Below are 72,089 nucleotides of genomic sequence, written 5' to 3'. Positions count from 1 at the left end.
GAGTGTTGGGAGGCGATGAGGGGAGGCCTGAGTGGTTCGGACCTTTAAGTATCAGATGATCTCAGCTTCAGGACCGTCTGATCAAGAAACCTCGACGGTCCTAATCTGTTTCCTGGGAAATGGCGTCGTTTCATTTATTGGGGGGAACCAGACCGGGTCAAGGCATGGGTTTGGGCCGGGTTTCGGGTAATTTTTGTTTAGGCTGGGGAAAATTGAATTGGTTTTAGCCCAAATTTGGATTTTCTTTCATTTCTTTCTTTTTCTTTTTCAATTCCAAAATTCTTTTCTTTTCAAAATTAAAATAAAACCTAAATTAATTAATAATTTTTTAAAGCTAAATCAACCTACCCAATTAGATTAATCACTCATCATGGTATTTACAATAATTAATTAAATCCTAAATTTAAAGAAAAACTATGCAATTCAAAATTAAAAAGTTAAAATGCAAAATGAATTATTTTTGTGATTTTCATTTTTTATAAAACAAACTAATTTACTAATTAATCTAAAAAAATATAAAATTAAATCCTAAATGCAGATGCAACATATTTTTTTTTTTATTTTTCATGAATTAAACAAAATTAACATGCGCAGACAAATGCAAACAATTAACAAAAAATGCTACAAAAATCTACGAAATTGGAAATAATGGGAAAATTTATTTTTTTGAATTTGTGGGAGTAATTCATATAGGGCAAAAATCACGTGCTCACAACTATTATCGCCGGTTTGTTCAGGGATTCTCATCTATCGCATCGCCCTTGACCAAGTTGACTCAGAAGGGTGCTTCATTTGTATGGTTGGACAAGTGTGAGGAGAGCTTTTAGAAGCTCAAGACAGTTTTGACCACAGCTCCAGTGTTGGTTTTGTCATCAGCTTCAGGTTCATATATTATGTATTGTGATGCTTCGAGAGTTGGGATTGGTTGTGTGTTGATGTAGGAGGGTAGAGTTATTGCTTATGCTTCTCGTCAGTTGAAACCCCATGAGAAGAACTACCCCGTTCATGATTTGGAGTTGGCTGCCATAGTTCACGCATTGAAAATTTGGAGGCATTACTTGTATGGTGTGTCTTGTGAGGTGTTTACTGATCATCGTAGCCTCCAGCACTTGTTCAAACAGAAGGACCTCAATTTGAGGCAGCGCAGATGGTTGGAGTTGCTTAAGAATTATGATATCACTACATTGTACCATCCGGGAAAGGCCAATGTGGTGGCCGATGCCTTGAGCCAAAAGGCGGTGAGTATGGGGAGTTTGGCATATATTCCAGTTGGGGAGAGACCTCTTGCTGTTGATGTCCAGGACTTGGCCAAACGGTTCGTGAGATTAGATATTTCGGAGCTCAATCGGGTATTGGCTTGTCTGGTTTCTCGGTCTTCCTTATATGATCGCATTAGAGAGCACCAGTATGATGATCCGCATTTGCTTGTCCTTAAGGATAGAGTTTAGCATGATGATGCCAGAGATATGACTATAGGTGATGATGGGGTATTGAGGATATAGGGCCGGATTTGTGTGCCCAATGTGGATGGGCTTCGGGAGTTGATTCTAGAGGAGGCTCATAGCTCGGGTATACCATTCATTCCGGTGTCAAAAAGATGTATCAGGATTTGAGGCAGCACTATTGGTGGAGAAGAATGAAGAAAAACATTGTGGGATTTGTAGCTCGGTGTCTCAACTGTCAGCAGGTGAAATACGAGCATCAGAGACCGGGTGGCTTGCTACAGCAGATAGATATTCCCGAGTGGAAGTGGGAGAGGATCACTATGGACTTTGTTGTTGGACTTCCATGGACTTTGAGGAAGCTCAATTCTATTTGGGTGATTGTGGATCGGTTGACCAAGTCTGTGAACTTCATTCATGTGTGTACTACTTATTCTTGAGAGCGGTTGGCAGAGATCTATATCTGTGAGATTGTTCGTTTGCATGGTATCCCAGTTTCTGTAATCTTAGAGAAGGGAACTCAGTTTACTTCATAGTTTTAGAGGTCTGTACAGCGAGAGTTGGGTACTCAGGATGAGTTGAGCACAGCTTTTCACCCTCAGACGGACGGACAGTCCGAGCGTACTATTCTGATATTGGAGGACATGTTGCGTGCTTGTGCCATTGATTTTGGAGGGTCATGGGATCAGTTTCTACCGCTTGCAGAGTTTGCTTATAACAACAGCTGCCAGTCGAGTATTCAGATGGCTCCGTATGAGGCTTTGTATGGAACGTAGTGTAGATCTCCAGTTGGTAGGTTCGAGCCTAGTGAGGCTAGGCTATTGGGGACAGACTTGGTGCAGGATGCCTTAGAAAAGGTAAAGGTGATTTAGAAGAGGCTTCATACAGCGCAGTCGAGGCAAAAGAGTTATGCTAACAGGAAGGTTCGAGATGTGTCCTACATGGTTGGTGAGAAGGTTCTGTTGAAGATTTCTCCCATGAAGGGTGTTATGAGATTCGGGAAGAAAGGGAAATTGAGTCTGCAGTTCATTGGACCTTTTGAGGTGCTTTGGAGGATTGGGGAGGTGGATTCTAAGCTTGCTTTGCCACCCAACTTGTCGAGTGTGCATCCGGTATTTCATGTTTCTATGCTCTGGAAGTATATTGGAGATCCGTCTCATGTTTTGGATTTCAGCATGGTTCAGTTGGATGATGATTTGACTTATGATGTGGAGCCAGTAGCTGTTTTGGGTCGTTAGGTTCGAAAGTTGAGGTCAAAAGATATAGCTTGAGTGAAAGTGCAGTGGAGAGGTCAGCCCGTGGAGGAGGCTAACTGGGCGACCGAGCGGGAGATGCGGAGCAGATATCCTTACTTGTTTGAGGCTTCAAGTATGTTTCTCGACTCGTTCGCGGACGAACATTTATTTAAGTTGGGGAGGATGTGACGACCCGACCAGTCGTTTCATGAGTTACCGCTCCATTTCCCCTATTTCTGCTTTTTTATGCTTTGTTTATCCGTGTTTTGTGGTATCGGGTTGGTCGGATCGAATCCGGAATGATTTTGGTAAGGTTTGAGATACTTAGTCTCTTTTAAGAAAGTTTAAGTTGGAAAAGTCAACCAGATGTTGACTTATGTGTTAGGGGGCTCGGATGTGATTTCTGATGGTTCGGTTAGTTCAAGTGGTGGTTTAGGACTTAGGAGCGCGATCGGAATGAGTTTTGGAGGTTCGGAGTAGATTTAGGCTTGAATTGGCGAAGTTGATATTTTGGCGATTTCTGGTTGGTAGGTGAGATTTTGATATAGGGTCGGAATGGAATTCTGAGAGTTGCAATAGCCCCGTTGTGTCATCTGGGATGTGTATGAAATATTTCAGGTCATTCGGACGTGGTTTGGTTGGGTTTTTAATCAAAAGCGGAATTCGGAAGATTTTTGAAAGTTAGGCTTGAATCCGATGTGTTTTGGTTGATTTGATGTTGTTTGAGGTGTTTTGAAGATTGGAATAAGTTTGGATAAGGTATTGGGATATGTTTGTGCCTTTGGTTGAGATCCCGGGGGCCTGGGGTGAGTTTCGAGTGGTCAATCAGACCATTTCGTGAAGTTTGGAGTTGCAGAAATTACAGGTTCAGTGTTGCAGACAATAGACCTTCGCGTTCCCGAGAGGGGAGCTGCGATCACGAAGGTTTAGCTGGTCAAGGCTAGATTTTGGCCTTCGCATTCGCGAAGGGCTGGGAAGTGATGCATCGCGTTCGCAAGAAGGGCAGCGCGTTCGCGTAGAGGAATTTGGGTCAGCTGGGTTTGTGGTCGAGTTGTTCATCGTGTTCGCGAGAGAGGGAGTGCGTTCGCGAAGAGTAAGTCTGAGGAACCATCGCGTTCGCGATGGCTTGGTCTCATTCGCGTAAGAGGATCTTGGTCAAAGTCATTTTTGTTCTTTGCGAACGCGAGGCGTTGACCGCGTTCGCGAAGAAGGAATTAATGCCTGGGCAGAAAGTTTTTAAGGTCGTCTTGTCCGCGAATGTGGGGTTTATTTCCTCCATAGTTGGTCATTTTTGGAGCTTTATGAAGGAGATTGAAGAGGTATTCAAGGGTAAACATTTGGAGGAAAGAATTTTGGACTTAAAACTCGATTGTATTATGAAATCTACCTAATCTATTGATGTAAAAATTATCGAATTCCGAGACGTGGGCTCGGGGTCGGGTTTTGGTAATTTCGGCATTTGTGCCATTTATTGATTGTTTTTGCTTGGGCTTCATTCCTTTAGCATATTTTGACGTCCTCGTTCTGATTTTGGATAGATTCGACGCGAGTGGAGGCCGATTCGAGGGGCAAAGGCATTGCGAGCTAGAGATTTAGCCGATTCGAGGTGAGTAATGATTGTAAATGATGTTCTGAGTGTATGATGGCACACGATTGATGCCGAGCATGGGGTCGTGCACTATTGGGGATTATGACTTGGTCCAAGTCACAATTGACTTTACCGCGTATCGTCGTGCACATCGATTCATGTTTTTACCGCGTATTGACTGAAATCTAATTGCTATCATCATTATTTGGGCTTAATGCCATATTTGGGCTTCGTGCCAACTATTTGAACCCTTCGGGGATTTTTATTGGTATTTCCTCACTGTTTTGACTTTATACTTGAACTCAGTCATGTTATATTTTTCGTACTCGGCCATGTTTACTCTGTTTTGAACACTTACATGATCTTTTAAATGATATTTTTGGGCTGAAAAACATGTTTTACTACTGCCCGAGTGGCTTGTGAGGATTTTTGACTGAGTAAGGCCGAGGGTCTATGTTGTGAGGAAACATTTGATACTGATTATGAGGCCGAGGGCCTGAGATATGTACGCCACGAGGTGGCTTGATTGATATGAGGCCGAGAGCCTAGTGATGATGCCACGAGATGGCTTGATATTGTGCTTGGGTCGTAAGGGGCCCCTCCAATAGTCTGCACACCCCCAGTTAGCGCGGGTACCCATTGTGATGTGAGATTGAGCCCGAGGGGCTGGTATTGTTCTATGTGATTGCCCGAGGGGCTGGTACTGTTCTGAGATGTTGCTCGAGGGGCAGATTTGTTGATATTGTGCCCGAGGGGCGAGCCTTTATGTGTTTACTTTTTATAATTGACTGTCAATTACCTGCTTAAACATTTAAAAAAGGCTTTTTATGAAACTACATTTGAGTTAAAGAGTTATACCTATCTTTCACTGATTTACTGTTTTAAAATGTCTTTACTACTTCATTATAGAATGTTTTGTGCCTTACGTATTTTCTTACTTTCAGTCGCTATTTACATTTGTTACTCACCGAGTTGGAGTACTCACTTTACTCTCGGCACCCCTGTGTGCAGATTCAGGCGTAGCTGGTCCGCTCCCCAGTGCTGATCACTCTAGGTTCAGGCAGATTTAAGGAGTCTTTAGGTAGCTGTTGGCGTTCGCAGCCCGGAGCTCCTCCCTATCTCTTTTCCTTTATGTCATTAGTTTAGTACTAAACGCTGTAGTTACTTTTGGGTATTCAGTGTTGTTAGATGCTCGTGACTTGTGAAACCCCGATTAGGGCTGTGTTGGGTTGTACTTCCGCATTTTATTGATATTACCTTCTGCTTACTATTATTAAATCATGTTTAGACTATTTTCTTACTGTTTAACTGTTTAACATCGAATTGGGAATAGTTGGCTGGCCTTGTCTTCACGAGAGGCTCCATCACGACTGGGTTCGAGTTTAGGGTCGTGATAGTATGCTGCTTCGGGAGAGAGAGGAGAGGGAGGCCAAGAGGTCTCGAGAGTTTGGCACTTATAGTGGTGCTCGTGCCCTAGCTGTAGTTCGTCATGGTAGGGGCTATGTGAGTTGCCATGTTCATTCAGCACTTCCAATCGCCAGTGGCTTTTCGGCCATTCCTAGGCCCCAAGAGCCTTATTATGCACCGCCAATGCCTAGTGCACCTCCTGCACAAGGGGTGCTTTCAGCGGTTAGTCCAACCGACCTGGCATGAGCCAACCACGCCCTCCAATAGCTTGTTTTAAGTGTGGCGACACTCCATATGGTGAGGGATTTTCCCAGACTTAGGAGGGGTGCACCACCACATACTATGCTGGCACTGTATGCTCTACCATGTCCCCAAGCTATGATTACAGCACTAGCTACCACTCCACCTACTTAGCTAGCTCGAGGTAGAGGTCGGGCAGGTAGAGGTTGCCCTAGAGGGGGAGGCCAGGCCAGATATGTTTCTCATTCTGCTCATATAGAGGCAGTTTCATCTGACTCTGTTATTACAGGTATTGTTCCAGTCTGTCATAGAGATGCGTCAGCCTTATTTTATCCAGGCTCCACTTATTTCTATGTGTGTACTTATTTTGCTCTGTATTTGGGCATATGCCGTGATTCTTTGAGTTCTCCTTTTTATGTGTCTACACCTGTAGGAGATTCTATTGTTATTGGTCGTGTGTATCGGTCGTGTTTGGTTGTTCTTAATGGTTTTGAGACCAGCGCCACTTTATTATTGCTCAGTATGCTAGACTTTGATATTATTTTAGGCATGGACTGGTTGTCGCCACATTATGTTATTCTTGATTGTCACGCCAAGACCATGATGTTGGCTATGCTAGGATTACCATGGTTAGAGTGGAGAGGTACCTTAGAGTATACTCCTAGCAGAGTTATTTCATTTCTTAAGGCTCAACGAATGGTTGAGAAGGGGTGTGACGTGCCTCTAGCTTAAATGAGAGATGTCAGTATTGATGCTCCTACCGTTGAGTCAGTTCTGGTAGTGAGCGAATATCTAAATGCATTTCCTGCAAATCTTCTAGGCATATCGCCTGACAGGGATATCGACTTTGGTATTGATTTGTTACTGGGCACTCAGCCCATATCTATTCCTCCATATGATATGGCTCCGACTGAGTTGAAGGATTTGAAGGAGCAGTTACAGAAGTTGCTTGATAAGGGCTTCATTCGGCCAAGTGTATCACTTTGGGGCGCTCCAGTCTTGTTTGTGAAGAAGAAGGATGGTTCTATGCGTATGTGCATTGATTATTGCCAGTTGAACAAAGTTACAGTGAAGAATAGGTATCCATTGCCTCATATTGATGACCTATTTGATCAGTTACAGGGTACCAAAGTATTTTCCAAGATTGACTTACGTTCAGGCTATTATCAGTTAAAGATTTGGGAGCCAGAATATCCCGTATACTACTTTCAAGACTAAGTATGGTCACTAGGAGTTCCTTGTGATGTCATTTGGGCTGACCAACACCCTAGCGGTATTCATGCATTTGATGCACAGTGTGTTCTGGCCCTAACTTGACTCATTCGTCATTGTTTTTATTGACGACATTCTGGTGTATTCCCGAAGTCAGGAGGATCATGAGAAGCACCTGAGGATTGTGCTCTAGACCTTGAGATAAAAGAAGTTATATGCAAAATTCTCAAAGTGTGAGTTTTGGCTAGACTCAGTGGCATTTTGGGTCATGTAGTGTCGAGTGATGGGATCAAGGTGGATCTGAAGAAGGTTGAAGTAGTGTAAAGTTGGCCCAGACCATCCTCAGCTATGGAGATTTGGAGTTTTCTAGGTTTGGCGGGCTATTACCATCGATTTGTAGAGGATTTCTCATCTATCGCAACACCTATGACCAGGCTAACCTAGAAGGGTGCTCTGTTCAGGTGGACAAAGGAGTGTGAGGAGATCTTTCAAAAGCTCAAGACACCTTTGACTACGGCCATAGTATTGGTATTTCCTATATTTTCGGGGTCTTATACTGTATATTATGATGTATCGTGGATTGGTCTCGGCGCGGTATTGATGCATGATAGTAGGGTGATTGCCTATGCGTCTAGACAGTTGAAGGTACATGAAAAGAATTATCTTGACCATGACCTTGAGTTAGCATCTATTGTTCATGCCTTAAAGATTTGGCGGCACTATTTGTACGGTGTCCCTTGTGAGATCTACACCGATCACCAAAGTCTGCAACATCTATTCTAACAGAAGGATCTTAACTTGCGTCTGCGTGGGAGGTTAGAGCTACTTAAGGACTATGATATCACTACTCAATACCATCCCGGGAAGGCCAATATGGTGGTCGATGCCTTAAGTCGCAGGGTGGAGAGTTTGGGGAGCATAGCATATCTACCAGCGGCTGAGAGGCCATTGGCATTGGATGTTCAGGCCTTGGCCAAATAGTTTGTTAGATTGGATACTACTGATCCGAGTCGAGTTTTGGCTTATATGGACTCTCAGTCTTCTCTTTATGATCGTATCAGGAAACGTCAGTATGATGACCCTCATATGTTTGTCCTTAAGGACATGGTTCAACACGGTGATGCTCAAGAGGTTACCATTGGAGATGATAGTTCATTGAGCATGCACGGCAGGCTATGTGTGCCCAATATAGATGGTTTGCATGAGTTGATTCTCTAGGAGGCTCACAGTTCGCGGTACTCGATTCATTAGGGTGTCGCGAAGCTGTATCAGGACTTGAGGCAGCATTATTGGTGGAGGAGAATGAAGAAGGACATAGTAGAGTATGTATCTCGGAGTCTAAATTTCTAGCAGATGAAGTATGAGCATCAGCGGCCAGGTGATTGCTTCAGAAACTAGAGATTCTGTAGTGGAAATAGGAGCGGATCACTATGGATCTCATTTTTAGGCTTCCACGGGCTCAACATAAGTATGATGCAGTTTGGGTGATTGTGGATAGGTTGACCAAGCCGGCTCATTCATTTTTGTGATGACTACTTATTCTTCTGAGCAGTTGGCTCGAGTCTATATCCATGAGATTGTAAGACTTCATGGCGTGTCGGTATCTATCATATCTTACCAGGGTATGTAATTTACATTGCGATTCTAAAGGTCCGTACAACATGAGTTTTTTTTTTCAATCCGCTAGGCAAGCGCCTAGGGCTAGCTTTTTTATTAATAACAGAAAAGAAAAATACAACAATTAGGAAATTGTCATTGTTTTCCTTCAATGAAAGGAAATAGACTTTGCACTCTAATGTAACGTACTATCAAAATTGAGCATAATACTCAAATTGATATCACATTATGCCTACTAAAACTTTGTAATTGTAAAAACAGCCCAAGTGAGTCCATGTCGACGTTGTATCTCCAGTCCAAAGTGTCCCAGTTCCAATGTGAAATTTGATTTGCGTAAATAGCCCCTTTTCAGCAACTTCACGTAGACTCCACCAATTTGGTAGCTCAGTACTGTAGCATACGATACTGTAGCATACGACACTGTAGCATATGGTTACTGTAGCATATGGTTACTGTAGCATATGGTTACTGTAACATACGGTTACTGTAGCCATCTGGTACTGTAGCACGTGATCATGTGATGTCCCCTTGAGATTCCCACACTATTGAGGGGTCCAAGGTCCTTGGCATTTGCACCCAAAGTAATGCACATGCCTACAATGATTCCTATGCATTGTCCCTTTCTTTAGTTATCCATGTTTCCAAAATATTTTGTTATGTGCATTCCAGGTGTGCCTTATTTTTTCTAGTTTGTCCGTTTAAGATTGTATATCCTCGTTCCATTTGTTGAAGCATGCTGTCAATTTGAAAAAGCATATGTCCAGCTTTTCATGCAAAGCTCCACATGCAATGTTTGAAAGCATTCGGTCAATAATATCCCAAAGATTCCATCTGGACCTTTTTTCTTGGCATGTAGCCAGGCGTGAATAGCCTATGCACTTGCCAGTAATAAAGAAATCCAAAAGTAACAGTTGCACTCTTCTGCCAATAAAAAATCGTTTGAATGTGGAATCCCAACGCCTTTTCTTTTTGATGTATGCAGCAAGAGTGGTCCAATTATTTGCGCCAGCTTTTGGTTTTGTCGAAGATTACACCCATTGGTGTTATCCCAATGCGCATGCCTTCATATTCTATCAAGCTGCTGGACGCGTGCTTACAGAAAAGCTCGAGTTTTGCTTCTAACGATGACTCCTCGATCCCATGCATTTGTATTAAATTAAAACTCCAGGCGTGCCTGCCTTTGTCGTTTCTTTTGTCTTGATGGAAAACAAGACATTCCCAAGTCATGGCCCATATATGCGTTTTAATTCTTGGCTTTTTGAAAGCATAGGATAATATACTCGTAGTGGCACCTACACGAGAGAAAAGATAGTTAGAAATACCAACCATTAAATCCTCTTCCCTTAGGATTTGAATATATTGGTCGATTAAGTTGACATGCCTCCTGCTCTTCCTTTTCTCTTTGTTTCTTATCTCCTGTCCACCTTCACCCTTAGACTTGGACATTGCAGCTTATCTTCATTAACTAACCTCGTTCCTTATGCATCTAGATGCCAGAATTGTTGGCATTCTATTTCCCCATGATCTAAAGCATAATTAGCCAAGTGATCTGCCAGCTTGTTGCCCTCCCCATGAATATGAGTAACTGTGTAATTGCCCCCATTCATTAGTTGCATCATTTCCTCTACCTGCTCAGATATGATCCATGGTGGTTTCCAGATCCCATCCATTATCTTTTTTAATAACATTGAGTCAGTTTGAAACCATACATGAGAGTATTGTTGAAATCTGCAGAACCTTAGTTCTTCTTCCATGGCCTTCGCTTCAGCTACTGTGTTTGTTGTCTCCTTAATCTCCTTCCCTACTGACTTGACTATGTCACCATTTTCATTTCTTATACAAAAACCTATTGAGCTCCTGCCTGGATTTCCCCTCGATGCACCATCCGTATTAACTTTTAGCCATCCTGCACTTGGAAATTCCCACGTGACTTTGGTAACTTTAAGTTTAGGAGTGAAATTTTCCATCATAGCTAATAGATCTTGCCATTTGTGAGGTACCATGTCCATCCCAGGCTTTCTCACTTTCACCAATGCCTGCAGATTTAATGAAACTTGATAAATCACCCTGCTAGTTGTCACAACATCACCATACTTCATACTATTTCTTCTTTTCCAGAGTTCCCAGACTACACATGATGGGAGTGCTTGCATTACTGGTTTGAGCCTTAAGCACACATTTGCAGTCCAACATTTTGTGATTGCTTGGTGCAATGTTAATCCCTCCACAACTATTCCTGCCCTCGATAGAAAATACTTCCAAGTTGTCTTTGCAGTTTCTGATCTAAAAACAAGTGCTGAAGAGATTCCTCGTCAGGTTGTACACAACACTAACATTTTGATGGCATGCAGTAGCCTACCCTTTTCATGAAATCATCTAAAGGTAACTTTGCTTTCCACACTTTTCACATGAAAAAAGCTATTTTAAAAGGCAGTCCCTTTACCCAAATCATCCTATAAGCTGTTCTTGGTTCGTCTCTTCTTCTCGTATAATCTCATGCTGACTTAACACTGAAATATCCTCTTGTTTCCAGCACCCAACAAGGCATGTCAAGAACCTGCTGAGGTGAAGGTGGTTTGATTTTCTCCAGAATATGTACTACTAAATCTTCAGGAAGCAGTTCAAATAGCCTGTCCACATCCCACTCACCATCTAAGGTAACATCATATACATTATGTACAGTTTCATCAATGCCAAATTCCTGAGGAACTAAAAAATATAGTGCCCCAAGACCTATCCAGTTTTCAAACCAAAATAGTGAGGATCACCTTTTTGTTTGCCAAAAGATTTGATGTTCAATCAGATCTCTGCATTCCAACATTTTTCTCCAAATGTGAGACCCCTTTATAGAATTCAATTTCATACAGTATTTCTGACATACGAAAGAGATCCATAGGCTTGGTTTTGTTCTGAAATTCCACCACAACTTGCTGAATAATGCCTTTGCTACATCATGTAGTGACCTGAAACCTATTCCTCCTTCCTCAACTGGCATGCATAGTGTATTCCATGAAGCCCAATGCCTACTAGTTTCTCCTACAGAGCTGCTCTAGAAAAACTGAGCAAACAATTTGTGCAACCTATTTATCACATAATTTGGAGGGTTTACAGCTGATAATAGATGCATAGGCATGCTTTGCAGTACATGGGATATGAAAACTGCCTTGCCCCCTACTGATAATAACTTACCCTGCCATGATTGTAGTTTGTCCATTACCTTAGTAATTAGGGGTTGATAGTATTCCAACTTTCTCCTTGCATAAAATATAGGACAACCTAGATATATGATAGGAAAATCATTCCTATAAATGCCTGTGATCCTTTCCACCTTGCTGACCACTTCCATGTCTGTTAAATGATGCATGTACACAGCTGATTTGGTCTTGTTAACAAGCTGCCCAGATGCAACTTCATATGCATTCAGCACTTGCATAATCAGCATCAGAGATGTTTCATCTGAGGATGAGAAAATAATCATGTCATCTGCATACACCAAATGATTGATCTTTGGACTCCACTTTGGCATCCCAAATCCACAAAAATACAGGTTAGTATGTAGTGCATTGAGACCCCTAGATAATGCTTCTACTGCCAAGATAAACAAAATTGGAGATACATGATCACCTTGTTTTACTCCCCTTGAGGACTTAAAGAACCCATGAGCTTGACCATTGATTAGAATAGAATACCAATTGTTTGAAACTAATCCAAAGACAATCCCTATCAACCTTTCTGTGAATCCTATCTTTCTCAGTACCTTGGTTAGGAATAGCCAAGATAATCTATCATAAACTTTGGTTATATCTAGCTTCAGGATGACATTAGGTCCAGCCTTAGTTCTAAGCCTAATGTCAGTCACTATCTCCTGAGTTAGAAGGATGTTTTCTACTATATTCCTGCCCTTAACAAAACCTGACTGTTCCTCCGATATCAGACTTGGGAGAAATTTCACTAGCCTTTCATGTACCACCCTTGATATAACCTTATTTGAAAAATTACTAAGGCTTATTGGTCTTAAATCAGAAAAAGTGATAACTTCTTTTTTCTTTGGTATCAGAACTAGGTTGGTGTGTGTTACACACTTGGGTAGCTCATGACCATTGAAAAAAGCCCTCACCATGTCGTACAGGTCATCCCCTATTATGTCCCAACAAGAATGATAGAATTTGCCTGTCATACCATCTGCCCCCCAGCACTATCACCATTAAGTCCAAGTACTTCCACTTTAACCTCCTCTTTTGTTGGCTGCTTAATCAATTCTGCATTCTGCTCAGTGTTAATCAGATTAGGAACATGCTCTATGATATCAAATGATGAAGGAGTAGCTGCTTCTGTGAACTGTTCCTCGTAGAATTTGATAGCCTCTTCTGCAATTTCTTGTTCTTCTTCAATCCAGGTTCCTCCACTATTTTGAATTCTGTTAAGCTGAAGTCTCTTCCTCCTACCTCTCACTTGTGCATGGAAGAACTTAGTGTTCCTATCCCCTTCCTTGAACCAAGTCATGCCTGCCTTTTGTTGCCAATATTTCTCCTCTAGTGCAAGACATTTGATCAATTCTGCCTGAACCTTTTGTAGCCTTTCCCTGTTCATCCCTGTAAGATTTGCTTCAAATTTTGCTTCATGAACCATCACTACCTCCTCCATGCTTGCTATCTTTTGGAAAATATCTCCAAATGTAGCCTTACTCCACCATGAAATGGCCTTCTTTAATTTTTTTAACTTGTGATTAAAAAGAATATAAGGATTTGCACTGAAATCAGCTGTCCAATTCTCTTTCACCACATCTTTAAAAGTCGCATGTTCCACCCAAAAATTCAAGAACTTAAAAGGCGTTTTTATTGGTGGAGTCTCAATATCACACTTCAGATACATTGGACTATGATCAGAACCAGTCTTTGACAAATGTTGCACCTCTATTCCTGGAAATGTTTGTTGGAACTCAACATTGGCCAAGCATCTGTCTAGCCTTTTGAATATACAGTCTTCCTCTGTTCTCCCATTCCACCATGTAAATATGCTGCCTTTAAATCCAAGGTCGAAGAGATTGCAAGTGTTGACGCAATGTCGAAAATCATCAATTTCATTCAATAACACAGGTAACCCACCAAACTTCTCTTCTTCGTCCCATATTACATTGAAATCACCTCCTACAAGCCATCGTGCATCCATATCCCTTGCCATTGCATATAATGAATCCCATAATTCTATCCTCTCAATTGTATCACATTTAGCATATATCAATGTTAGGACAAACTCCACATGCGATTTAGTATGAAACAATCGTAGTGTTAATTGTTGCACCATATTGTACATAACAGTTACCTCAAATACCTCATCTATTAAAGCCCAGATCTTGTTGGAAACATTTGAAATTGCCTGTGCAAGTCCTATCTTATTTCTGTACCTTTCCAGTTTTTTTGCTTGTTGCTTTGGCTCCATTAATCCTACAAATTCATAGTGATTTTGCCTGTGCATTTTTGTCAACCTTTCAAAGTCCTGTTATGTGTTGACTGACCTTATATTCCAAATGAGAGCATTCATCACTGATTGTTGGATTTAGTTAGTGTTCTCCTTGTGTGCACCCCAGCTTTTGGGGCTGCAAAATTATCTTTTTGTTGCTTCTTCTTACCTTTTGCTGCTGATTTTGCCTTTTCCACTTGCGTAGGTGATAAGTCACCTTGCCTTGCAGCATTCATAAGGTGTTGGGTAGTTGATTCTTGATCCATGTCGTATCCTGATCTACCAGGTTCTTCTCCTTCTTCATTGTCTTCCTTCCCTCCTGATGTAGCTCCAAATGCATTCTTTTTAGGGACCAAGGCCTTCTCTTCTCCTCTTTTTAACAGCTACAACAGTTGGGTACTAGGGTTGAGTTTTTTTTTTTTTAGCAATCCTCTAGGAAAGAGCCTAGGGCTAGTTTTTTATTAATTAAAAAAGGAAAATACAACAATTAGGAAAAGTAAAAATAAGGGGGACAATAGCACCGGTCTTGTTACCCATATAACACAAACCGGGCTAACCTTACCTTACTAATCCTATTGAGGCTTGCAAACCTCGCCTACTAACAAGCATGTAAAAAATATGAACTTGAAAGGACCAAGTATTCTATGATCATCACAGAGTTTATAACATACTCTGTGATGATATTACAAATGATAATACTAAGAAAGTGGTAGAGCATAGCATTTCACCCTCAGATGGACGGGCAGTCCGAATGTACTATTAAGATATTAGAGGATATGCTCCGTGCATGTGTGATGGAGTTTGGGGGTTCTTGGGATCAGTTCTTGCCACTTGCGAATTTTTCCTACAACAATAGTTATCAGTCGAGTATTCAGATAGCCCCCGTATGAGGCTTTGTATGGTAGACGGTGTTGGTGTCCAATGGGTTGGTTCGAGCCGGGCGAGGCTAGGCTATTGGGTACAAACTTGGTTTAGGATGCTTTGGAAAAGGTTAAGGTGATTCAGGATCGACTTCGTACAACGAGTCCAGATATAAGAGTTATGCAGATAGGAAGGTTTGCGATGCTGTATTCATAGTTGAGAAGTGGGTCCTGCTTTGGGTGTCACCCATGAAGGGTGTTATGAGGTTCAGAAAGAAAGGCAAGTTGAGCCCAAGTTTTATTGACCTGTTTGAGGTATTGCGGCAAGTTGGGGAGGTTGCTTATGATCTTGCCTTGCCTCCAAGCCTAGCAGGAGTTCATCCAGTGTTCCATGTTGCTATGCTCCGAAAGTACCACAACGATCCATCTCATGTGTTAGATTTCAGCTCAGTCTAGTTGGACAAAGACTTATCCTACGTTGAGGAGCCAGTGGCCATTTTGGACAGGCAGGTTTAGAAGTTGAGGTCAAAGAACATTGCTTCAGTAAAGGTTCAGTGGAGGGGTCAGTCGGTCGAAGAGGTGACTTGGGAGACCGAGCATGATATGTGCGGCTGTTATCCTCATGTTTTCACCACTTCAGGTATGTCTCTATGTTCGTTCGAGGATGAATGATTGTTTTAAGAGAGGGAGGATGTAACGACCCTGCTGGTTGTATTGAGAGTATTATCCCCTATCCCCTATTTACTGTTTCCTCTGTTTCATTTTATGCTTATGTGACCTGCCGAGAGGATTTGGTTTAGGCATTGGAGTGAAATGGGACACTTAGTCCCTAAAATGGAAGCTTAAGTTCTAGGATTTTGACCATAGTTGGAATTGTGTGAAGACGACTTCGGAATGGAGTGTTATCGGTTCCGTTAGCTCCGTTGGGTGATTTTGGAATTAAGAGTGCATCCTAGTTGTGAATTGGAGGTCCGTAGTTGAATTAGGCTTGAAATGGCAAAAGTTGGATTTTTGGGAAGTTTGAACGGGAGTAAACTTTTTGATATCGGGGTCGGATTTCGATTCCGAAAGTGGGAGTAGGTCCGTAATGTCAAATGTTACTTGTGTGCAAAATTTGGGGTCAATTGGACGTGATTTGATAAGTTTCATCATCGGTTGTAGAAGTTTAAGGTTTTAAAGTTCATTAAGCTTGAATTGGGATGCGATTCATGTTTTTAGCATTGTTTGATGTGATTTGAAGTCTCAGCTAAGTCCATATGATGTTTTAGGACTTGTTTGTATGTTTGGTTAAGGTTCTGGGGGGCTCGGGTGTGATTTGGATCATGTTCGGAACATTTCGGGACTTGTTGGAATTGCAGAAAATCATTGATGTTCTATTGTTGGTTCCCTTCATCGCGTTCACGAGATAGGTCTCGCATTCGCGAAGGGTATCTAGGAGGCCAGCAAAGTTTGTTCTTCGTGTTCGCGAAGTTGGCCATGCGTTCGCGAAGATGAAGGAAATTATTCTCCGCATTTGTGTATGAGGGGTCGCGTTCGGGAAGGGGAATCTGGTAGCTGAGAATTTTGGACTTCACAAACGTGAGGTACATTTTGTGTTTGCGAAAAAGAAAAGACCTGGGCAGTAGATTAAATTTCAAAATCGAGGGTTTTTATCCCATTTTTATTTTGGGACTTAGAGAGCTCGAATTAAGGTGAAATTTCAAAGGTTTTTTAGAGGAAACATTTGGGTAAGGATTCTACAATTATTTTTGATTAATATCCACTGATCCATCGTTAATTTCATCATTTAATTAAGGACTTGGGTTGAGAAATTTGGGGGGAAAGTTGGAAAGTTTTTCAACCGAAGGGGTTTTCATTGAGATATTGGTATCGAATTTGAGTAATTTTGGTATGGGTGGACTTGTGGTTGAATGGGTATTCATATTTGTGACTTTTACCCGATTCCGAGACATGGGCATGGGTCGACTTTTTGGGGTGAATTTCTAATTTCTTGCTAAATTCTTAATTTCATTAATTAGATTAGTTTCTTATAGTTATATTTATGGTATGTAATTGCTTTTGGCTAGATTTCGGCCATTCAGAGTCGGAAAGTCAAGGAAAAGGCATTCTTATTAACTGATTGAGCTTGGCTTGAGGTAAGTGGCTTGCCAAATCTTGTGTGGGGGAACTCCCCTTAGGATTTGGTACTGTTATGATGATTCTATGATATGTGAGTGTCGTGTACGCGAGGTGATGAGTGTGTACACGGGCTAATTATTGAAAATTAGGTTTTTACTGAACAGTAACTTGTTATATCTTAAATGATCCCAGCATGTGTAGTTATCTTATTTTGTCTAATATCATATATCTACGTGTCTTAAATACTTATTTGAAATTTGTGTGTCATACTTACTTGAATTTCCTACTTTTTTCTTGATTTGTATTTAGTCTTAAACTGTAGGATTTCTTGCTGTTAATTGTTGTTTTCCCATCGATTTCGAGCTGTGTGTTTACTTTTGGGACTACGAGGCGGTACCTCGGGAGATCCCCATTGCATATTTATTTATGGGACTACGAGGTTGTACCTGGGGAGATCTCCTGTTGCATATTTACTTTTGGGACTAGAAAGCAGTTCATCGGGAGATCCCCCGTTGCATATTTACTTTTGGGACTACGAGGCAATACCTCAGGAGATCCCCTGTTGAGTATTTACTTTTGGGACTACAAGGCGGTACCTCAGGAGTGCCCCTATTGTTTATCCCTATTTGTTGTGTAGTTTCCTCTTCTGTATTTCTCGTTGTTAAATTCTCAGTCTTTCGTTATATTACTATATCTTATGCCTTAATTATTATATCCCAGCACTCTACCGAGGTTAAGTTTTGCACTTATTAGGTATTGTTGTGGTGTACTCATGCTACTCTTCTGTACATATTTTGTGTGCAGACCCAGTACCTTCTACCAGCACCGCTATTAGTAGAGAGTCATATTGCTACTGTGGAGACTTCAAGGTATATCTGCCAGCGTCCATAGACCTCGGAGTCCCCCTCAATCCTTTTATGTTGTTTCTTCTTTATTTTTCCTAGATACTGATGTATAGAGACAGTTAGAACAGTTCCTTAGAGCTTGTGACTTACGACTATAGGTCTTTGGGATATGTTTATACTCAGAGTTTTTGGTTTTACTTGTATATGTCAAGCGGCAGTTTTCTAGCTTTATCCATATATATACCTATTGTTTTTACGGTTTAGCCGTTATTTCTGCTATTATTTCAGTTATTCCGCATCTCTTAGGCTTACCTAGTCTTAGAGACTAGGTTCCATCACAACATCTTATGGAGAGAGATTTGGGTCGTGACAGAATCAGGACGGTCCGTGCCAATCTCTTATCTGGTCGAATTGGTCCGAAATTGGGCGGATCTGGTCCCTTAGACACCCTTATAATTGGAACCATATTATTTTGAGTAAATTTTTTAAATTTGGCTGAAAATAGTACTCCATCCGTTTCCATATTATAGCCATACAAAATATATGTGTCTCATTTTTTACCACAAAATTCAAAAGTCTTCTCTTTTTACTTAAACTTTGTGCCCGGTCAAATGGGTTCACATAAATTGAAACGGAGGGAGTAATGTTTTAAACAAGTTTTTCACTATATAATTGGCCCGATAAAGATAAATAGACAATTAAAATAAAATATTATTGCAGTTAAAGAAGAAACTAAAAGATACACAGTTGAAACTCCACTATTTTGACTAAGAAAATTATTTGGTTGAAAATGATGGAGCTCCGTCAATATTTTTTACATATTGTGACAAAAATAATAAATACATAGTTAAAATTATCTAACGAATTACATATTTATGTTAAATATGTATGGTATATTAATAAATAGCAAGAAGAAACACACAATAGATAAATAGATTAAAATGTATGACTAGGCGGCTATTAATGATTGAAAAATATTTCACTTGATATTCATTATCTCGAAAATTTTGAGTTATAGTGTTACACCCCATACTTTCCATCACATATGAAGTTGAATATCAATGAGGTTTTGGCACAACCAATCGGTCGGCAACACGTCATACGGACAAAGAGTGATTACATATGCTCAATTTACGCCAATTGCCCCACTAGGCACAGAGTCGGTGCGGGCGGCCAGTTTGGCACTTAGGACGGTGGGATTTCTAGACTTGATCTAAAAAGGCGGTACAACTTTCTTCTCTTTCATTTTAAAATTCATCGCCAGCTTCAGCCCAACCAAAATGCCTCAAAGCCCTTTACGAACTTCTAAATGATTCAAGGTTAAGTCAAGGAGAAAATAGTAGGATTTAGCATAAAGAATCTTGTGATCATCACTGTATTGTCTTCTTGTTATACTGATTTTGGAGATACCCTGGAGGCGGAGATAATCGCCATAGACGTGTGAGAATTCAGGAAGCGTAACTAGTTCTTCAACAAGACATGTAAGGCACTTCTTCTCCTTGGCATGTCTTTATGTAAGCGCTTTTTTCTGAATCATCCATTTGTGATAACACTGAATTGCTTAAGGCCTCTCTTGACAAGGTTGTTCATGTTCTTGTATGTTTTTTGTCTGAGGCATTTTCTCTCCAATTTGAGATATTTCTGGATGATATTTTGAGGTGATAAAATGTAATTCATTCTGATTCTGATCTTCATATCTCTTGAAATCGACCTTGCATTACACACACACACATAGGAGCTCTATAAGCGGCCGAATACGGCACCTAATGTGCAGCCATTGATTAGTTGGGTATAAGGAGACATGATGTGAATTATTCACCGAGCTCTCATGTGGCCTGTTATGATCGAGGCCTTCATGAGGCCAGGTACGGAAGGATGTGTTATGAGATACTACCGAGATCTTTCGAGGCCAAATACGCCAAGTCCTATTGAGCCCAAACTGGGACCTCTTGAGGCCGTAAAAGCAAAAACCTTTGCCAAGTCCTCTATGAGGCCGGGAATGACATGAGATGATAAGTCCCAAATAGTGGATAAATAATATTATATTATATCTAATGTGTATTCTTAGTGAGTGGCTTAACCTTTTACAAAACTTGGACACATTCATGATTCATAATCACTCCAGTACATGCCCCCAGTGGCTTATTTTCGGTGCTCAGGTTGAGTGGCGTATTCATGTCTCTTATGTTATGTTCTTGGTTTACATATATTATCAATGTTACATAATCAATACATCTTTCGTACTGATATCCTTTTCTTTTGGGTGTTGTGTCCATGCTCACAGGTACAGATAGACCCGGTGACGTCCCTCCCTAGTAGGGTGTACATTTCAACGGTTGGTTGCCACACTCCACTTATTTGAAATAACTGTACATAATTCAATAAGTACTGGAGTATGTGTCTTTATCATTTTGGGTATGTGTATGCGGTGAAATCCATAGGGTAAAATTTTATAGTCATTATGACGCTTCGTGGGCACGCCTCCAAAGGCTCGAGACAATGGTCTAGGTTTGACCCCGAGAGGTTATCAACGTTTGACCTCGGGGAAGTACAGATCGGTAGTTGTGATGGAAAAATGGGAAGTTCCCAAGGCACGTGATTTAGGCTGACCGAGTCTATTAGGCTAGTATAAGCCCGTACCGTGGTATTAAATGACTATACCAACCATATATCTATGTAATAAATGCATTTATACTATGTTGGAATTCCCTCTCATATATAAAGAGGACCCTTGTCATTTTGTAAAGGAGGAGAATATCACACACAACATTCAATACAAGAACATTCCCTGCTCTCTAACACATTCTCCTTGATTCTATTATTTACATTTATTGCTTGCATTTATTGTGTTCCATTAATTGCTCTTCATTTATTGCTCATTATTGATCATAAAGAGCTCAGATCAAAGCTCCTATAATTATTAGTCCTTCATCGGCCGGTCACAACTCAACGCTAAGCTCGACCTCGAGGCCCCGTATAGGCCAGCTCGAGGCCCATATCCTCAACCATTCGGTTTGCTTAAACATACTGGTTTCAAAGTTTTTATCTCATTTCCTAGTCTTACATTTAGCATCTGATGACTAAAAACTAGCATACAAATAAATTATGTATTTTTAAAACCACAAAATCAAATCTAATTATCATTACCATTTTCAAGGTAAACAGTTTGGCGCCCACCGTGGGGATAAAAATAATAGTGATTATTTTCTTGCTGGTTTACTGCATAACACAAGTTATCTTTCACACTTTTTCTTTTTCAAGAATCTTTGATTTTAGGTTAAAATGTCTACCTCAGTAAACGCACATGAAAACAACGGTCTTGAGGACCATGGAGAGAATGGTGTAGCAGTTCTAAGCATTGGTGTACCACCGCGAAACCCTGAGAATGCACCAGAACCAATTCTCGTGGACGTGGTCTAGGGCAACACCCAACACATCGACATAAGCTCCCACACCAATAAGAGCATACGCCAAGAAGCCCAACAAGATGCTTAGGAAATCCCAGTGCGAGGGGAGCAAGAGGTTAGCCTTCACGTTATTTTTGAAATGTTACAGGCACAACAGCTAGCAATTGCTCAACTGCAAAGCCACCAAAAAACTCCAAGCAAAACAGCACCGGAGACGGCTCCTCGAGCCGAACAGGTATCGGAGAGATCGAATAACAACAGGTCAGCAACCGACCCTGCTATTATGAAGATGCTCGAGGACCGCAAAAGAGGATTAAATCGGGTGAAAACATGATAGAAGCTAACAATAAAAAGGTAGAGACCTACAATTCAAGGGTCGACCAGATCTCAGGCGCACCCCCGATCCTGAAGGGTGATGATTCGAAGAAATTCGTACAAAAGCCATTCCCGTCAAATGCGGCTCTGAAGCCCATCCCGAAGAAGTTCAGAATGCCCCATCTCCTGAAGTACAATGGGACCTCGGACCCCAACGAGCATGTCATAGCTTACACTTGTGCCGTAAAGGGAAACGATCTAAGGGACGACGAGATCAAACTGTCCTACTAAAATAGTTCGGAAAAATGCTTTCGAAAGGGGCCATGATGTGGTATCACAACTTAGCTCCAAATTCAATAGACTCATTTGCCATGCTGGCAGATTCTTTCATAAAGGCGCATGCCATTGCCATCAAGGTGGCTACAAGGAAATCTGACATCTTCAAAATCAAGCAAAGAGAAAACAAGATGCTGTGGGAGTTCGTATCTCGCTTTCAAATAGAGCGAATGGGATTACCACCAGTCTTTGATGACTAGGCAGTATAGCCCTTCATCCAAGGTTTGAACGAACGAAGCTCGGTGGCTTCGAAGCAGCTAAAGCAGAATTTGGTTGAATACCCCATCGTAACTTGGTCGGATGTCCACAACTAATATCAGTCGAAGATTAGGGTCAAGGATGACCAACTGGGAGCCCCCTTGGGCTCGGTATATCCAAGCAGACTCCTGGCAAAGGAGCCAAAGCCAAACAAAGAAAGGTACCAACCATACACCAAAAATAGGAGAAACACCCCAAGGCGTAACATACCCCGAAATGATCGAAGGACAGATCAAGGTTAAAATCCTCGGGGACTCATGAGCAAAGCCATATTAGACAGACAAACAGGACTGACGGAGGCACCCTGCCTGTCAGAATACAACTTCAACTTTAACATTTCAGACATCGTATCTGCCATTAGTAAAATTAGAGACACCAGTGGCCAAGATCTATACTATTAGATCTGTCGTAGAGGAATCCCAACTTAGTGTGTGAATTTCACGGCACACATAGTCATAGGATCGAAGATTGTAGGCATCTCAGAGAAGAAGTAGCCCGGCTACTCAGTAAAGGACACCTTCGAGAATTCCTTATCGACCGAGCCAAAAATCAGTTCCGGGAAAGAGAGGCGAACCAAAAAAATGAAATAGATGAGCCGCAACATGTCATCCACATGATCGTTGGAGGGATCGACATCCCGCAAGAACCCATTGTCAAACGAACAAAAATATCCATCACTAGGGAAAAACGGACTCGGGGTTACATACCCGAAGATGCTCTCATATTTAGCGACGAAGACATCGAGACCCTGTCTAAACCTCATAACAATGCCTTGGTAATTTCTTTTCTTGTGAATACATTTCAAATTAAGCGTGTGCTTGAGGATCCAGGTAGCTTGGCCAACATTATCAGGTCGAGGGTGGTGGAGTAGCTCAGACTGCTCAACCAGATCGTGCTCGCCTCTAGAGTCCTCAACGGATTCAACATGGCGAGCGAAACAATGAAATTGGAAATCACCCTCTCGGTCAACGTGGCCGGCACAACCCAAAATGTTAAGTTTCATGTCATCAAAGGAGACATGAGGTGCAACGCCTTGTTCGGAAGGCCGTGGATACACTGCATGAGAGCAGTACCATCAACCCTTCATCAAATGATGAAGTTTCGGATGAAGGACGGAATAAAAATTGTGTACGGGGAACAACATCCAGCGAGGGAGATGTTTGCAGTGCACGATGTGGCACCGGCATCGACGGCATCAATATCGAAGGAGCCAAAGGATAAGCAAACAGTAAAGCAGCAATCATAAGACACATTCTCGGCTACACCCAAATAAAACAAGCAAAGGACAGTGTCGCATCCTTAGAACAAATGATGGAAGCATGTCGAGGCTCAAAGCGCCATCACCACTAAGGTATAACCGTCTCCTTTTTATTTTATCATACACTAACATTTGTGCAGGTGTCCGATCAGAACAGTCGAAGTGTTGTCCATCTTGAAGACCATAAGTTTCAAAGCATACGTTGCACTCTTTTCCTTCGATCGGGTTTTACCGAAAAGGTTTTTAATGAGGCAACATCTATATGCTACCTAAGGAGAACTTAACAAGTATTCAAGGCTTCTCTTCAATCAACCTTGTACACTAGGGGGAATCCCCTTGAAGATCACCTTCGCAAAGAAGTCAAGATGCGCCAAAAAGGGTCTCGATAGGAAAATGATGTATCGGGCCAAACGGTCGAATGAACTGTGTCCGCATAGAATAATTGAGCCCTTGATGGCGAAAACATGTTGTCACACCTCCTTTTTACCTACACCCGCAAGGGCATAGGGGAGTTTTCCAATTAAAAGACAATCGAAATGGAATTTATTATTAAAGATTTATAGTTGCCACTTGGGAGATTTATGGTGTCCCAAGTCACCAGTTGAATCCCGAATCGAGGAAAAGATTGACTCTGTATTACAGCCCGCGAACCAGAAATCTGAGTAAGGAATTCTGTTAACCCGGGAGAAGGTGTTAGGCATTCCCGAGTTTCGTGGTTCTAGCACGGTCGCTCAATTGTTATATTTGGCTTAAATTATCTGATTTTAACAATTATGAACCTATGTGTAAATTTTACCTTAACCGCTTTTATTCATTATTAAAGAAAATTGCAACGTCATTAAAACAAGTCTTGAACCACGTCACATAAATGCACCTGTGGTTTTTGGACATACTTTAACATCGTTAGGATTTGGATTTGGGTCACATAAATGTGCACCCGAGTTTAGGGAGGTAATGTTATTAAAATACGCGCCTAAAGAGACTAACGCGTTATTATTTTGGGGAAGGCCGTGAAATTCGCTAAACGGCTCGTCCCGAAATCTAAGTATTTTTAATATATACAATTATCGAGGGCCCCGCAATTTATGTGTTTTGTTTAGTGAGGCTCATCCCGTTTTATTATTTTAAAGTGCAAACCTAGAGCAATCTATAGTTTTCTACTTAATTTGTCTCTAAAATAAAAGAAAGGCCCTAATTAATTTGTTACTGGACTGATGCAAACTAAGTAATATTTTTGCACCAACATCCGACCATTGGGCTCCGATGTGAGCCCAGCAGAGGGAATTTAAAACCAGATATACACCATAAAATCGGCCAACACAGACCTTGGCCCAGGCCTAAATGAGAAAGGGGTCAAAACTGGCCTGGGCCGTGCATCAATTATCCTGAGGCCCAAACGTTTAGGGACTAGCCTATTAAGCTCTGTCTTTTACACTAAGTGGAATTTCAATTTAATTAAGAACACAAATCTGATGAATCTACTATTAAAATTAACTAGCCAGTAAAATAAATTCAATGCAATATTAAACATGAGTTGGAAAGCAACTGATTTCAGATTTCATGACCCACGTAAACTGCCTAGGATCACAATTTCAAACATGGTGCATACTAGTTCAAATTTCAAATTCCCTACTATGACTCATTTTTATTAAAATGTTGACTCATGAATTTTGATTAAACACTAACGTGACCAAATATGAGAATTGAAACTCGAGAATTAAGGATGCTGGACGAAAATGGATTGCCTAAATTAACCTTACGAATTACATATCTCATATCTACTTTTAACTTTCTGATTTCGAACTCACACACAACCACTCAAACTCAGAATTATAGATTAACTCACATCATCACTACTAAATATAAATCTCTCATGATCAGAAGAAGTATCACACTACTTTAACAGTCTACAGCCTAATTAATCACAGCTTGAAAATACCATTTATACAGATCTAGGAAAACCGGAAATTAACTAAACTAATAGAAACTATTCTGTTAGTCCAACATGGAATTATTACAACGAATACTCAACTAAACTCATATGCATTTCTAAATATCTAACACACACTTAACGGTTCAAATGCATAAACTTATAATTAACAGTCCATCAGTACGGTTATTACAGTATAATGAAAGCAGTAAATCAACAATAGGCCTCCACTTCAACAACAATAGGCCTCCACTTCATTCATTTTCAACTGGATATTTACATACATCGAGTTTCAGGACATGTACCTGGTATGTAGAACAGAAAAATGGGGTAAGCAATCAGCAACAGCAAACAGCAAAATACAGCAGCAGAAAGCCCAACACAGTAGCTTCAACACCTCAATCCAGAAATCCCAGCAACACGGAGAAAACCAGTAAAAATGGAGAAGAAAAATAGTCCAGAAATCTCTCTTTGTTTTCTCTTTCTAGCTTTGAACTCTCTCTGGTGTTCTTCCGATCTCAATATTTCAGAAAATTTGGTTCTATCTTTTTTACTCTCTCCAAAAATGAATTCTGCCCCTGTAAATCCAGTGTATCCAGCGTGTATATCGAGTGAATACCGCTCTCTCCGCCCCCTTCTTTTTTTCTTCTTCCTTTTAAACTTCCAGCCTCTCTCCCTTTCCAGCTCCTCTTTTCCTTTACAATTGTATTATTTCGGCCTTTTGAAATGTTCCTCCCATGTTGTCTTTCTTTCCAACTCTTAAAAGTATTGAACAGGGTGTCCTTTGCATTGCTGATCCCCTTTTTATTAACTTAATCCCTAGACTGATCCTACCATGTGCTAGCAACTTCTTAAGTAGGTGAGATACATCTTTTCATTAAACAATTCTTAGGCTATTTTAAAGGCTTCCTAATTAATTTCAAACACAGTTGGGATTTGAATTCTTTCAGACAAATAGATATCCCAAACTTAGTTCAAACCCTCTACACTCCTCTACACACTGTTATGCAGGTCCCAAAGAAAAGAACAGAACGATTAGGCGTCAACGAGAACCAAACAGAGAACCAAACCAGATTTTCCTCTTCTTAATTTCTTTTTCTTTTCAATTTTCTTTCTAATTAAAATAAAATACAAGCTTAAATTTAACCTTGGCCAAATTATCCTATAAATATTAATTAACTCTAAGTAGTTATTATCACCAATAACTAAATACTAAATTAAAAGAAAATCACACAATTTTGACATTAAACACCAAAATGCGAAGTACGTTATTTTGTGATTTTTTTCATTTTTTTTTTTTGTTGAAACAAATATTTACTTGGCTAATCCTAATTGCAAAATTAAATCCTAGATGCAAAGGCGGCATATTTTTTGTATTTTCATTAGTTTAACAAATAAACATGCACAGAAAATGCAAACAATAACAGAAAACACCACGACAATCCACAAAATTGCAAGCAACGGAAAAATTATTTTATTTGAATTTTTTGGGAGTGTTCTCATAAGGCAAAAATCACGTGCTCACAGCTGCCCCTCTTTGCCCGAAAACACAAAGAGTTTTTGTGCAAAGATAAAGTGAGCGGATACGAGCAATTTTTGCCTGTTTGAACACTCCATGGGAAGCATTTTTTGAAAGATTTGACTGAACCTCTGCTTCAAAGGTTTCCTACATATTCTTGGCTATAAAGGAATCAGGTCAATGTAGTTCGGGAAGTTTCGGTAGCTGGGACTACCATGAGCTGTGGTTTCACTGTTACTGCTGCTGCTGCTGATACTGCTTACTGACCTCCTTATTACACCATGACAAAAATGAAGAAGCTAGACTAAGCTATAATCTATGCTTTACAATGATTTATTTTCAAACTTGGTCTTGTGACTGTTGTTGCCTTGTTGATTTGTATTTCCCTCAGTTGTTCCTTTGCTGTTGACTCGAATTGTACTCTTGAAATGTTTTCCCTCCCCTTTAGGCGGGTACCTGATTGCTGAACCTTTAAACATCTTTCTTTGACTATTGCTGCATATCCTCTATTCTACAGGCGGGCTCCTAATTACTCGAACCTGAATTGCTTGTTCCATTCGTTCTCCATTTGGGTGCCTAGCTGCTGAACTTGAATTGTATTCCTTTGTTCTCCAGGTGGACGCCTGATTGCTGAATCTTCCACTGCCTTTCCTTGTTCTCCAGGTGGACGCCTGATTGCTTGACCTTGAATTGCTTCTTCCCTTCGTTTTTCGGGCGGGTTCCTGATTACTTGAAATTTGAATGGTATTCCCTTGTTCTCCAAGTGGGCTCCCGACTGCTGCGCTTGAAAGAATTCCCTGCTCTCCAGGCGGGTTCCTGACTTCAAAATAGACAAACCAAGAATTTGAAAGCTAAAACTTACATTATACTCCCTTGTTCTCCAGGCGGGCTCCTAATTGCTAAACTTGAATGTGTTCCCATGCTTTCCAGGCGGGCTCCTGATTGCTAAACTTGAAATGTATTCCCATGCTCTCCAGGCGGGCTCCTGATTGCTAAACTTGAAATGTATTCCCTGCTCTCCAGGCGGGCTCCTGACTTCATCAAAATATACAAAAACAAAAACAAATTTTCTGCCCCAGTTTGGTAGCTGGGCACATATGTAAGTGTAAAATGGATCACATTATCAAATATCAATAAGCATTTGAAAACTAAGTTCCGTTATCCCGGGGGTCCTGACAACTCTTGACAATTTTAAATCTAAGCTATATCTTTTAAAGGTGTGACTTCCGCTAAATCTCGTTATTTAATGAAAACTCTCAAAGCTAGGTCCCATTGTTCAGGAGGATCCTGAAAATTCCTAATTGAATCCTATCTAAAACACGCAAACTTTGAAATCAACTTATGTTCCTTTGGGGTACACTTATGCTAGATCTTGTTTTTCACGATTGTTTCGATTTTTTTTTTAACTAGGTCCCATTTTCCAAGAGGGTCCTGTGAATTTCCGACTAAATTGGGAAAAGGTGGAAAAAGATGGCGTTTCTGCTTGGGGAAAACGTTGAGGAAATAGAAAATCATAATCATTAATCTGGGAAAGAAGATAAGTCAGAATCTTTGTTCTCATGGGGTAATGTCCAAAGTGTATCTCAAACATACAAACTTCAAAGTTCCACTTATAATCTTCTAGGGTGCATTCATGCCAAATTCCGCTACTCATGATTACTTTGAATTTTAAACTAAGTCCTATTTTCCAGGAGGGTCCTGAGAATTTCCGCGATCAAATCTGCCCAGTACTTACTCTCCCTACGGATGATTTCCCGAAACAAATGCCATTTTTGCCCCTGTTTCAAATCAAAGAAAATTTCGTCAGTTTAAAAACGTGGTGGTTCATCATGGCATTCTTGCTGGAGGCGGTTTTCTCTTTGCCATTCTTTGCTTCGTCCAACCGCTTTGAACTGATCGAAAAGATTGTTTTGACCTTCTGACTGATCCTTAACTGCAAGATCCCCAACTGCTATTCTCCCCTCCTGATCTTTCTGCCTGAAGCCGTACATCTCCCACGACATTACTGAACCATTCCACAGTTTTAACTTTTGCTTACACCATAGGTCCCATTTTTCGTCTTTGGCATGTTCTAGCTGCATTTTGCTTTATGCAATTCCGAAACTGGTAGTAAGCTTTGAAATTCCTTCTTACAAGGCTAAACTTGGAAGAGCTTTAGAGAAGTAAAATTAACAGCAATGAAATGCGAGGATTTTAAGAATAAAGAAAAGAATCCAAATTTGGATGACTGTTGGAGATAGGAAAAGGGACTTATCTGAGCGGAATCACGGGTACCAATGATCATGGTATGCATTTGGATTAATCAGCCCAGTCTATTTAACCAATCTCCTTTCCAATTGGTTTACTTTGTTCTCCAAGATTTCCACAACCCAATTTTACTTTCCGCCAACTTACGGACCTTGTTCGACTTGTAGTGCCCAGAAGGGTTTTCACCGACAAACCTCTCTCATTTGTTTTCTCTCAGCTTTCATCACCTCATGGTGCCCACAAAGGTTTTCACCAATAAGACTCTCTCATTTTTATTTTCTTTCAGCTTTCGTTGCCTCATGGTGCCCATGAGTGTTTTCACCAATAAGACTCTTTTTTTTTATTTGATTTTTCTTACTTGAACTGGAGTGTTGCCCCTGATATGAATTCTCTTTACATTGCTCAACTTGGCATCTGTCGAAGACTGATCGGAAGGTCTTTCTTTGGACCGTAATGTGGGCTTTTGGATGAGGTTAGAAAGAAATGGTATCAAAGGCTCAAAACAATTTTGACACGGGTTTAAAATTACAACTCTTGGAATCACATTTCTTATTACAAGTACAATTTCTGCCCCAGTTTCTTGCTTGGAGATCTTTGGTTATTTTATTTTACTATGACCGAGCCGGGAAGCTGCCTACGTATCCTTAACAGGAATCAGGTCAAACGTAGTTCACCCTTGAATTTCCTTGTTGTTATACTTTTTACTTCTTTTCTCTTTTCTTTTCTTTCTTTTTCTCTCTTTTTCGTTATTGATTCCAAAAGAGGGGTATGAAAGAAATAAATAAGGCTCAAAAGGGGGAACAAAGGGTGAAGTGTTTAAATAGCAGAACAAATTGCCTTTGTCATTCCAATCTTCGAAATAATGCCAAATACAAACAATCAACAGTTATAACAAATAAATCATACATAATATCTTTTTACTACATCAAAATTGATAGCCATGTCTATCAATGGCTACCAGAATGAATCTATGCCCGTTGGATGCTGCTGGCTCAATTGGTCCAATGATATCCATGCCCCAAGCAATAAAGGGCCATGGTGTCGACATTGTGTGCAATTCCGATGGCGGAGAATAAATCAAATCACCGTGTATCTGGCATTGATGACATTTGCGCACAAAACTGATACAATCTCGCTCCATGGTGAGCCAATAATAACCTGCTCGGAGAATTTTCTTTGCCAGCACATACCCACTCATATGTGGTCTGCAAACTCCTGAATGTACTTCGGACATGACAGTCGTAGCTTGTCTAGCATCTATGCATCTTAACAATCCAAGGTCTGGTGTTCTTTTATACAAAACTCCTCCACTTAAGAAGAATGCACTTGCCAACCGTCGAATTGTTCTCTTCTGATCCCCCGTGGCTTGCACTAGATATATCCCCATTCTGATGTACTCCTGGATATCATGGAACCATGGTTCGCCATCAAGTTCTTCTTCGATCATGTTGCAGTAAGCATGCTGATCTCGTACTTGAATATGCAAAGGATCGACGTAGGCTTTGTCCGAATGGTGCAGCATTGACGCTAGGGTAGCCAATGCATCGGCGACCTCATTATGGACCTTGGGAATATGCCTAAAATCCACTGATCGAAACCGTTGACAAAGATCATGCAAACATAGTTGGTATGGTATGAGCTTCAAATCTCGTGTTTCCTATTCTCCTTGAATTTGGTGTACCAGAAGATCCGAGTCTCCCAAGACTTCCTGGACATCCATGTCTGCAGCTAGCCTTAAACCCAAAATGCATGCTTCGTACTCAGTCATATTGTTGGTACAATAGAAACGAAGTTGAGCTGTAACAAGATAGTGATACCCTATTTCATAAATAAGCACGGCTCTTATCCCCACTCCTTTCATGTTAGCAGCCCCATCGAAGAAAAGTTTCCAACCTGGTTTTTCGGCCTGTTCTAGCTTGTCAATATGCATTACCTCTTCATCAAGAAAATAAGTCCTAAGTGGCTCATACTCTTCATCGATCGAGTTTTCGGCCAAATAATCGGTCAATGCTTGGGCTTTCATTGCAGTTCGAGTCACATAGATTATGTCAAACTCTGTGAGCAAAATCTACCACTTCGTCAGTCTTCCTATCGACATAGGCTTTTGAAAGATATACTTCAATGGATCCAAGCGTCAAAATGAGGTAAGTAGTGTAGGATGACAAATAATGTTTCAATTTCTGTGCCACCCAAGTTAGGGCGCAACATGTCCTTTCCAGGGGAGTGTACTTAACCTCATAAGCTGTGAACTTCTTGCTAAGATAGTAGATGGCTTGTTCTTTCCTGCCAGTGACATCATGCTGCCCCAGTACACAGCCAAATGAATTTTCCAAGATAGTTAAGTAGAGAATCAACAGTCTCCCTGGTTCTGGTGGTAGCAGCACATGCGGCTTAGACAAGTATCCCTTTATCTCATCGAATGCTTCTTGGCACTCATCAGTCCACTTGATCGCAGCGTCCTTCTTCAATAACTTGAAAATAGGCTCACAAGTTGTCGTGAGTTGAGCAATAAACTTGCTGATGTAGTTCAACCTTCCTAATAGACTCATCACTTCAGTCTTGTTCCTCGGAGGTGGCAATTCTTGTATGGCTTTGATCTTCGATGGGTCCAACTCGATGCCTCGCCGACTGACTATGAATCCCAACAGTTTTCCGGATGGAACACCGAATGCACACTTGGCAGGGTTAAGCTTGAGGTTGTACCTGCGAAGCCTCTAGAAGAATTTCCTCAAATCTCCGACGTGGTCGGCCTGATGTTTTGATTTTATGATCACATCATCTACATATACCTCAATCTCCTTGTGTATCATATCATGAAACACAGTAGTCATTTCTCTCATATAAGTTGCCCCAGCATTCTTCAACCCAAATGGCATTACCCGGTAGTAATAAGTGCCCCATGGCGTGAAGGCTGTCTTTTCCGCATCTTCTTCGTCCATTAGAATCTGATGATACCCAGCATAGCAATCCACAAAAGATCCAATCTCGCACTTGGCACAATTGTCAATCAGAATGTGGATATTGGGTAGTGGAAAGTTATCCTTCGGACTTGCTTTGTTGAGATTGCGGTAATCGACGCATACTCTAATCTTGCCATCCTTCTTCGGCACAGGTACGACATTAGCCAACTAAACAGGATACTGAGTGACCCGAATAACCTTTGCATCCAACTGCTTGGTAACTTCTTCTTTAATCTTCACACTCATATCAGTTTTGAATTTCCTCAACTTTTGCTTGACGGGAGGGAATGCCGGATCAGTGGGCAATCTGTGGACCACTAAATCAGTGCTTAAACCTGGCATGTCGTCATATGACCACGCAAAAACATCTTTGTATTCGATGAGTACTTTGATTAACTCCTCCCGGATTTTTAGCTCGAGGTGGACACTTATTTTAGTCTCTCGAACATTGTCTGTATCCCCTAAATTGATGGCTTCTGTGTCATTTAGGTTGGGTTTGGATTTTTCTTCGAAGTGAATTAACTCCTTACTAATCTCTTCGAAAGCTTCATCCCCATCATCGTATTCTGATTCATAATCACAATCTACTTCTTGAACTAATATTTCGGAATCAGATTTATTTTTAAGACTGGGCTGAGGATTCCCTATGCATACCATGTCATTAGAACCAGCGTAAAAAGAACTGTATAGAAAACAAAACAAAAAGGAAAACCATCAGGAATGATGAAGAAAAGGAAATTGTATTTTATTGAATGATAAAAGATAACAAGGTTTGCACACTCAAACAGACTAAAAAATGAGATCCGGATTACAACCCTAGAATAATCCGTACAAACTTAAATGAAAATCAAAACAAACTACCAAGACTCCTTCCGAGTAGGGAGAGGAGTAGCCTTCCAATTATTAAGCTTTGTTGTTGGCCCGACAAATTGCACTTCCACATTGCTAGAACCTTCTCCAATTTCCACCATGTTCACACTGTCGAACGACTTCTCAAATCTTTCAATTAACTCCTTGTTCGGATCAATCACAGAACTGGGAATTGTTGTCACTGGGCGACTCCTTGTACCGGACTTGACAAATGATCTGGAAAGACGTGGGACCGGCTTTGGAAGGACCCATGTCCTCTGTTTTAATTTCCTGGCTCTTTTTATATCTGCGGTTGTGGGCTTGAATCCTAGACCAAATGTTCCCAAGTTTTCGGGGAGAGACACGGGCTATATGATGCCTTGCAAAGCTGATCCCAAACCCTTTCCTGGTACAAAACCATTCTTCAACATTTCGTACGCTACCATGACTGATGCGGCGGTTATCTTCGGATTTGGGATACACTTCCCCTCTGGAACTTTCTCGACTGACGTTGCGTCGGAAACTTGGTAGACCCATGGTCCCTTGTCATCTTCCACTTCAATGAATGGCACAATGGTGTTGCTGTGAGCACACAAATTATCTTTGTCGTGCACAACTATTTCCTATCTGTCCCATTCGAACTTGACCATCTGATGGAGTGTTGATGGTACTACTTTAGCGGCATGGATCCATGGTCGTCCTAATAGCAAATTGTAGGAAACAGCTATATCCAGCACTTGGAATTCCATTGTGAATTCTATTGGACCTATAGTTAGCTCTAACATTATGTCCCCGACTGAGTCTTTGCCCCCGTCGTCAAATCCTCGCACACAAATATTGTTCATATGGATCCTCTCATCTTCTACTTTCAGCTTGCTTAGAGTGGATAGAGGACAGATGTTCGCACTTGAACCATTGTCAACCAATACCTGGGTAACCACGGAATCCTCGCATTTTATTGTCAGGTAAATGGCTTTGTTGTGCTCAGTACCCTCTATAGGCAATTCATCATCGGAAAAAGTGACTGTTTACTTCAAAAATCTTGCTGGCTATCTTTTCCAGATGGTTCACCGAGATCTTGTCGGGAACATGGGCCTCATTCAGGATTTTCATCAATGATCGGCGGTGCTCATCTGAATGGATTAGCAATGAGAGCATTGATATCTGAGCGGGCGTTTTCCTCAACTGCTCTACAACAGAATAGTCATGCACTTTCATTTTCCTCAAAAATTCCTCTGCCTCTTCTTTAGTTACAGCTTTCTTCATTGGCATTGGATCATCTTTAGCTTTCCTTAACTCCTCTGGAGTAAAACAAGTTCCTGAGCGAGTCAAACCTTGTGCTTCACAAACTTCTTCTTTGATTTCTTTCCCTTTGTAAATCACGGTCACCCGTTCATAATTCCAAGGAATAGCTTTGTTGTTGATCACTGGAAGCTGAGTTACTGGTTTTATAATAACAGGCTCTGTGCGAGCCCCCTTCACGACCACAACAAGTTTACTTGCAACCCCTGGTACTACCACTTTAGCTTTCTTGGGTTTCAATGCAACAATGCTTGATGACCCTTTCTCGGCTACCACAGCTGGCTTATTGTCTACCCCTTTCAACTGGACCATTGATTTCTCGCTAGTTACCTTTTCCTTTGAGTTGGTTTCACTGGAACGGACCATCATTACCGTCTACAAGGGCTTCTTGGGATCCCCTCCTTTGTGTATCAACTCAATCATATGGGTCTCATGGTGAGCTGGCATTGGATTCTGATTGATATTTGGTGCTTCTGGGGCCTGAACCTCGATCTAATGAGTATCAATAAGCTCTTGCATAGCTGTTTTCAGTTTCCAACACTTCTCTGTATCATGCCCTATGGCTCCTGAATAGTACTCACAACTCACCGAGTGGTCAAGATTTCGACGAGGAGGATTTGGCAGTTTAGGCTCAATTGGATTCAGCATGCCCAACTGCCTCAACCTGTGGAAAAGACTGGTATATGATTCGCCCAGTGGAGTGAAAGTCTTTTGCTTTTGTAACCTCTCATTCTTGAAGGCTTGGTTTGGTCGGAAACCCATTCCGGGGGGGTTTATGTAGGCTCTTGGGGGTGGATATGTGTTTTGTGGAGCTGGGTATGGATTTTGTGGAGCTGGGGGTGGATATGTGTTTTGTGGAGCCGGCGCACGCCATTGTGCGTGTGCCAGAGTTTAGGTATAGCTTTGTGCATGCTGGACGGAAAAATGGGAATCTGGCAATGGGTAGTAATGTTGTGGAGGGCTATATGGAGTGTGGGGGTAATTTTGGTGGTAGGGTCGTGGTTGGCTATAGTAGGGTGACGGGCCTCTAAGTCCGAACCAGGCTCCGGACTCAACAGTCGTGACATCTTCTTTCTTCTTTTTCCCAAGTACACCCCCAGTGCCGCTTTGAATGGCCTGAGTGGTTGCCTTGATCGCTGAATAACTCATGATTTTGTTGGACTTAAGCCCCTCCTCGACCATGCCTCCCATTTTTACAACCTCATTAAAAGACTTGCCAATTGCGGACACCAAATGACCAAAGTAAGTTGGCTCCAAAGCCTGCAAAAAGTAATCAACCATCTCGCTCTCTTTCATTGGGGGATCTACCCTTGCTGCTTGCTCCCTCCACCGGAAACCATATTCTCTAAAGCTTTCACTGTGCTTCTTCTCTAGTTTAGTCAAAGATAGTCGGTCTAGAATGATCTCAAGATTATACTGAAAATGACAAGCGAATACTTGTGCCAGATCATCCCATGTGTACCATCTTCCGTGATCTTGGCGGGTGTACCACTCCAATGCTGTTCCGCTCAAACTCTGACTGAAGTAAGCCATTAGTAATTCATCCTTTCCTCCGGCTCCCCTCATCTTACTGCAAAAACCTCTCAAATGAGCCACCGGATCACCGTGTCCATTGTACAAGTCGAATTTGGGCATTTTGAACCCTGCCGGTAGTTGTACATTTGGGAATAAACACAAGTCTTTGTAAGCCGCGCTTACCTGACCTCCTAGCCCTCTCATATCCCTGAAGGATTGTTCTATGCTTTTCATTTTTCTGAACATCTCCTCATGTTCGGAATTTTTGGCTGGTCTCTCAGCTTCTCTCGAGAGATTAGAACGTGGATCATAGGGGTAGGTTTCGAGAGCTTTGAAGGTGGGCTCCGGGGGATAATACTGATTGTCCTGAGTTTGGAACACAGGTTCACTCGGAGATCTATGGAGTGCAGCTGGTGGAGATGCCACAAAGACAGGGGTGACTGGCGGAGGAGGGTATGGAATTGATTTTGGTGGCGGAGCTTATGGCATATGAGAAGTAGTGCCCTGGTAGTGTTGATAAATGGGAAAACCTGGATCGGTGGCGGGATGATCCTGAGACTGAGCTAATGGTGGGGTAAAAGTCGGGTTGGCTGGGTAAGACGGCGGTGATTGCCTTTTGGACCAGGCCTGGTACATTTCGGCCATCTGTTGCTTAAGCTTGAGCATCTCCTCTTTCATTTTATTGACGTCCAACTCCTCTACCTCAACACTAGTGTCGACATCCGGGATAGACATGATTTCTTGTATTGGTCCCTTTGATCTGGTTTGGTAATGATAATGTGCCAGTATCCTCTAAAATAAACTAACTTCTTGAATTCTCTGGAAAACAACAAACTTGTTAGTTTTTAGAGTTTAACACATATGCAATTACATGTTGGGATGCAATGCACCTAGGCAATTAACCATTTTCTATCATGAATTTGCTTCGGTTGCGTGCGTCATTCCGGCCTCTCATAATGGTGCCCCTTCCTTTAAACTTCCTTTATTCTATCATCCTTTATTTATTTTTCATTTCCCCTTTTTCTTTTTAGTGGTGGTCGAATCCTATAAAGATTGCCTACGTATCATGTCCCCGCATGAATCAGACCGTGCGTAGTTCTAACAGATAAGTGTGAAAGTAAATAAAATATTTTTGGGATTTTCAGCTTTTATAAAAACAGATGCTTCGATCACAAAGACTCAATACTAACAAAATTCAAAAGACTAACAGACTCTAATGCAAAGACAAAATACAGACTCTGAAATTAAGCTATCATACTTTAAAGAAATACAGACTCAAACAAAGAGAAAATATAAACCCAACATGCCTTACAGACTCTGGCAGAAAAGGAAATACAGACTTAAATTGAAAATCATGAGTACATCAATGCTCCTGGTGTCCGTGGGACATCATTCGGTCTCGCCACGGGCCTATGTGCAAGATCCCTTTGAAGTCGGTCCAAGCTGTACATTATTTGTTTAACAAAGGTCATCACCGCTGCAAAGAATGTAGTGCGAGTCATATCCTCACAAATGTGGCACTTCATAACGATGTAGTCAGCGATGTTTCTAATTCTCTCTCTTATGACGCCCTTTTCTTGTAACAAACGCCCAATCTGCTGGGACCTGGCCTCCAAAGTTTGCTTGTCTGCATAGTTTTGTTCCTGAAGTTGTTGCAAGTCTATTTCTAACTATGCCAATTCGTGTAACAGTGTTCCCTTTCAACCTTGAAGTCTTTTGCCTGCTTGATCATTTTGTTTCTCGTGGCAATGACCCTTTTCTTCAACCCCGCGACCTCATCATTGTACCTTTCTCTCAACTGCTTAACCAGGCATACCCATTCATCTGCATTTTTAGCCAATTGTTTTTGAGCCCCGGCTAGTTCACTTTCTGCTTTGTTCAAATAGAAACTATAGTTACTCACTTTCTGCCTTAGGTTAGCTACGAGCTTTTCATCTCTGTTACTTCGGACTGGATTTTCTGCTGCTACTTTCAGTTTCTGAATTTGAGCTCGAAGGGCCTCATTTTCTTTGGCTAGCCTTTTCATTTCACCGTCATCCGCCGCTGTTTGTAAGCCATTCTCGAATTGAAGGTCTTTGACTTTCTTCTCCAGCTTTCCTATCGTGGCCCTGTACTCGTTTTCTTTGGCCAACCAAGCCCATGGTTCTTGCGATGCCTCGACGAATTCCTGAATGTGCGGTTTTTTGGTCGGTCTTTCTGATTCGATCCTTGCAGTGTTCTTCTTTCTATACCTGACAAGGTAGGCGGGTGAGACCTCTCCTTTAGATAGGTTCCGCACTCGGGTGCTTGCCGTCAAATATTGGCACTCATTCCAAATAGAACGAACTGTTTCTTCATGAAATTGGTCGTCGGAGCTAACCTCAACCGCGTGGATACTGAGATCTCCATCTGGATGCATCACCTGACACCTTCCTAATTGTCTCATCACTCGGTGGGGAGCGTAAGGCTGAATACCTCGAAGACCCATTAGGAGGAAGTAAGGACCCGTGGCGGGTATATATACAATTTCTTTAGCAGGAAGCCAACCTAGCGTCCATTCTATTTGTCCCGTAGTGATGGCGCGAAGGCGGGCTATCCATTCTCCAAACCCCTCCAGTAACTTGAACCCTGAAACCCTTGTGTTGAATTCTTCAATGCATCTTTTCTCTGCGGATCCATAACTCATATACTGAGGGTGGTGGCACAAGTGCTCGATCATCCACATTTGTAGTAGCAAATTGCATCCCTCGAAGAAGTCTGCCCCAGCTTTACAAGTTGTGAGAGCTCGGTATATCTCAGACACTATCATAGGGGCGAGAGTGCTCTTGGCGTTGGTAACCAGGACCTTGACGACTCCAGCCACCCGCAAATCGATATTCCCGTCTTTTCGGGGAAACACCACAAGGCCTAAGAATGCTACCATGAAAGCGAAACGCCTATGCTCGTCCCATTTTGTTCGGTTCCCTTTACTGCAAACCCCGCTTTCCGGATCATTGAACCCTCCTACATGCCCGTACTTCTGGTATATAAAACGTAGAGTGGAAAACCCCCCTTCCAACTCGGAATATGGGATTCCCTTGTTTATCTTTAGCAAATCCATGAATTTGTGAGAGTTAACGGCCCTTGGAGCGATCAGATACTTATGCCTCAAACCTGCAGTACTTTTCATATAACCTGCTATCTCTTCCAAGGTCGGGGTGAGTTCAAAATCCGAGAAGTGAAATACGTTATGGGCCGGGTCCCAGAACGTAACCAAAGCCTTTATGATGTCTCCTTTAGGTCTGATCCTTAATAACCCGGTGAGACCCCCCAAATGTAGATTGACCTTATCCTACTCTGACTTGCCCAGATCTTCCCACCACATACGCAACTCTAAAGGGATCTTGTTCATAACTGCTATCGGCAAACTTGGATTCGTGCTCATTCTACACATTTATTAGGGTGATTAAGCAAAAATCAAGACTCATTTGACTCGAAGACAAAACTGACACACTTTTTCTTTTCCCTTTTTTCCAAAAAATAAAATCCGATTTTGCAAATACGGCCTTTCAGCACCTCAAAGACGAAGATTTTAAGGCTGTGTGGCTAATCGGTGAAAACCTTGAAAAATGACCACAGGCAGCTGTTTTTGCAAAAATAGCCTTCCGGCGCCCTTTTAGGGCCATTTGGCTATTTCTGACAAGAATGGAATCACCCTAACTATTTTCAAATAAAAAGTAAAATTTTTGTTCTTTCGGATTATTTTTGCAAAAAGGAAGTTGGACCCGATGGGGGTTGCCTACGTATCTCACACCCTGTGAGAATCAAACTGGCGTAGTTCGGGCAATTTTGATAACACAAAAACCAAATTTTTTTATTTTTTTATTTTATTTTTTTTTTGAAAACAAAAAATTCTCTTTTTATTTTTTTTTCAAAATTTCGGCAGAGTTTTGGCATATATAGGTTTTCAAAACAGGTAATTACCTCCCTTAGCCCTCATATTGCTATTTCTTTTCCAAACTCTTTCCTTTTATTCGAAAATCGGTCAACATGCAAATCCGAAGCAAATAAATGCACAAGTAGCAAGTAAGATGAATCAGGATGGTCTTTTCATTTTTTGTACACCTGTCCTAGACAGACCCAACCCCTGTGTTGAGTCTCCAAAGTCAAAATGCACGTGATGCAGACAAACGTTCCTACTAGGGATCCGGCATGAGGTCTTGTTATACTAGGTTAAAAACCTGTGTTTATTTGTCCTAGACCTGGCTTACCCGAGTGGATAACTCGAGCCGAGGGGGGGTTGCGTACCGGTAACCAAAAGATCATCCGGCTTGCAACTTGTCCGAACCTCGTTCTATTTGGAATAGGACTCTAACATAAAGAAGTCACAACCAGCGTGCACTCCTCGGGAGAGAGAAGAGAGGGGTTCCGTAGCAATTTATATACAGTTCAGATAATATCAAAGCGGTAAAGGCATCATTTAGCACATTAGGCCCAAACATGTAATAAAATAAGACAACAGATAAAGCCAAATATAACAATTCATCTAAGCTCGAATTTTGAACCCTGAACCAAAGATTCTGGGTTCTTGTCCCCAGCAGAATCGCCAGAGCTATCACACCTCCCTTTTACCTACACCCTCGTAAAGATGTATAAATAAGGGAGTTTTTTCCAACTTAAAGTGACAATCGAAATGGGATTTATATTAAAAGTTTCAGAGTCGCCACTTGGGATAATTTATGGTGTCCCAAGTCACCGGTTCAAAATCCTGAATCGAGGAAAAGATTGACTCTGTATTACAGTCTGCGAACACAGAAATTTGGGTAAGGAATTCTGTTAACCCGGGAGAAGGTGTTAGGCATTCCCGAGTTCCGTGGTTCTAGCACGGTCGCTCAACTGTTATAATTGGCATATTATCTGATTTTAATACATGTTTAAACCTATGTGCAAATTTTAACTTAAACCATTTTTATTCATTTTTTAAAGAAAATTGCAACGTTATGAAAACACGTTACGAACCACGTCACATAAATGCACCCGTGATTTTTGACATATTTTAACATCGTTGAGATTAGGATTTGGGTCACATAAATGCGCACCCGAATTTAAGAATGTAATATTATTAAACTAACGCGCCTAAAGCAATTACGAATTTGCAACTTTCCGAGTGCCATGGAAAATTCGCTAAATCGCATGCCTTGATTTCTAAAAAATAAACAAGTTAATTAAACGAGGGTCATGCATTTAAGACTTTTGTTTGTCACGGCACACCTCGAATTTCCATACAAAATGTGTGCCAAGAAACCAATAACGAGCATCACCAAGCGAAACAGAGTTGAGTTACTGAAACTTGATACACGAACTTCAAACAAGAATAATAGGGAATTGTGGCAAAAAAAATAAATAATGGCACACTAGTTGATCTCCAATTTTCTCACTACTGCACAATCAAATAATAGCAAATAATAAGCTAAGAACTATGAGCTGCTAATTTACATGTAAGACACCGTACAACTTAACACATTAAATACTAAAAATAAGTAATCCAGTATGCTAAATATTATGCTAAATGAAAACAAGGAAGATAAATTTTTTATCACCTCAATTTAATATACATCCAATGATGAGTTCAAAGCAGTAGCACCTAAAGTTAATTTAAAAGCCAAACTTTGATTCATGAGCTTCAACCATATGACAACAAACTTCAATATACTCCAAAAGAACAATCGGCACATGTTGTACATTTGTTTAAGCTAAAGCAAAAGCTAAAGTTAAAGTTAAAGTTAAAGCAAAAGCAAAAGGGTACTATTATTTTAGTCGCTTTTAATATTTCGGGAAAAATTCAAAGTTATTTAAAACACGTCGTAAGCCACGCTACATAAATGCACCCGCAATCCACAATATATTTTATATAACATTGTTGGGATTTAGATTTGGGTCACATAAATGCGCACCCGAGTTTTAAAATTGTGTATCACAACTATGATACGGAAACCGAGCCCGTAGTTACAATGATTTAATTACGTGCCTAAAAGTTTGTCTACCCACATGTGGTCAACCTATAACATGCTACTAGCAAACAATAAAATAAGAAAATTAAAATAGAACTAAATAAAATAAAGCTCAATTCATCTCCACATATTAACAACCCAAAATTAACGATCAACCAACCCAAAATTCAGTGAAACTTCTATAGTACTCCTTTTTCTTGCAAATCACACTCGTGCCATGGAGACATGAATATTACTTGCCCTTGATCAATCACAATTTGAACCAGAACATAAATTAACACAATTTGCCCAAAAATAGTCTATACTAGTTCGGTTCAGCATTTCAATCCCTCACAGTGTATTTCAACTCATCATCATTGTCTAACTTCTTTTTCATTAGAACTCTGTTTTTATTTTAGCAACAATGACAAAAGGGGAAAATTAATTCAAACTACAGATGCAAAGAATCAACTAAAACATAAATTCAAAATTCATGTTAAACTTATATCACAACTGAAGCACTGAATCACGTAAGAGTAACGAAATGAAACATAGGAAGAAGAAAACCTTGAACAAATTATTGAGCTTTCCAGTATGTGAATCCAAGAGCAAACGAGACAACAGTTCAGGACCTCGATGAGGCGGAATCTCGTCGGACGACACTCGAACCTCGACGGAACCAACAGACGGAGCTTTGGACAAATTAGACAGCAACCTTAGACAATGACGTTTCCGGCAGAATCTCAAAATCAGAACAAAAGGCAAAGGTGCCAAACGACAAAAGAACAGAAACAATTATTGTGATTTCATCAATGAGGAACAAAAATGTGACTTCGTCGGCGTTAATGGAGGTCGCTGGTCAGACCCAGACGGATTTCGAATTATTTTTACGCAAAAACACAAATGACGACGTTGTTCTACAAATTTGCTGCTGCTAGTGGCGTTGTTACTCGCCGGTTATCAATTTCAATGAAGCGACATCGCGAGTGAGGAACTGGTGAATGCCGGCTGTGGTGGTTGGCGTGAGAGAAGGGAGCTCTGTTTGGGTTAAGTAGCCATGGAAGACGCTTCTTCTTCTCTGAAGAAGAAGCTCGTCGTTTGGTTCAGGCAGAAGTAGAATGTTGAAGCTTTTTCTAAGGGTTATTTTTAAGTGTTATTTTGTGTTCAAAGCTGCGCAGCCTCTCCTGGAGAAGATGAAAAGTCCTTTTCATATATAAAACGGCTGCCCTCTAAAGGGTCTCTAGGTTAGGTCATTTTAAGAGGGATCCGGGTTGGGTCTGGAGGAAAATCGGTCACGGGTTCTGGGGCAGGTCATGGGCTGGTTTTGGATAGGTATGGGAGAATTGAATTGGGCTTGTGGGATTTAAGATTAAGAAGGCCCAAAATCTGAATTTTCCACTTTCTTTCCCTTTTCTCATTATTTCAAAATTCTTTTCTTTTTTCTCAAAAAATAAAACCTAAACTAAATCCTAAACCAATTCAAATCGTAAAATTAAGCTAATTATCTAACTATGTAAAAATGACCATTTTTTGTGATTTTATTTTTGATTAATAACACAATTAACTCAATGTAATAAATTCCTAAATGCAAATTGAACCTAAGGTGACATGAAATTAAAATGTGACACTTTTTATGGTTTTTCTATGATTTTTAAAAATATTAAAAATGCATGAAATGCAACTAAATAAAGAAAAACACCTAAAAATCAATTAAAATTATTTTTGTCTATTTTTAGGAGTTATTTTCATGTAGGGCAAAAATCACGTGCTCACACATGTATACTTGGACCAAGTAATAAAAGGAGTATCTTTTACCACCAAAAACACTTCGCGCTTCAAAGAAGTATGCTACTTTTACGAGAAATGGCTTCAGAGCCAAAAGATATCTAGAACACTCGGGGACTGACGTCAAAAACTCGAAGCGATAAGACCTTCGGGTCGGAAAATTCAAACGTATAAGCCCTCAACAAGGCAACACCAAAGTTTACAAAGAACGGCTCCAGATCCAAAAGAACGCTCAATGTCTCGGGGACTATCAACGACTGTCACCCATCGAGCTATCAAAAACTCGAGGCCATAATGCCCCGTGCGGGCAACCTCGAGCTCGTAAGACCTCCAAAAGGCAACACTAAAACTGTAAGACCTCAAGCAAGGCATGAACCATACTCGTACCAAGTAACCTATCTGTAAGACCTCAAGCAAGGCATGAACCATACTTGTACCAAGTAACCTATCTGTAAGACCTCAAGCAAGGCATGAACCATACTTGTACCAAGTAACTTATCTATAAGACCTCAAGTAAGGTATGTTAAAATTTGTAAGAACTTACGAAAGGCATAATCCCGATATTAAAGATAAGGCTATACATTTGAACTTGTAAGACCCCTAAAAAGGCATACCCTCGATGTAAACGCCGAAACTACTTCACTCAGGGACTAAAAGGCTCCGGCCAAATACAATGACTACAGTTACAAGGTTGTACCAGCCAAACTCATACGACTCAGGGACGCTCGACCGTCACTATAAAATCACAGGCCTAAATTACTTTGAAATACTTTGAAAAGAATCGGTTAATCAGGCTACCCTCGGCATAAGCAAAAGAGCTTCGATCATATCAGCTCCAAACAATAGGCTTCAAAATAATTTAGCCATCAAGCGAAACCTCCCGAGGTGTTCATTTATCGCTACATAACGGCTCACAATCGAGCCTCCTATCAAGCTGTCGAAGAGTCGGGCGAACATAAAAACTTCAAAAAGTCTTTAACGAGGGAAAATAAAGCCTATATTAGAGGTCATACCGACCCAACGCGTAAGAGCCACTGTCGCTAGCCTATATTAAGAGGTCATACTTACCCAACGTGTAAGAGCCATTGTCGCCAGCCTATATTAAGAGGTCGTACCGACCCAACGTGTAAGAGCCTAGACGCCAACCTATATTAGAGGTCGTACCGACCCAACGCATCAGAGCCTAAGAGCACGGCTTAAAATTCAAAAACTTAAGGGTCAATGAGCTTGAGTCAAAATCCAACTCGAAGACTGAGCCCAAAATAGTTAACTAAAATGCCTAACGGCAAATGCGTAAGAGCCTAAGAACTAGTCCGACGAGCCTCGGGGCCGATTTACAAATCTAAAGGTTTTACCTCGAAGTCTAGTTCACTTGGCCAATCATCGACGAATGTATAAAAGAAAGACATACTCAAACAATGGAAATTCATGGAAGGAGAAAACCGAAAGGTTTCTTTATTTATACACATATGAAATAATCAAGGTTATAGTTGCAAATACTCTCTAAGAGCCCTGTACAAATAATCAAAAAGAAAAAACCTAATCTACTTTCCCCTCGGGGACTTCAGCCCCATCAGCCTCTTCTTCATCATCTTCGGCATCAGATAAAAGGAACTTGGAGTCATATTCGTCCGCCTTTGCCTGCTTTATCTCTTTCGAGATCGAAGCCCCTAGCGTAGATCTCCTCGAAGGTTTCCCTCCGAGATTTGCACCTGGGCATATTCGTTGCTTCTGCTCTCTCAATCGGAAGCCCCTCTCAGCTCAGCTCGAGTGTCAGCAGCGTCTTTTAAATAGATGGCCACTTTCTTGTCGGCCTTAGCTCGAATCTCTTTAGCTTCATCCCGGGCATCCACGACCTCGGCCTTCATCTTCAAAAGGTCGAACTCGAGCCTTGCAATCTTGCTCGTCTGAACCAAGCTGTTTTCATGGGCATTCCGGAGCTGCACCTCGAGGGCAGAAACCTTGGCTAGATCATCCTTCTTGGCCGTAATATGGGCATCTATCTGAGCCCTTAGCTCGTTACACTCATGCTTGGTTTGGCCAACCTCGCCCTGAAGGCGTTCCAAATCCACTATCTTGCTCTCAATTGAAGTACCACAATATTAATCTCTAAAAATAGAAGAAGAAGCATGCATTCCCTCAGAGCAAAGGTTACCTATTTCTCAAGGTGGCCTTCGTAGTTCAGGTTTCGATTCACCTCGTACCGAAAGTGCCTCAATTCTTTTCCCCTTTCATCACAAAGAATCCTGAGGGATTTCTCCCCATCCAAGGCTTTCCTTAATCGGGCTTCATAGCGGAGCAGCTCGAACTTGAGCTTGTCAAAGGCCTATGAAAAAGAAGCTCCAATAAGAAAACAAAAATGTAAAATCAGAAGATCAATGAAGTCGACCAAATCTCACCACTGAACAGAGTCGCTGAGCCTCCTCAAAGGTTGAGTGTGCACCTACTGGCCTAGTCTCATCGGCCCCAGTTGAACCGATCTCGGTAGGGAAATGGTCGCTCGAGACCCCGCTTGATTTAGGCGGCCCCTGATCTCGAACATCCCTCGAAGTACCTTCGACGGGGTGCGAGGACGGTGGCTGAACACCTGTATCCCTTGAAGTATGTTCGGCGGGAAACGAAGACGGCGGCAAGAGAGGAACCATTTTTCCAAGGCTAGAAGCCTCAGACGCTGCAGGATCAGCAGATTCATATTCTTTATGACTTTGAGCAAGGCTTGCCTCACTATGAGCACTCTCGTCCTTCAAAGATTCCTTCCATTTGTTATCAGTCCTCGACCCCAAAGTCGACGATTCTTCCTCCTCCCCGAGGGGGCACAGCCTCATCTCAGAAAAATCTCCAATGCCTGCGTGACGGAGTTGGTACACATAAAAGAAAGTACCTTTCAAAGAAAGCAAGCCACACACCACGTACCGTGATGTTTTGCCTCCCATCTACCCTTGGTCAGATCTTGTCACTTACACTTATCGTAAGACGAGCAAGCTGCTAGTTTTCGAGACCAATCTGCCAGGTCGGGAACCTCGTGTGGCATCCACAGGATTGCTGCAAAAAAGAAAAGAAAAAGAAAGCATCTTTACAGAGTCCGCCTCCACCATGGGCAAAAATAATAAGAACACAAGTGTACCACTTACGTGTGAAATTCCGTTTCTTAGGAAATGGAAGGAACTCTGCGGGGATAATATTGATAGCCGCACTCGGATGAAAAGACTCATCCACCCTCAGTCCCCATCTTCTTCATTGCTGCAACAAAGGGCCGAGTGGATTGAAGTCGCAGAGTAATCAGGCCTCGATGATGCAAGGGCTGGTACAGTCTAAGAAGATGGCTGAGGGTAAACTCGAGCCTAGCTTATCTGCAAAATACCTTATCATCAGCACTATCTTCCAAAACGACAAGTGAACCTGTGTTAGGGTAACCCGACATCTTCTACAAAATTAGAGCACGACCCTATCAAGAGGGCCCAACGTAAAGGGGTACGTATATACGTTTAAAAAGCCCTCGACATGAGCCATGATGCTCTCTTTGGGGGAAGGTACCTACAGTACCACTTCCTCTCCCCATCCGCATTCTTTTCTAACTACCTCGAGGTGCTCCTCCCCTATTGAGGAGATAAACCTTGATGCATGCTCCCGATGGCCCTGAACATTGGGAAGTCTCTCTAACGCAAAGTTCCTCCTCGTGACAAAGCACCTCAAAGTTAGCTCACCAGATACCGGTGGTGTACCACCGACCGAGCGTGAAGCAAAGGCAGACCTCTCCTCTCCTTGGTGAACGGGTTTGGATGTAGCAGCCATGGCTATGATAAAATAAGAAGAAGGAAGGTTAATGGCTTGGGCGAAAGCTCTTGAAATGGTAAGAGAACTAGCACAAAAAAGAGCTCTAATAAAGGGATAGTTACTCAAAGTAGCGTAGTCCTCAAACAAAAAATAAGCAAATGAATATATAGAGCAAGCAGCGACTGTTCGCCTATCCTGAAGGCCAATTGATTCTGACCATGTCGGTGCATTTTGGGGAAGTGTACTGGTGGGACCACCCCAATCACTTCACAACCGTGTCAAATAAATGATACTATCACACAACGTTTGGGAGCCGTTGAGACCTCGAGGATTTCTGCTATTATAAGCATCACTTCTAAAAAGCTATCGACCTAATCTCGAGATGGTGCCCGATCTCGAGGGTCCTGATTACGCCAAGAATGGGCTCTGAAGATCCAACGTCAAAATTTGAAGTCTAACTCCGCGTGAACACTGAAATATAAACAATTCGAAGACTGGAAGCGGAAAAACTTTCTTACATTGCCAAAAATATATTTACAAGGGGCGTGTTTACAAGACCTTTTCCCCCAAGAAATTCATAAACAAAAAAGAAAGGAAGATGACGTGGGTCTATTCTTCACCACCACTACTCTATGGATCATCTCCGGAACCCTCATCCAAAGTGGCCGAGAATGCCGATTCTTTCTCCAAATCTCGAGCTTTCTCAATCTCAACTGAGAGATCGACGCCTTTAGCGCTTGCTTCTCGAGAGACTGCCTCCTTGCCTTTGCACGAGCATAAGTGATGGCCCGAGTCAGCTTTTGCTCAGCCTTCTCTGATATCTCTCGGGCTCGTTCATTCGCAGTAGCGGCATCTTTCATGTATGAAGACGCATTCTCTTCGGCCTCAGACTTGGCCGCAGATAGTGCAGCAGCCTCTTCCTAAGTGCTTAGAAGAAGACCCTAGATCGATGCCAACTCTTTCCGTAAAAGGTCTTTCTCCGAGGTCACAGCCTCATTTTGCCTCCTCAACTCGAGGATCTCTGTATCCTTGGCAGTAACCTCTTCTTGAAGTTGCCCCGCTACGGCATCCTTTTGCCCGATCTGCAAAGGAAAAAATAAGTTGGTAAGCATCAAATTATAAGAATGATGAACGAGTTCATGGATACCGTGTTACCTGCTCAGCAAGGCCAGCCCTTTCTCGGTGCACTCCCTCCAAATTCGCCTGAAGCCCGCGTAACTCCTCCCCCTTTTGGGCAGGGGAGGCCTTTGACTCCTTTAGCTCCGATGTGAGCTTCTCGATCTCCTTCCCACAGCACGAAATCTCGTCTCAAATCCTAGAAAAGGCATGGTCATACATTTTCTTAGCCTGCAACAAAATAGGGAAGTTAGAAAAACAAAGGCAAAAAATTTTGAAACACTAAAAATATGCCAAAGAATATCACCTGCTGCTGAAGCCTTTCTGCCTCCTTGAGAGAAATGAGAGCATCGAGGTTAATGTCCTCGTCAACACCGTCGAGGAGGTTTTTGAGCACATATTCCCCTATATGGTAAGCCCCCATATCGGTGGTAGTCGGGTCCTGTGCATCCCTGAATTCCCCCGGTGAGTACGAATGGCCCAAATTAAAGCCACCCAGGGTATTAACTTCTCTAAGGGTCTAACCTTGACCCCGAGAAGCTTCTAGCTCAAGCCCTCCAGAGTCACCAACAGTGGGATCATCGGAGCGGACTGTACCATGTATGACTTGGAACTTGGGGGTTATGCCCGCACCCTCCTCGAGGGTCTCCTCAGCACGGGTTTGGTCTATATCGACCACCCCCGATTCGGTAGCTTTTTGCCCAACAACTTGTGAAGCATCTACATCTCGTCTCGTCCTTTGTACCAAAGGGCCTTCATCATCATCATCACCTTCGTCCTTGGCATGGGGACTTGTCACAGCAACCAAAGTCAAGACTTTGGCGTCAGTCTGAGGCCTTTCAACTTTGGGTCTTTCTGATTTGGGAAACATATCGGACGCCTCTTTCTTCCTCTTATTGCCCTTATCGGGCTTCGAGGTCCCTTCCTCACCATCAGGAGACGGTCTCATCAACACTCCATCCCCGAGGCCTGCACAAGCGTGATAAATCAAACTTACCACCATAAAAGATATTCATAAGGAAACATGGTAAAGATAGCAGTAAAGAGCATACCGTGATTCTTAGCCTGCCACTGCGTTTTGGCCAAGTCATGCTAAGAACGATCGAGATAAGGGAAAGAGGAATCCAATCGTCTGATCCATCCCGATAGCTTCTAAACCGCACCACGGTACCAAATAGTGGTTGCATAATCAAAAGAAGATCATTTTTTCAGAAGGGGATGAAAAAATAATAAAATATGTTCAAGGTAGGGGCACTTACGGTTCATATTCCACTCCTCCGGGAATGGCATCCTATTAGCCGAGATAATGTCCGAGGTCCTCACTCGAACAAACCGGATCATCCACCCTAGATCTTTGTCCTCATCTATGCTCGAAAAGAACGGCCTTGCGGATCAAGGATAAAGCTTGATCAAACCCCGGAAGAGACGAGGGTTGTATAATCTTACCAAGTGATTGAGGGTGAAGGTCATACCCTTAACCTTTTTGGAAAAGTACTGGAGCATATGAACGTTCGTCCAGAAAGAAGGATAGATCTGACCGAGTGTCACTCGGTACTCATGGCAGAAATCGAGAATCACCAGATCTATCAACAGGGAAGAAAGATCCGAAGAATCTGTGGGGACTAAAGTAAATGGGTATATATACATGCTGAGGAAGCCAGCTTTATGGTCTACTGTGCTTTCCCCAGAATTTGGGATTTCTACTAACGCTGCCTCCCCCCATCGGCAGTCTTTCTTCACTATGTTCATTTTGGTCACCACGCTGATGTACTGAGACACGTGCTCACATCGGCCTAGTGTGGCAGGGGGATTTTTGATGGAAAAATCGGATACAGTATCGAATTCGGCAAGGGTACACTGCTCGACTATTAGGGGTACTTTTGGTTTGCCCTTCGATGGGCGTGACGAGGAGGCGGTGCCCTCCTTCTGAGGTACCGTTCTAGAATTTTTGTCCATGACTATGAAAAAGAGGGGTTTCTAGGAAGGAAAGTGAAGAAAGCACAGAAGGGAGAAGAATGCAGAGGATGGTGAACTTGGCTATAAAATCTTTAAGGTGTTGTAAAGTATGAATGGCAAAATGGTTGAGGTATTTATAGAAGCCACACGAGCAGCGTTTGAGAAGTGGAAAGGTTGAACTAATAGCGATTTATGGGATTATCGATAGTCATGTTCACAGCAACCCCTGTACAGTCTTTTGAGTCATGGTATTTAATTCTCAGATAGGCTGACGTCACGGGGGTAGTATAGAAGAGGTAAGAATTCAAGACCGTTTCTTGTCATTTTCATTATAAGAAACATGGGGACTATCTGTATGTGGTGAAAATTAGAGGGTCTGATTTTATAGTCATTATGATGCTTTGTGGGCATGCCTCCAAAGGCTCGAGACAATGGTCAAGGTTCGACCCTGAGAGGTTATCAACGTTTGACCTTGGGGCAGTGCAGATCGGTAGTTGTGATGGAAAAATAGGAAGTTCCCAAGGCACGTGATTTAGGCTGACCAAGTCTATTAGGCTAGTATGAGCCCGTACCATGGCATTAAATGGTTGTATCAGCCATATATCTTTGTAATAAATACATTTATACTATGTTGGGATTCCCCCTCATATATAAAGGGGACCCTTGTAATGTAAAGGAGGAGAATATCACACACAATATTCAATACAAGAACATTCCCTGCTCTCTAACATATTCTCTCTTGATTCTATTATTTACATTTAATTCTTGCATTTATTGTGTTCCATTTATTGTTCTTCAATTATTGCTCATTATTGATCATAAAGAGCTCAAATCAAAGCTCCTATAATTATTAGTCCTTCATCGGCCAGTCACAGCTCAACGCTAAGCTCGACCTCGAGGCCCCGTATAGGCCAGCTCGAGGCCCAAATCCTCAGCCATTCGGCTTGCTTAAACATATTGCTTTCAAAGTTCTTATCTTATTTCCTAGTCTCGCACTTAGCGTCTGCTGCCTAAAAACTAGGATAAAAATAAATCACGTACTTTTAGAACCACAAAATCAAATCTAATTGTAATTACCATTTTCAAGGTAAACAGTATGGTTGGGCCCTGTCCCGGCCAAGGTGTATATTAAGATTCAAGGAAGAAGACATTTCGAAGATATCCTTTTAGAGCCGATGCAATCATTATAAGTTCTTTGTTATGTCATTTGGCTTAACCAACATACTAACGACTTTTATGGATCTGATGAATCGGGTGTTCAAGCCATTTTTGGATATCTTCGTGAACGAATTTATAGATGATATTCTGTTATATTCTCGATCAGAAGCAGAGCATTTGTGAACGGTATTACGCATGCTCCGGGATCGTAAGTTGTACGCTAAGTTCTCCAAATATGAGTTTTGGTTGAACTCGGTAGATTTTCTAGGGCATGTAGTATCGGATGAGGGTATCTAAGTTGATAATCAAAAGGTCGAAGCAGTTAAGAATTGGCCAAGGCCCACAACTCCTATGGAGGTACGTAGTTTCTTGGACTTAGTTGGTTACTATCAAAGATTTATGGAGAATTTCTCACCCATTAACGAAGTTGACGAATAAGGAAGCTATGTTCAAGTGGACCGATACTTGTGAAAAGAGCTTCCAAGAGTTAAAGAATAAGTTAACCTCAACACCAGTTCTAGATCTTCCTTAAGGATCAGAGGGTTATGTTATATATTATGATGCTTCTAGAAAGGTATTGGGCGGTATTTTTATGCAACATAGTAGAGTTGTGGGCTATGCTTTAAGGCAACTAAGAAAACATGAGTAAAATTATTCGAGTCACAATCTAGAGTTAGCGGTTGTTATTTTAACTCTGAAACTATGGTGTCATTATTTTTATGGAGTTTATATTGATATATTTACAGATCACAAAAGCTTGAAATACATATTCAAGCAAAAAGAATTTAATTTAAGACAACGGAGGTGACTTGAATTGTCAAAATGATTACGATGTTGATATTCTATATCACCCCGAAAAGGAAAAATGTTGTGCCTGGCGCATTAATTCGGAAGTATATGGGCAGTCTATGACATGTGAATGGGAGATAATCAACATGGACTTTGTTACCGGATTACCATTTTCTCGCCGAAAGTTTGATTCCATATGGGTTATTGTGCATAGACTCACCAAGCCAGCTCATTTCTTACTTGTAAGAACTACCTTTTTATCTGAGGATTATGCCAAGCTATATATCAAGGAAATAGTATGACTTCATGGAGTTTTAATTTCAATTATCACGGGCAGAGGTGTCAAGTCTACAGCCAACTTCTATAGATCTTTCCAGGGGAGTTTGGGTACAAGAATCGGCCTTAGCACATCGTTCCATCCACAAACGGACGGCCAAGCCGAGCATATTATTCAAGCGCTCGAGGACATGTTACACACCTCTCCTTCACAGAAATCTTTTACACACTCAATCTTTCAAAAGTGTGTCTAAGACACACTTCTTTTAACTAGATAGCACTTGCGTGTTTACACACAAAAAAGCACGTGAAGCCCCTAAAACCCCCATTTTTTGTCTCCCCTCCCCTTGGTCTTCTTCTCTAAATAGAATTTTCATAAAATTTAAGATCTAAAATTGAGCGATTTTTGTTGGTTTACTGTCCAAATATTGTGAAAATCATTTACTTGTGATAGTTGTAAAAACTTTAACAGTAGTATTGAAGGTTTGATAAAAGTTCTAGAATCCACCATTGTTGGGGTATCAAAAAAAAGTTGAAAATTCAATTGGATCGTGTTGATTATTGGGTCGTTGTACTCAATTTGTTGCTCGATTATTTTTGGCTAGTTGTTTAGATAGTGTGATTGAATTTTAGTGTTGTTGAAAACTTTCTCACAAGCAATTATGATGGCAGCAACAATGGTGCTTAAGATAGAAAATGGGAAGATGAAGAAGATAAGTTTTAATTGTAATTTTTAATATTTTTTTCTTTTTAAAGTCAATGACACAAGTCACGACGCTATTAGGGCATGAATTTCACTTCATCTAAAAAATTGGTCTAGCACAAAAGTGGTGTGTCTTAGACATATTTTTGAAAGCTTGAGTGTGTAAAAGATTTTCCTTGAACTAAAGGTGTGTAACAGGGATTTCGATGCATGGTCGATGTAAATTATGTATTTTGCCTAATATTATATTATATTAAATGCATAGCCCCAATGAGTGGCTTAACCTTTTATAAAACTCGCACACATTCATGATTCATAATCACTGCAGTGCATGCCCCCGATTGCTTGTCTTTAATGTTCAGGTTAAAATGGCGTATTCATGTCTCTTATGTTAGGTTCTTGGTTTACATACATTATCAGCTTTACATACTCCGTACATCTTTCGTACTGACGCTCTTTTCTTTTGGGCATTGTGTCCATGCCCATAGGTATAGATAAACCTGGTGACGTCCTTCCGCAGTAAGGTGTAATTTCAGCGGTTGGTTTCGCACTCCACTTCTCCGGAGTAGCTATACGGAAGTCAATAAGTACTAGAGTATGTGTCTCTATCATTTTGGATATGGTGGAGCCCTGTCCCAACAAAGTTGTATATTATGGTACTTTTAAAGGCTTGCAACTAGTGTCCGGTGTGTATGTAAAAACAGCCATGACTCTGTTGGCAACAAGTGTATGTATGTGCGCATACATTTATGAATATGTATGTATGTATGTATGTATATGTATGTATGTATGTATGTATGTATGTATGTGTGTGTTAAGGTTGCTTTCACGGTCATTTATGAACATTTATTAATTTTAATACCATATATACTAGGAAGCATGGTCGGTCCAGATTCATGATTAAAGGTTTATGTAAGAATGTTGGTTCGCACGAGCCTTCGGGCGCCGTGTGCCGGTCGTATCTCACAAGGTTGGAGTGTGACATATAGATATTGTTCGGTCCAAAAAAAATACACATTATCAATATCATTTTATTTGTTATAACTATTTACTTGTATATCGCTGTATGAGTATTATAATTAAACATTTAATAAATCATACTCTTATGTCTTATTGCTCATATAACAAATTTCACAAGAAGTGCATGTCGAGAAAATTTAAAAATAAATAAATGAGATAATTGTTTAATTACGTAGAATTTTGAAGAATAATTATAGCCAATTTTATTTAAACTTGAGTTTAATTATATATAGTGGCAGTGTGAATAATTTTATCAAGCTAAATGTTTCTGGGAACAGAATGTTCTTAAAAATCATCACTTGGTAGATGCAAGCTACACGTTTTTGCTTTTGGACCACACCTCTTTTTATTCTTTATGTATCACGAGAAGATCTAATAGGGAAAGTTGCCAAAGGAAGGTACAGAATGTTGTTTATAGGACCCACTTTTTTTATTTGTTTGTTCTAAAACGAATAATGTACTTAGTTTATATTTAAACATACAATTATTATTTTACTTATTTTATTTTTAATGAGAAATTGTTTTTGCTGCATAAATTGAAGATTCCATAAAATCTATTTCTATTAAAGTTTTCAAGATTATAAATTTTAAATTTTTTTTATTTTTCTTAAATTTCGTGTCCTATCAAATTATGGCATATAAATTAATACGGAAAAATAGTAGTAACATTTTATTTAACTCTTAATATTTCCTAAACTCTTTGCACTGCTTCATTGATGTAGTATAAAAGTTTTTTACTGTAAATTTGTAATTACGTAGACAAGAGTAGATTATTCAAGTGGTGCATCCTTCACTTCTAATTCGAGTCATCCCAAAATTATGATGGGAGTTCTTGGAGGCAAAAAAACAAAATTATGTATGTAACTTAAACTCAATTATTAAATAAAGTAGTACTTTATAAATTTTCCCTTTCATCATTGCAAAGGTGAGGCAGTGCCCATAACTTGTAGATAAGCCCCTGTACTGCAAGAGTGAACATAAAAGAGAAATTTAAGTGCATAGCGGCCATTTTTGCTTCTCCTTAGTCCTTAAGCAGATCAGAAAGATGGATGCGATAGTACAGGTGCCTTACAATGCTACGGTGCGTTTAATGCTGTCTTCTCTAGAGCGCAACCTCTTGCCTGACGCCGTTATACGGCGGCTCACACGACTGCTCTTAGCTGCCCGACTTCGTTCCAGTTACAAGCCTTCCGCTGAGCTTCAGCTCTCTGACCTTCTCCACTTTGTGCACTGTACGCACTTTTCTCTAACTTTTTTTTTTTGTAAAGTTCAAGTTCAGTTTTAATTTCAGAAAATCATTGTTTTTCCACTACTACTGAAGCACAGTGTATATATTGTGTGTTAAACTTTGTTTTATGGTCAAGTTTCACTTTTTTGCTGGAGCTTGTAATTTGAAAATTTTAGTGTAACTTCTCAATTTTTAGGAAAATTTGAGGCGGATTATGCATGTGAACCAAAAGCAGTAGAAAATTTATTTTACAAGCTGAGATTTAGCAAAGGAAGGATTAAGGAATGTACGCAAGTTAAATAGTGGAGTAATTACTTACTCTTCTTTTGCCTTCATTCCAACTTCAGTTGGACGAGATGTCTTGATTTACTGTCCCAATGAAACTTAAGTAAGGATAACAGATTAGTTTAGAATGTAGTATTAGGGGTTGTATTGCTAACGGACAAGTTATACAGGACTATAATAATAATATTTATTGTCATTTAACTAAGTCGTACTTAATAATTTAAATTAAGTAATGCAGGGATTATATATTCTGGAACACAATGCTCTATTTTGTACAACCTTCTTTTGTATTTGAGTATCACGAGAAGATCTATAGGGATTAGGGACAGTTTCCTAGAAAAAAGTGAGGCTTTCTGTTAATTTAAAGCAAGGTGAGTTTCTTATGACACACAGTAATAAAGTATTTGATTCTGTTAATATATGATACATGGTCAGCTTTTGGCTCAGCTTTTAGCTCAACTTTTATAACTTGTCTATTGGTAGTAATCTGATGGCAGCAAAGGGCTGTGTGACCCAGAAGATGATGAAATAGTGCTATGTTCATAGTTTTATCTGTTATTCTGTAGGCATATGTGTCAAAATAATGTGGAATTTGGGTGTTGAGACTTGAGACACTAAAATTTGGAACACTGGCCCCTTAGAATGCCCAACCAGTTGCATTAAGTACATAATGCTGGTAGAGAGAACAAGACTAAAGTGCTACGTCCAGTATATGCTTTATACTAATAAGGATGCGCTTCGATTGCTTGCCTGGAATTTCATGCTTCATTCTTTATAGAATTTTGATTGACTGCTTCTTTTACAGCTTTAAAAGAGATGCCTATAGCTGTGATGACTGAGAAGGCGAAGTCCCAACATTACGAGCTTCCTACGTCTTTCTTCAAGTTTGTTCTTGGAAAGCACTTCAAATACAGGCAAGTATCTCCATAACTCTAAAGTTTCACCCTCCTTCTGGGTTACAAATATACATTTTTAGTACTCCATTCTCATTGCGATACTTTATTCCTATATGTTGCACTTCTAAGAGAGTGATATTATTAGAAGAAGTCAATAATAATGTTCTGTTTTATCACGACATACGCTGTTCAAATTTAATCTGATAGTCTTACTTGGCTTATGTTTGCTATAAGCAGCTGCTGTTATTTCCGCGACAAGTCAAGCACTTTAGAGGATGCTGAAAAAGCGATGATGGAATTATACTGTGAAAGGTCACAGCTGAAAGATGGTCACACTGTACTTGATGTTGGATGTGGCTGGGGATCCCTTTCTCTATACATAGCACAAAAATACTGTAGCTGCAAAGTTACTGGAATTTGCAATTCAGTGACTCAAAAAGCACATGTCGAAGAGCAGTGCCGGTACTCTTTTTGATATGCTTTCGATGGCTTAAGCATATTGTTGTTATGTTTTATTTGATCTAGGAAACATACAAACGTTTCTATATCATACTTCATTTACTTATCAGAAAAAATATCCTGCTTCATTAGTCTTTCGAACTTGCTGTTACGAAATCCATTTGGTGTTGGCTCTAGTTATTGTCTAAATAACCTCATCTGAGAATCTTGTTTATGTTAATTTAACCAGAGTCTTTCCTCAAAAACGTTCACCACTATGTGGATTGTGTACACATTCTGGTGTGTTCCTATAGCTGGACAAAATTTTCTAAATGTTGATTTAGTGAGATGGGTTTGTATAGTTTCTCTTCTAGAATAATGGAAAGATCAAGTTCTATATTGAGAACTATCTTATTTTCCTGTGGTTTATGTGTTTAGGGAATTTCAGCTGCAGAATGTGGAGATCATAGTTGCAGATATTAGCACATTTGAGATGGAAGGTTCCTATGATCGAATATTGTCTATTGAAATGTTTGAGGTATTGTGTTTAAACAGAGTATTTGTTCTCAGGTTACAATTTACAGTTATGATATATAGCTAATAAATATTTTCACTTCATAGCATATGAAGAACTACGGATATCTCCTCAAGAAGATCTCCAGATGGATGAAGCCAGATAGTCTTCTTTTTGTTCATCATTTTTGCCACAAGGCATTCGCTTACCACTTCGAGGTACATACATTGATCTGCTGATGCATTGGTTTTTAGATAATGACGAATCTATTCACTAGAATAAATTCGAATATCAATCATTCCCTACTTCAATTACAGATATAGTATATAATTTTCTGCAGGATGTTAATGATGATGATTGGATCACTCGCTACTTCTTCAGTGGCGGTACGATGCCTTCTGCAAATCTCCTCCTTTATTTTCAGGTGAGCTTATAAAATCCAACATGCTGCTTGTTTCTTACATCTAGTACATTCGATCACATTCCATTGAAAGATGCATAAATGACTAACAACTACCAGAAGTCACATGAAACAAGTATTTTGCAGTTGAAAGAACATGCCTTTTGTGGCCTTAAACCATTTTATGATTTCTTAGTGTTTAAGGTGATGTTTGCATGCAGGATGATGTTTCTGTGGTTAATCACTGGCTCGTTAACGGAAAGCATTATGCACAGACAAGGTGAGCATAGAACATGATTGATGTATGAGCTATAAAATGACATGGTTTGCCAATTTGAATATTTTAAATAAAAAAGAAGGAAAAAACATGTGTGGTGCTGTTTAATGGGTTTTAGCTTACGAGAATAACCTTGCTCATTTGATCAAACAACTAAACTAGAATACCCCTTTTCAGTGAAGAATGGCTTAAGAGAATGGACCAGAACAAAACTTCCATAAAGCCAATAATGGAGTCAACTTATGGGAAGGATTCAGCTGTTAAGTGGACTGTCTATTGGAGAACGTTTTTCATTTCAGTTGCTGAACTGTTTGACTACAACAATGGAGAAGAATGGATGGTTGCACATTTCCTCTTCAAGAAGAAATGATTTGGCAACTGTCCCCTCTTATACTGCAAACAAACTGTAGAAGAAATAAGCATGTCTGCTCAGCTGTCCACAAGCATTTTTCCCAAAAGCTTCAATTAGTGAAACACTCTGTACGTCTCATATTTGAAGAGGTGGATCTTGCACTGATCTCCTTACTTACAGAGCATTAGGAGATCTAGTAGACGATGTGCCGATTGCTGTGATCTTAATTTGCATATTAGTTTCTTGCCTAAAGCATTTAGGAGGATGTATTGCTATCAATGTTGTTCCTAATCAAGTTTTGCCCATCAAATTCAAATTCTAGAGTAGAACTTATTGACTCCACTAGTTAGGAGTAGCCCGGGCCCAATTATTATAAAATTTCTTTCTTCTCCTATGAAGTTGCCTCGGACAGTTGTAGTGTCTATGAAAGATCAAAATTGATCTCACGTGGTAATTTAGTGCTTTTGATTTTCGTCATCCCATTGTAACTATTTGTATGATTAAGATGGCGATTCTCAAATGCTTTGCAAACTACTCTAGACGATTTGGAACTATAGCGTGTAAATGATCAAATGAAAATCACAGGTCACCTGGTAATTTAGTGCTTTTGATTTTTGTTACCCTAACTATTTGCATGACTAAAATTGTGACTCTCAACTACTTTGGAAACTGCTTAGACAAAGCTCTAGATGATTACATGTTCCTCGGTTACGTTCCACAGAGAAATATTCAAAGTAAAATATTACAACTCCCTAAAATTCTGATTGGATATTTTGACAGTCGAAGGACAAGCGCAGTTGACAATTGAGATACAAAACATGTGGTATGCATCTCCATGGACACAACGGAAAGTTACTTTGTTTACCAAAAAAAACACTGATGAGCTAAAAGAATGATTTAATATCTTCACTTCAGCAATGATAAATCAAGTTCATAATAGGAATAGCAAAATTCACTTGACCCACATAGGAAAACCTCTGCTTTCAACATAACGAACCATCGTCACATGTTAGCTAGTATTTTTTTCATGTATGCTGGTGCTAGTAAAAATAGTGCTCACTATTGAAATTGAAATAAGTAACCTCAAGAAAAAGAGTATTATGTACAACATGGATACAGGAGGGTACTTCATGGCACAATATTATATGCAAAAGAGGATAAAAGTACAGTTAGATCTGGGGTACTAAATTTCAAGCATAGTCAACTTCATTGACTGGGCTTTGGTTGTAATCAGCAAATCTCACAGTGATATACGAATGACGAACATATCTGAAAATGCATGGAAGAAGAGTGAGGATTTTGAATCTTATTGTCTCATCCAGTATTGGTGAAATTGAACGAATTAATTGGGCAAAACCACCTGCACTCAAAGGAAAAAAGAGTAAGAAGACAAAAACAATGCTTAAGTCAAGGAGCCAAGGAAGCATAAGAGAGCATCCGACAAAATAAAATATTGAATTACCTTTTCTGCAATAATAGGCACCGTCGCAACTTCTATCTGTCATATACATTCTAACTGACACATACATTTTGGATGAACATGTTTGTATCACTATTTTCTTAACTTGCATTCCTTGCTTCACAGATAAACTAATACCTTTATCGACAGGATATTTGAGAGTTGGTTAATCTATTTTTGCAATTGGAGAGGCACTTAGTATCCAAATATCTATTTTTGCAATTGAAGAGGCACTTAGCATCCAAATATGAGCATCGTGCTTCATCTTTTATTAAAAAAAAAAAAAAAAAAAAAAAAAAAAAGCCCAAGAATATCAGGTTACGCAACAACAATTTAAAGTTGCCTCAGTAAGCATGGTCATATATGGTGCACCTTAACGATAGACTTGTTACACACCTCTGTTGTTATGATCTGTATGTGCAACTTGCACTCGGTCCATTTCAAAAGTAAAACATGACTTAATTTTCACAAAGGCAAAATACATAACTTGCCCCTTAAACTATGGACCAAATCCCTGTTACACACTTTCTTACTACAAAAATTATCTTACACATTTAACTTTTTCAGAGTGTGTCTAATACACACCTCTTTTTTCTTGACCAGTTTACCAAAAGATGTATAATGTCACGCACCAATAAAGTCATGACATGTGTCATTATTATTTTTTAAAAAGGAAAATATTTAAAATTACTCTTATACCCCCAATTTGAAAATCCTTTTAACTTCTCCATCTTCTACTGCCGTGCGCCGTCGATGGCACCACAAGAAAAAAGTCATAACCACAGCTTATTAGCTTCACCCATATTCAATTTTGCATTGATTCCTCCATAGCAAACCCAAGACCGAGAATAGAAGAGATGAAAACTGAAATTGCAACTCCTATATTTTTCATTTTCCTCTTCCATTTTCAGATCTCATACTACACTCAAACAAAGTAAATCAAAGTCAATTTTTCATTTCCATGAATTAAACAACTTTATTATGAATAGATCTCAAACCTACCCTTATAGGAAGGAAACTGAGTTGGGATTTTATAATTTTAGTCATTCTCATGAAATATTAAAAAAATTCTTTTTTATTTATGTAAAGATTAAATAGTTTGTGGGTTTTAATGACAGAAAAAAAAGCGACAGAAGTTTGAAAGACAATTTTAAACAAAATTTATAGCACTTCCTTTAAATTATTTACCATGAGTTTTGTGAATTTTTGAAATTTCAGAGGAAGAGACGAAACAGAATGGGTGTTTGGGGAAGGCCGGAGAGGAAGGAGGTGGGTCCTAGTAGTTTGGGCAAGACAGGAGACAGAGATTATTAGTTTGGAAACTTTTTTATTTGATAAAAATGGAAAATAAAAGAAATACACGCGCTCATTATTTTTGTTAAAACACTCGCGAGCCACGTATCAAAAAAGGTGTGTATTAGACACACTTTGAAAAGGTTGAGTGTGTAAAATGATTTTCGGGGTCAGAAAGTGTGTAACAAGGATTTGGTCCATAGGTCGAGAGGTAACTTATGTATTTTGCCTTTCACAAAAGAAAAACTTCTTTGCTTATTCAAACATCCTTCAATTGAAGTCTTCAGAAAGAAAATTGATAAATTTAGAAGCTATATGAAAAATACCACCAAACATATATTGGAACTATGATCAGGAATTAACTTCGATGATTCTTTAAATAGGAAGAAGGACAAACCAAATGAAGAACCCATGTACCTTCCAGGATCAATGCTATATTCCTAATAGAACTCTATTTGCTTCTTCACTTCCAACAGTGCGCTTTGATGCAGCAGAATTTTTAAGCAATAGACAGTGAAGAAGAAACTCACTTGTGAATACATGAAAGTTCCTATGAAGATAATGGCAGCTCCAAGTGCATTGATGAGTCGAACAGGTATTTGGAAGATTATGATGGAGGTAACAATGAAAGATATCCGCTTCATTGTATTTCTATGCTAAACAACAGGTGAGAAATCTCATCCAATGACATATAAAACAACTGGTTATATAAGTGATAGCATATGTCATGTGCTGATACTCTATACGAAACCCAAAGACAAAAACTGTTAATAGGATAGTCATAAAATATTTCGTGAAAAAAACTTTTACTATAAGCATCCAAGTAGGAAAACTATCAGCAATAACATAACAAGAGCTATCACATAGTTTATTAAATGATTCAGAAGTATGCAAAAGAGAGAGTTAGAGACTAAGGCAGCATCCATTAATATAGACACAAGCACAGCATCCATAATCACCTTATACCTGACTGATGCCTAGGAAAAAAGGGATTAATATAAAGTACCTTTAGTTTTTATCAACATTCTAAAATAGTCAAACAAAACAACCATGATTCAAGTAATATGGAGGACGATGTAAACTCAACTCAAACTGCAGCAACCAAGATACATATTCAATAATTGAGGTACAACTATTCCTCAGCAAATACTAGGAGCATGCATCATGAAAAGTGGAAGTTGTCAATCCTCACCAATTAACAAAATTGGATCCTATTTGAGAGAGTGTGTTTTGCCATCCTATTTCCCACCTTTCGGAACCCTCCATTGCAATTGCAAAAGGCGTAAACATTAATAGAGATATAATTGCCTGTAGTAACACTCAACATGATTTCAGAATCTAACAACAAATATATTCAAAGTACCAGCATGAATAATCAAATATCACTCAAGTAATAGCTTGTTTAAATGTAATCTAATTAATTGCTCCCACTAACAATGTTGAAGTTGAGCTCGGCAGCAGCCAAAAATGCGCAACGGCATGATGGGCACAAGTGACAAATTAGTACTAAAAGCCGGCTAACTACTCTTGATGATGTGAAAGAAATTGCAAGTTCAGACATACTAACAGTCACACGCCCAGTTGTATGGGCAACTGAATTCTGTCACCCAGAAAAATAAATGGATAAAAATATTAATGGGAAATAATGAAAATTGAGTCACATGCTCTCTTTATCTCTAAATGAATGACGGAGTTCAGAGTCACTGAATTGGATCACACTTACTTGTTTTCTTTTAAAGCGAAATAAAATAATTTGATTCAATTTCGAAGGTGGCTATGATGCTATCAGTGCTTCTTCCATCTTTTCTTTAGCCGAGAGTTTATCGGAAATAGTCTTCCTGCCTTTATATGGTAGGGGTAAGGTTGCATACATCTTATCCTCCCCAAACCCCACTTGTGGGAACACACTGGCCAGTTGTTGTTGTGGGATTCAATTTCGCAGGCAGTTCATTCATCCAGAAAATCTTCTTATAACGAAAACATTTAAATTTACAGGTACATAAAGATTTTCAGTAACTGAAAACTCAAATTCGTAGTATGCAACTCTTAGAATATCAACACATATAACTCAAAATAAACAGAGAAATACTCCGCTTTATTTCATTTATAAGCCAAGATTCTCTACATCTAGTCATTACAGCCAGGAAATAGAAAGTACCCATTTACCATCAAGAATTTCAATATCTTTTACCACCTTCTATAGATCACAGAGCAGAAACCCACCAGCATCTCACAGTTCTTTTAGCTTTTTCTTGTAGCAGAAATCCATATAAAATCTACAAGAAAGAGGAAACTGTTTTGTAACAGAGTGCAGATCTTGGCTTATTGAAAGGAAATTGGATGGGCGGAGATGACGGCCGGCGGTTTCCTTTCTATCTTCTTAAAGCAAATTAGAAAGCGGCAGACTGGCGGGCGTTCATTCTGGGGATGTACGTGCCAGAACTGGGTGAAAACAGCGATAACACGTGTGTTAGGCTAAACAATTTTAGTTTCCCAAAATACCCCTAACGACCCTAAGCTCCTCAAATTGTGGCTTATTAATAAGAGGAATTAATACTTCTGGTTAATGCATCTAATTGAGTTACTTAAGACACATGGAATGACTTTCCAGCTAGGGACTCTCCTACCATCAGAACCAGAAATAAGCAATGAGTTTCTGGACAGAAATGTGTAAACAAAGCACAACATCAATGATGACGTGAGCAATATATGAGATTTCAGAAAATGGCTTTCAGAGAAAGTAAGAGTTTACCTCACAATAGGGATAATTAAGTAATCATTGTTTATTCCTTGAAGGGATAGGTGTAATGCCCCGAGCCTGGGATCATGAGTACTGTTACGCGGCGCCTTCCTGAGATTCCTTGGAAGGGCGACGTAAGGCTAAGCAACTGATGTCAGTGCAGTTACTGTCCGCCAACTGAGGTCCCCTCCGTACGCTAGACTAGATTGTCAGTGCCGTACGGGAGAACCAATGTCAGGAGAAATTGAGAGAACAGGAATGAGAATTGAGAATGAAAGAAAGCTTGATTGCATTAATGAAAGCTATTACAGAAAGGAAATGCGGTGTCGAGGGGGAGAGACACCAGTACAGAGAATTGTTTGCTTGCTAGAAAGTTTTGATTGTTTGGTCCCCCTTAATAATGCTTAAAAAAATAATCCAAAGCTACAAGACTAGACTTGATTAAGCTAGAGAAACATAATGAAATTACATGGAATAAAACTACTCTATATTTACAATGAAAAAGACTTAGTTTGCTATAAGGCAGAAAACATGGTCGTTGTCGGCAGCATAGTCTTTGGCATCAGGATCTGCGCGCGCGGCATTGTCTGCGCGCGCGGCGCTGTTGGCATCTGCCTGCGGTTGGGCGCTGGCGAGGGATATCGGTGGGGCGACAGAGGCACATGCGCGCTTGTCACTTGGCGCGACCAAGACCACGGGGCCGTCCGTGGCGCTAGGCATTGGAAGGCTTGCTAGGACGCCACGGGGCGCGCCCAAGGGGTCATGGGGCACGGCTGGAAAGCCGCCCATGACATTCTCCCCCACCTGAGTTGGCGACGTCCTCGGCGCCTTACTTGCAAGATAATCTTCAATTAGGCTCTTGTAGGCTTTGAGGTTTGTTCCCCTCTCCCAAGTGTTCTCCTCTGTATCACAGCCCTGCCATTTCACCAAGAACTCCTGGAAGACTTGGTTCATCAAAGTGCAAAATGTAGCTGGGGCGTTAGTCAAGCCGAATGGCATAACTAGGAAATCGTACGAGCCATATCTTGTCACACAGGTCGTCTTGTGCTCATCACCCTCTGCAATCCGAACTTGCCAATAACCTGTCTTCAGATCTATTTTGGTGAACACTGTCGCGCCACCCAGTCTATCGAACAAGTCTGCCATTAACGGAATAGGGTACTTGTTCTTCACAGTAATTTTGTTTAGAGCCCGATAGTCCACACAGAGTCGTAGACTACCATCATGTTTCTTTTGGAATAGCACAGGGGACCCGTATGGGGATTTGGAGGGCACGATAATCCCTGTGTCTAGCATTTCCGTCAATTGTCTCCGAAGTTCGGTGAGTTCGGGTTGTGACATTCTGTAAGGCGCCCGGGCAGGTGGCTTCGCGCCCGGCACCAGCTCAATTTCATGATCCACAGTGCGCCTAGGCGGTAGTCGCTTTGGCATGTCTTGTGGCATGACATCTTCAAACTCTAGTAGTAGCTCCTTCACGGGTTCAGGAATGGGACCCGAGGAGCATTCTACATCTTCGATGCAGAGGGTTGCTAGGAACGTAGGTTCGTTTCTTTTGACCCCCTTCTTCAACTGCAAGGCCGAGATGTTTTCAACGGCCATCTTCATGGGCATGCACGGGATAACGCAGGGCTTGGCCCCGTTTGCTCCCATCATCAGTAACATGTCAGCATACGGTACAGGCATGGTGTTGGTTTGCCTCAGGAATTCCAATCCAACTATCAACTCGAAGTCATCTATGATCACCACACGCAAGTTGAATTTTCCTTCGTAAGGGCCAAGCTTCATCGGTACTTCTTTGGCTATTCCACCCACTGGCTGGGGAGGTGAGTTGATAGCCTTGACACGGCCTCTACCTTTCCCTACGACTAGACCAAGGCGCTCCACCTGAGTCGAGGCTAAGTAGTTGTGGGTAGCACCCGTGTCTACCATGGCCCGAATGGGCTTGCCATTCACCTTCATCTCAACGAACATTAAGGTCCTCTCGTGCTTAAGAGGAGTCTCATCATCCGCCTTCTTTTTCCCTTTCTTGGTGACGGGACATGGGTCCTTCTTCTTACGGATACCAGCACTAGTCTCTGCTAATGCCTCAGAAATGGAGCCAACAATTGCATTGAAGGCACCTACGGGTTCAGTCTGATCCGCATCGTCTGAATCGTCATCTGTCCCATCATCAAGAGTCTGATGGGCATTCATCTGTGCATGTGGGCACTCATTGTTCCAATGTGGTCCGCCACAATGACGGCACCCTGAAGGAGGCTTCCTCCCCCGATCATTGTTGTTAGATGCAGCACTGTTGCTGCCTGTGGAGGGAGCCTTAGGTTTGGTTGAGCTCCGATCTCCCCCACTTCTGCTAGGGCCACCATTGCTAGACTGGCCCCCTTTGAATCCCGCTCGGGTAGGCGGTTGAGGCCTATCCTTCCGGGCTTCCATTTGATAGTCCCCAAGGCATTCAGCTGCTTGGATCGCCTTGGGCAGGGTATCTACCCGTTGCCTTTGTAGCTCCATACGGGCATAAGGTTTCAGCCCTTCTAGGAAGGTAAAGAGCTTGTCTTTGTCCCCCATGTCGCGTATGCTTAGCATGAGCGCGGAGAATTCCCGCACGTAGTCCCGCACAGATTTGGTCTGACGGAGCTCCCGTAGCTTTCTCCTTGAATTGTATTCAACATTCTCGGGGAAGAATTGTAGGCGGATGGCTGCCTTCAGTTCTGCCCATGTTTCGAGAGCATCTTCACCGGCCTTGATAGCTTCGTATTTCACCCGCCACCAGAGTTTAGCATCACCCTGAAGATACATGGCAGCAGTTGCTACCTTCTTGGCTTCTTCTAGGCCCCCAACAGCATCAAAATATTGTTCGACATCAAAAATGAAGTTCTCCACTTCCTTGGCATTCCTAGCTCCACTGTATGGCTTTGGCTCGGGAATTTTCAATTTTTGTGTCACGGAGGTGGGGTTTGCAGTGCCCCCGACCTGGTTTCCACCGCCTCGCAGTAGGCCCTGTAAAGCAGCATTGACAACATTGAGCTTGTCTGTCAAGTCGTCAATAGTTTGTTGCATGGCAGTCACCCTATCTGCCTCTTGTGCCCTGTAAGCTAAATCCTCGGCACGCTCATGTTGGAGTCCCTCGAATTTGCCAAAAATTTCGGCTGCCTCTGTGGCTGCCGTTTGTCGATCTCCCTCGGAGTCACGACTGATGTTTTCTATGTCAACTTCGGCCTGGAGCACCCTGCGGTCCAGGTCATCCAACCTTTGCCCTAGGCTGGTTCTTAGTTCAGGCATCGTATCCATGATGGGCAGTAATCCGTCAACCGTCTGTTCAAGGGCCGCAATGCGGTCCCCATGATTCACCATGGTCAGAAATGGTGGTAATGGCAATGCGTTCCCTCGTCCGATGTCGAGCCTAGGCTCTGATACCAACTATTACGCGGCGCCTTCCTGAGATTCCTTGGAAGGGCGACGTAAGGCTAAGCAACTGATGTCAGTGCAGTTACTGTCCGCCAACTGAGGTCCCCTCCGTACGCTAGACTAGATTGTCAGTGCCGTACGGGAGAACCAATGTCAGGAGAAATTGAGAGAACAGGAATGAGAATTGAGAATGAAAGAAAGCTTGATTGCATTAATGAAAGCTATTACAGAAAGGAAATGCGGTGTCGAGGGGGAGAGACACCAGTACAGAGAATTGTTTGCTTGCTAGAAAGTTTTGATTGTTTGGTCCCCCTTAATAATGCTTAAAAAAATAATCCAAAGCTACAAGACTAGACTTGATTAAGCTAGAGAAACATAATGAAATTACATTGAATAAAACTACTCTATATTTACAATGAAAAAGACTTAGTTTGCTATAAGGCAGAAAACATGGCCGTTGTCGGCAGCATAGTCTTTGGCATCAGGATCTGCGCGCGCGGCATTGTCTGCGCGCGCGGCGCTGTTGGCATCTGCCTGCGGTTGGGCGCTGGCGAGGGATATCGGTGGGGCGACAGAGGCACATGCGCGCTTGTCACTTGGCGCGACCAAGACCACGGGGCCGTCCGTGGCGCTAGGCATTGGAAGGCTTGCTAGGACGCCACGGGGCGCGCCCAAGGGGTCATGGGGCACGGCTGGAAAGCCGCCCATGACAGTACATGTTAAACTTTGAGTCTTATGTGCTTGCATATATGACAAAATAGATGCCAGTAGGGTGCAAACATGATTGAATGTATTTCACCTCTTGGAAGCGGTTGGTTGAGTTTGGCCTTAAAAGAGCGGTTTGGAGACAAGACAAGTTGGAAATTCATTAGTGATTATTGTCACACCTCACCAGAAAATATTTGAATCTTGTGCATGCCACAAGAGCCATGAAGGCCAAGGACGGGGCCAAGTGAAAAGAGGCGACCAAAGGAGGTGTTGGCATAGAGATAGAGACACATGGTCAGCACGTGGGGTATTACCACAAGAAGATGGTGCAATGGTGGAGCACACACTTGGTAAGGAAAACGCAGGTGGTACAGGGCGTGGTGACCGAGCATGGTGAAGCATATGTGGGAGGCATGGTGCATAAGCAAGGCTCGTGGCATTAGGGTGGCATAGCGCCAACAAATAAGGCATATGCACAAGGCAAAACAGTCATGGATGGCACCAAGCATGCACGGGACATGACGTGCAAGGATGACATTGCGTTTGGCAAGGTCGAGTGTCTAGAAACGACGAGCCATGCACTGATGGTGTAGCACGAGAGCATGAGGCTCTTAGAATCTTGGCAGAGAAGTGGCATAGGAGCATTGTGCGAAACGAGAATACTTGTGGAGGAATGGTCAAGGAAGTACGAGGGGGGCTAGCACACTGGGCGACCCTTCCATAAAACTGTTGCGGAAGCCAAATGTATATAGTGTGAATGAGTCACAACTACTATACCAAAAATTATGGCAGCCACCAAATAATAAATAAGACAATAAAGCAACAATAAAAAGAACACTAGAATTTACGAGGTTCGGCCAATTTTGCCTACTTCCTCGGACACAACCAATATTTTATTCCACTCCAAAAATACAAGTGAAATAATACTAAAGAGAGAAGATACAAATGTCTTAAGAAGATAAGAAAGCAAATGAGAGGTGTTTTTCAATCCTAAACATTAGGCCTTCTTTTATATGTGAAATTTCCATAAACATTTTGCCCACAACCGATGTGGGACTTTGGCAATCAACAAATCTCCACCTTGCAAAATTCCACATCTTCAATTTTCTCTCAGTAACAAATTTTGGTTGTGTCTTCATCTTCAATCTTCAGTGTTCAACAATGTTGATCAAATCCAAACAATGTTGAAACTTGACCGCAGTCACCATTTTTGTTAGCATATCAACAGGATTCTCTGTAGTATGAATTTTCTTCACCGTGACTCCACCTTCTTCAATGATTTCTCGTACGAAATGATATCGAACATCAATGTGCTTCGTCCTTGCATGATAAACTTGGTTCTTCGCTAATTGAATAGCACTTTGACTATCACAAAAAATTGTGATACTTTTTTGTTCAACACCAAGCTCCTTTAGCAACCCTTGAAGCCAAATTGCCTCCTTCACAGCCTCTGTAATAGCCATGTACTTTGCCTCTGGTGTAGACAAAGCAATTGTTGACTGCAAAGTAGACTCCAACTAACTGGTGCCTTTGCAAAAGTAAACACATAACCAGTAGTTGATCTTCGTTTGTCCAGATCACCCGCAAAATCTGAGTCACAATATCCAACTACAGACTGATTGCCTTCCTGCTCAAAAACTAACCCAACATCTACAGTATTATGAACATAATCGTAGAAACCACTTCACAGCTTGCCAATGCTCCTTTCCTGGATTATGCATATATCTGCTAATAACTCCAACAGCTTGTGAAATGTCAGGTCTCGTGCAAACCATTGCATACATCAAGCTACCAACAACATTTGCGTATGGTACCTTTGACATATACTATCGTTCAGCTTCATCTTTTGGCGACATAGTAGTACTTAGCTTAAAATGGGGAGCAAGTGGAGTACTAACTCGCTTAGTATTTTCATCTATGCCAAAACGTTGTAGTACTCTTTTCAAATATTCTTTCTGAGATAAACAGAGTTTCTTTGAACGTCTATCTCTTATTATCTCCATTCCAAGAATTTTCTTTGCCTCACCCAGATCCTTCATCTCGAACTTCTTCTTCAGTTGAATCTTCAACTTCTCAATTTCTTCTGAATTCTTGGAAGCTATCAACATATCATCAACATATAGGAGAAGATATACAAAGGAACCATCTTTAAGCTTGCGCAAATACACACAATGATCGTACTTGCTTCTCTTGTACCCTTGCCACAACATAAACTTGTCAAATCTTTTGTACCATTGTCTAGAAGATTGTTTCAATCCGTACAACGATTTATCAAGTTTGCACACCATATTTTCCTTTCTAGCAACTTTGAATCCTTCTGGCTGAGTCATGTAGATTTCCTCCTCCAAGTTTCCATGTAAAAACGCAGTTTTTACATCCATCTGAACTAGTTCCAAATCCAACTGTGCTACCAAAGCCAACATAATTCTAATGGAGGAATGTTTTACAACTAGAGAAAATACTTCATTGTAATGAATTCCCTCCTTTTGAGCATATCCTTTGGCCACCAATCTTGCTTTGTAGTGAACATCTTCTTGGTTAGGAAATCCTTCTTTCTTTGCAAATACTCATTTGCACTCAATTGCTTTCTTTCCCTTCGGGAGATTGACCAATCTCCATGTATGATTCTGATGATGGGACTGTATTTCATCATTCATGGCAATCCTCCACTTATCTTCTTCTGAACTTTGGACTGCATCTTTATAAGTGGTAGGAACATCATCAGCTACAATTGAGGTGACACAAGCAACTGTCTCTATGAGACGAACAGGTTTTGTTATTGTCCTTTTTGGCCTGCTGGTTGCTATTGATTCAAGTTGTTGTTGAGGTTCCTGAGTTGGAATCTCCCTCTCTACTGGCTCTTCTTCCAGAGGATAATCTTCATTTGTTTCCTCCTCTGCTTCTTGTGTAGGAAAAATAAATTTTCCCTCAAACTCCACCTGCTTAGAAGCACCCTCATTTTGTTTGGTATCTTCTGTTACCTTATTTACCATAGCAGATTCATCAAAGGTAATATCCCTGCTGAATATTACTTTCTTTGTCATAGGACACCATAAGCGATATCCTTTGACTCCAGAAGTAATCCCCATAAAAATAGCCTTCTTTGCTCTTGGATCTAATTTTGACTCTGTCACATGATAATATGCGATTGAGTCAAACACGTGCAAAGAGTCATAATCTACAGCAGGATTTCTATACCATTTTTCAAATGGTGTTTTGCTATCAATAGCAGCAGATGGTAGACGATTAATGAGGTGGCATGCATATGTAATTGCCTCAGCCCAAAATTCTTTGCCCAAACCAGCATTGGACAACATACACTATACCTTCTCCAACAAGGTCTGGTTCATACGTTCTGCCACTCCATTCTGTTGTGGTGTATGTCTGATAGTGAAGTGTCGGACGATGCCATCATTTTCAAAAACCTTATTGAAATGATCATTTTTGTATTCACCTCCATTATCTGTGTGAATACACTTGATCCTCCTACCTGTTTGATTCTCCACCATCGTCTTCCATTTGAGAAAAATTCTCAGCACTTCATCTTTGCTCTTTATTGTATACACCCACACTCTTTCGCAACAAAAGTTACAAAATAGTGCTTCCCACCCAATGAAGGTGTTTTGGAAGGACCCCAAATATCAGAGTGTAC

At 40.9% G+C, this 72,089-nt stretch overlaps 3 protein-coding genes and 2 long non-coding RNA genes across 5 annotated transcripts; 2 read left to right on the top strand and 3 right to left on the bottom strand.

The window, feature by feature from the left end:
- Positions 1 to 10,219: 10,219 nt before the first annotated feature.
- LOC142162694 (uncharacterized) lies at positions 10,220 to 10,894 on the bottom strand. The gene has a single exon (XM_075219229.1). It carries the CDS (start codon positions 10,892 to 10,894, stop codon positions 10,220 to 10,222), a length of 675 nt encoding a protein of 224 aa, XP_075075330.1.
- Positions 10,895 to 12,914: 2,020 nt separating this feature from the next.
- Positions 12,915 to 14,216, bottom strand: LOC142162691 (uncharacterized). Its single transcript, XM_075219220.1, has one exon. It carries the CDS (start codon positions 14,214 to 14,216, stop codon positions 12,915 to 12,917), a length of 1,302 nt encoding a protein of 433 aa, XP_075075321.1.
- A 4,823-nt stretch (positions 14,217 to 19,039) lies between these two features.
- On the top strand, positions 19,040 to 20,864 carry LOC107788746 (uncharacterized). Its single transcript, XR_001648683.2, has 2 exons — positions 19,040 to 19,505; positions 20,309 to 20,864. It is a non-coding gene; the product is annotated as an uncharacterized LOC107788746 (long non-coding RNA).
- Positions 20,865 to 55,200: 34,336 nt separating this feature from the next.
- LOC107769436 ((S)-coclaurine N-methyltransferase) lies at positions 55,201 to 59,315 on the top strand. The gene is made up of 8 exons (XM_016588651.2): positions 55,201 to 55,677; positions 56,764 to 56,872; positions 57,092 to 57,316; positions 57,731 to 57,830; positions 57,914 to 58,024; positions 58,147 to 58,230; positions 58,428 to 58,486; positions 58,661 to 59,315. The coding sequence occupies exons 1-8, from the start codon at positions 55,491 to 55,493 to the stop codon at positions 58,851 to 58,853; spliced, it is 1,068 nt and encodes a 355-aa protein (XP_016444137.1). The 5' UTR covers positions 55,201 to 55,490; the 3' UTR covers positions 58,854 to 59,315.
- A 582-nt stretch (positions 59,316 to 59,897) lies between these two features.
- On the bottom strand, positions 59,898 to 64,295 carry LOC107769435 (uncharacterized). Its single transcript, XR_001644392.2, has 2 exons — positions 60,298 to 64,295; positions 59,898 to 60,195 (listed from the first exon to the last, which is right to left on the bottom strand). It is a non-coding gene; the product is annotated as an uncharacterized LOC107769435 (long non-coding RNA).
- Positions 64,296 to 72,089: the final 7,794 nt, after the last annotated feature.

The sequence above is a fragment of the Nicotiana tabacum genome, chromosome 1 (assembly GCF_000715075.1).
Source record: "Nicotiana tabacum cultivar K326 chromosome 1, ASM71507v2, whole genome shotgun sequence".
Classification (NCBI taxonomy): domain Eukaryota; kingdom Viridiplantae; phylum Streptophyta; class Magnoliopsida; order Solanales; family Solanaceae; genus Nicotiana; species Nicotiana tabacum.
This window is presented reverse-complemented; position numbering and strand designations above follow the sequence as displayed.

Coding starts and splice junctions, on each gene's coding strand:
- LOC142162694 (XM_075219229.1), bottom strand. CDS start 10,894: ATGCAAGCACTCCCATCATGTGTAGTCTGGGAACTCTGGAAAAGAAGA.
- LOC107769436 (XM_016588651.2), top strand. CDS start 55,491: ATGGATGCGATAGTACAGGTGCCTTACAATGCTACGGTGCGTTTAATG. Junction 57,317..57,730: donor CATGTCGAAGAGCAGTGCCG/GTACTCTTTTTG, acceptor TTATGTGTTTAG/GGAATTTCAGCTGCAGAATG. Junction 58,487..58,660: donor AAGCATTATGCACAGACAAG/GTGAGCATAGAA, acceptor ACCCCTTTTCAG/TGAAGAATGGCTTAAGAGAA.
- LOC142162691 (XM_075219220.1), bottom strand. CDS start 14,216: ATGCACAGGCAAAATCACTATGAATTTGTAGGATTAATGGAGCCAAAG.